The following is a 72,089-nucleotide window of genomic DNA, read 5'->3' on the forward strand; positions in this document are numbered from 1 at the left end:
AGAATTGGATGAGTCCTGTTAATTTCGCGGGCCTGCTTGGCCCCGCCCCAAGGGACCCTGGGAGAGGGTTCCGGAGTCCGAGAGTTCCTGAGTTCCCCAGTGACAGTTCCTGAGTTCCGGAGTTCGAGAGTGCGAGAGTGCGAGAGTTTCAGAGTTCGAGAGTAAGGGAGAGGGTTCCTGAGTTCCAGAGTAAAAGAGAGAGTGCTTGCGCCGCCGCAAAGAGACAGCAGAGTTCTGTTTGGTGATTAGTTTGTCTTAGTTTGTGAATTGTTGTTCCTGAATAAAGAAATACAGCTGCCCTGCCCAGCCGTTGTCTCCGCGTCTCTGTTCACCACCGTGAAGCTAGCCGGCCCGGCAAGAGCCTCAGAAATTTTAACAATATAGTTCCTTAGTTTACCCCCCCAAAAAAAAACTATCTATCTGTAATTTCTAGATCTACATTACAGGTAGTTTTGTTGCTCTATTCTTCTGTCATTTAAAAATGCCCAAGGAACACAATATATCTATAGTTACTAAAGGAACAGATTGCAATAAAGTGAAATTTGCTTTGATTATATACATATTTTTATCTTTATATCTAAAATAACTAGGTATTTGAAACTCATTAATAAAAGAGAGACAAGACTCATCATAACAGGAAAATGAGAGTTCCTTTTTACTGAGCTGAAATCATGACTATTTCTTTTCACAAAAAATATTTATAATTTTATAACAGATTACTTAATATAGACCTCTTGACTTAATACCACTGACCCAGATTCATATATATATATATATATATATATATATAGAGAGAGAGAGAGAGAGAGAGAGAGAGAGAGGAGGGCTCCAGCCCAATGTCATTGCTTTTTTGAAACTCAGAGAGAATGCTCTAAAGTAAGTCACAATCTTATAAAAACACTTAATATAGATTAAACTTAAAAAAATGCATGTAGTTTGATGAGCCTTGAATATATTTTCCTAAAAGTGAATTAGGTCTAGAGAATGACTAAAGGGTGACAAAAGAATATGTGGTGGTGGAAAAGAAATAATGTGATTCCAGTCCAGAGAGACTAAGCTTGTATATGAAATTTAAAAACAAAGAAATTGAGATCATTATTAAGAGAATGGGAAAGTTATCATGATTCACCATATTGTCTGATACTCTATAAAGTTTTTATGGAAACTAAAAAATTGCAGATATATCATGATGACTAAGAGAAAAGGCACATCTAATCTCTTGGCAGGAACAGATTTTAAAGCACATCAAGTCCCATAGCTAAGTGTGAGATGAACAGAGTGATCCAATAGTCCTTGAATTTGCTTTATTATATGTCCTCCTCTGACTATTTACTATAGATTTAAGACACATTGCAGATACCGTGTATAAGACTCTAGGAAGTTTGTTCTCACCAGCAATGAATGATTCTTCTTTTTTTTTTTAAATTTTTATTTATCTATTTATGTTTGCTAGAACACTGCTCAGCTCTGGTTTATGGTGGTGCTGGGGATTAAACCTGAGATTCTGGAGCTTCAGTATGAGAGTCTCTTTGCATAACCATTATGCTCTCTACCTCCACTCTAAATTAATGATTCTTTTATTTTTATTTTATTTAATTTATTTTTTTGCTTCCAGGGTTATCACTGGGGTTTGGTGCCTCCACTACGAATCTACTGTTCCTGGAGGCCATTTTCCCCATTTTGTTGCCCTTGTTGTAGTTGTTATTGTTGTTCTAGCTGTTGTTGTTGGATAGGACAGAGAGAAATCATCAGATTTGGAAGGATCCCTTTTCCCAGGCTTGATATTCGGATTGTACTGGTGGTGTATAGTTCAATTCCCTCCAAAGTGGAGGAGTTTGATAACTTGTTCTGGCCAGAGAACTCTACTGCCTATAGTCTGTGGGAAAGCAGGAAGCTATGGAATGAAGTGCAGGGTGCAGGTGATCAGTAGCCAGTGGGGTGGGCATGCAGACAGAATGGAAACCTGGAGAACAGATCAGCTCTACTGGAGTTTGCATGGGATTGAGCACAGATTTAGGAGTTGTGGGGCATCAGCAGCAAAGTTGTGGGGCAACCCATAGCACTGATGTGAGCAGGAAGCCTTGGGACCAGCTTATTTGTTGAGAGGGCAGCTGGGAAGATTATCCTCAGGGGTTGGGGAGGAGAAGGTGTGGCTGACCCCTAAGAGCAGCAGCAGAACAAACTGGAGAGCACCTTCCTCCTCTAACATCTCTCTTGTGCCCTCTATTGAGAAAACTAACATTGTGTTCTGTGCAAGAAGCATGTATTGAAGGTTAAATGTTTGGACAACAGGTTTGACTAAGCCTTTTTCGAAGAAAAATGTATTTGGGGAGTTGTATACGGAAACACTACTAGTGCTTGCTTTGGCAGCACATATACTAGAAATACTACCCAAAACAGTCCATATCAAAATAAGTCAATAGATGCAAATAAACCACAAAATTTCAAATGGGTAGACAGTAGGGTTGTATTATTATACTTCTATAATTTTAGAATTTCATTAATTGAAGTGTATTATACATATTATAAGTTGAACAAATTATGAATGTATACTTTCCTGAGTATTTACCTGTGTACACACAGGTGAAGCTGCTATACAGATGAAGAGAGTATTCATTACTCAGGAAAATGACTCATTCTCTCTCTCGTTATATTTCTTGCATCTGCATTGGGCATAAATATTAACCTTGAAAGGATCCCTATATTACTTGTGCAGTAACTAGATAAAACTGAAATCATAATTAAATATTCTGTTGTATCTATTTCTTTTAACATATCTTTTGAGTCACCCAAATTGCTATATATTTTTCTGCATAGCTTCCATAATATGAATATGGACACTTTTCATTACATGAATTCATTATATTAACTAGTTCACAACATTGAATATTTATTATATGAACATGGGCACCACAATTTAGTTTTCTATTCTCCTGTTGATGGGCATTGGGATTATTTCTTTTTTTAATTTTTATTTATAAAATGGAAATGCTGACAAGACTATAGGATAAGAGGGGTACATTTCCACACAATATTGGGATTATTTCTACTTCTTGCTTCTATGAATACAGCTTCTCTTTATGTTTATGTTTTTGTGGAGTCTGTACATTTCTGATATGTATGTATCCATATATTCATTTGTTTGTTCACAGAGTTTTAGTAGTAAGTCTGTTTAGCTTTAGAAGATGTTGTCAAACATTCTTCAAAAGTGTTTCAATGAAATTCTATATACAACATGAGAATACTAGTTGTTATATATTGCTGCCAATGCAAAGTATTGCCAATATTTTATTTTTAGAGATCCTTGGTAATTCTACTTTCTTTTTTTAAAAGTTTTTTAAAAAAAATTTTAAATTTACTATCCTTATTTATTGGATAGAGACAGCCAGAAATCAAGAGGGGGGGTGGTGGTAGAGAGGGAGAGAGACAGAGAGACACCTGCAGCCCTGCTTCACCACTGGTAAAGCTTTCCCCCTGCAGGTGGGGACCGGGGGCTCAAACCCGGGTCCTTGTGCACTGTAATGCACGTGCTCAACCAGGTGCGCCACCACCCAGGTAATTCTACTTCCAATAACTAAAATCAATTAGAGCCACACAATAATATTTCTTAGTCTTTACAGTATGTAACTATGTTCTTGTAATTTTTTAAATCATTTCTCTCATGTTACCTTTTGACAAACACAAAGAACGCTTAATTCTCTAATATCACCTGAAACCTCAAAGTAGAAATAAGAGCAATGGAAACCTTTGAAAATGAACGCTCATTTTTAAAAAAGAATTAAGATTTGTTTCATTTGTTTCATATGAGACAGAATCTTCATATGTAAGAGAGAAGAAGAGAAAAGCTCTGGGGATCAAACTGGGAACCTCTGACACACAAGTCCTGTTCTCTGCCAGTTAGGTTATTTCCCCAGTCGGAAACTAGATCCTTATTTATTTTTATTTTATATTTAGTTATTTATTTTCCCTTTTGTTGCCCTTGTTGTTTTATTGTTGTTGTTACTGATGTCATCATTGTTGGATAGAACAGAGAGAAATGGAGAGAGGAGGGGAAGAGAGAGATGAGGAGAGAAAGATAGATACCTGAAGACCTGCTTCAACACCTGTGAAGAGACTCCCCTGCAGGTGGGGGGTGGGAAGTTCAGAATTCAGAAGATTTAGGTTCTGATTCTCAAACCATGTTCCTTAAGACTGGCATACTTTAATGATGACTCTTTAGTCACTATCGGGCCATTCCACCAGCTGGGGCCCTAATCGGGGAGTCCTGAGTCTCCCAAACAGACATGATGGTCCTAAATCTCAAATAAATCCCTCTCTCCATTGTTTCCGGTCATCTCTATCAGGAACAACAAAATAGACCCCTTTGTGGGTTCCCATAGGACCTTACTCTCAACCTGGATCAATAATGGTAGAGAATGTTCCATCCTCCAAAGGGAGGCTGGACAATATACTCTATGACACACCTGAGGAAGATTGGTCATGATATTGGGGCAGCTTGGAATGTTCCTACTCATGACCACAGAATGTGAGCTCAGATTTAGAGGGATGCAGAGGTCACATAGGCTCCTAAGCTGAATATTGGCACCAGATCACATCAAATTGATGGGGTAATTTACAGTAATATTTATACCCCTTTCCCATATTAGGGAGCTGCTCTCTACCCTGATCCAGCTTTCTGGTCCTTTTCCCAACAAAATGGAGGACCCCCCCCCCCCAACTCTTCATCTGCACTATTTTAGCCTTTAGGTCCATAATTGTCCAACAGTTTGTTTGGCTTTGTATGTTAACTCTCTTTTCAGCCACCAGGTTCCAGATGCTAGCAGGACTCCGACCAGACTTGCCTGGACAGACATCCCCACCAATGTGTCCTGGAGGTGATTCCCCAGAACCCCGCTCCACTAGGGAAAGAGACAGGAGTATGGATCGACCTGTCAACGCCCATGTTCAGCGGGGAAGCAATTACAGAAGCCAGACCTTCCACCTTCTGCATCCCACGATGACCTTGGGTCCATACTCCCAGAGGGTTAAAGAATAGGAAAGCTATCAGGGGAGGGATGGGATACAGAGTTCTGGTGGTGGGAATTGTGCGAAGCTGTACCCCTCTTATCCTATGGCTTTGTCAATGTTTCCTTTTTGTAAATAAAATTAAAAAAAGACAATCTATTTTAGCTTTTTAATTTTTTAAAAATTTATTTATAAAAAGGAAACACTGACAAAACCATAGGATAAGAGGAGTACAATTCCCATGACCAGAACTCTATATCCCATCCCCTCCCCTGATAGCTTTCCTATTCTTTAACCCTCTGGGAGTCCATACTCCAAGGTCACTGTGGGTTGCATAAGGTGGAAGGTCTGGCTTCTGTAATTGCTTCCCCACTGAACATGGGCGTTGACAGGTCAATTCATACTCCCAGCCTGTCTCTCTCTTTCCCTAAAAATTATCTTTATTCATTTGATAGAGACAGCCAGAAATCAAGAGGGAAAGGGGTGGAAAAGAGACAGAGAGACACCGGCAACCTTGCTTCACCACTCGCAAAGCCTTCCCTCTGCAGGTGGGGACCAGGGGCTCGAACCCAGGTCCCTGCACCTTGTAACACGTGTGCTCAACCAGGTGTGCCCCCCCCCCCCCCCCGCCCCCTAAGACAATCTACTTTAGGGAGCAGCTTGAACATCAAGAGCTGCTTGCTCCGGGAAACGCCTACTGCAGACTACGAAGAACTGACACCGAACAGGCCTTGGCCTTATCCTCTACAACTCTTTCAGCCACTCCAAAGGGAGTTTTCTTCACTCCAGCCACGTTTTCGGAACACTTCCTCAAGCCTGTTCTTGCTCTCCGTTTCTAGTTGGTAAAAATTCCTAGAGCCACGACAAAACCCGAAGACTTCAAGATGGCGGACACTCCGACGGAGTCTTGATACAGCATTCTGCTGGGTTTGCTGGTTTGGGGCAATCGCGTGAAAGTGTCAGCAGCCCATGGGGTGAAGAACAAGTGCGTGCCCCCCGCACCCCGCCCCCCGCCACTCTCACACCCCACCTCCCCCAGAAGAGCGGCCGCCCGCCACCTAGCTACTTCCCTGGGAGCGACGCCTCCCGAGCCCCCGGAGCACACCGGGATTTGTAGTTCTCGAAGACTGGGCCAGTCCACGCATGCTTCGCAGAGCTTCCTCACTCGCTCCCTTACCCCCGCCCGCCCGTCCCCCTTTCCGGATAAGGAAAAGCCTAGTTGATGCCACGTGTTCTGCGACCGTCAACAGGGGCTTGTGGGAATTGTAGTTGCTGTGGGCGGGAGTTGTAGGTAAGGAGACGTAGCTTTCCTTGGGGTCCGCGGCTGCCCTTCGTTCCTGGCGGGAGTAGTGGGCCGTCTGCGGTCTCCGGGATCGCGCTGTCCCTGAGGCTGGGAAGGTGTTTTTCTTTCTTTCTCTCTGTCCTCTCCTACGTTGGGTGTGCTCTTCGCTCAGCGGTCCCTTTCTTTCTCTCCTGAGTCTTCCTCTCCGATCCATCCTCCAAACCCGGTTTTCGCGGGGACGCGCCCTCGGGGAGGGACGGAAACTGGGCCGCAACCTTCTCGGACCAGCTCCCAGCCCTGCGGGGCCCCTCGTCCGACTCCGTGCGCCGCCTCTGCTGCCCTTTGCTTTCTCGGGACTCAGCACCCGCTGACATTCTCCATTGGCTTCTCTCTCATTTCGTCTCCTCTGTAGGCATGGAAGCTCCTTGGCGCCAGGTGGCCGGTGGCCGAGGCCGAGCCCGGGGACGGGCGGCCGTGGCCCCCGCCGCAGGAAATGGAGTCCAGCTCCGCGGGGCCGGCGGAGGACGAGAGAAAGCAGCGGCGGGCGCTGCGGGATCGGTCCCCAGCCCGGGAGGAGCCGGGACCGCAGCAGCTGCAGGTACAGGGGTCGGGGGGCGCCGCAGACCGCGGCGGCCAGGGGCCAGCAGGCCCTCCCCGCGGTCCCACCTGCAAGACCCACTGAGGGTCTTTAGAGTCCGATGGACCCCAGCCTTTGCTCTCGCTCACTGCTCTTCATTGTTGAAGTTCACGGTTGGTTTTACTCTCCAGTGACTAGCGGCACCCCCACCCCGCATCCCGCCGCCCCGCCGCCCCGGCGGCGTAGGATCCTAGGCAGATTCTCATCACGACTCTTTCATTTTTTTTTTTAAACCTTAATTCCTGAATCGGCGTTAATCTTTGTAACTTTCCTCTGCAGAATTAGTCTTTTTTTCCCCCCTCCCCCCTTAACTATTTGTATCCCTAGACCCAGAGTTGCAAATATAACCCCGGAATTTGCTGCGTCCATGCAATTAATTGGGTTTGGTTTCAAACAGCGCCTTAACTTTCAAACGATTGTCAGCAAATGGTCTCCTTCCTTCCTTCCTTCCTTCCTTCCTTCCTTCCTTCCCTCCTTCCCTTCTTTACTTTTTTCTTTCTTTCTTTTTAAATTTCGTGAAAACAACTGATTAACAACTTTTCTTGTAAAACAAGACCTTGTGGCATTAATATTAGGTTGTGCTTGGTAACACAGGTGAAGTGTTGAAGGCAACCGAATGAGTAGCACAGGCAGCCCAGATGTAGGTTTGGTTTTAGGCACGATGAGGTTGGGCTGAGCTCCTGGTTTCCGCAGTGTTTCTCCTGTTTCTGGGGGTCAGCAGTCATTTTCCCTCTGCCCGCTCGCCTTGGCCTGGTGACTCGGATTGCGAGCTCGCTCCCTGCACCCCCTGTGCTTGTGTGACTTCTCCTGACTGTGTTCTAGCTGTTCACGCCGTTCATGCCCTTTGCTGGGCGTATCTCATGAGGCCTTCTTTATTATTTAGTGGCGCCTGAAAATACACACCCGACTTCTACTTGTTCTTGGTAATGGTAGGGAGAGTACATGAGTCAAAGGATAGTCCGTCCCTGTGGGAATAGGTGGGCAGTTGACCTTCCGATTGCTTTTTCTTCTAAGTTATTATTTTTATTTTTTTAAAATTTATTTACTTATTTTCCCTTTTGTTGCCCCCCCCCCTTTTTTTGTTGTTGTAGTTATTGCTGTTGTTGATGTCGTCGTTTTTGGATAGGACAGAGAGAAATGGAGAGAGATGGGGAAGACAGAGAGGGGGAGAGAAAGACAGACACCTGTAGACCTGCTTCACTGCCTGTAAAGCAACGCCCCTGCAGGTGGGGGAGCTCGGGCTTGAACCCGGATTCTTACGCCGCCTTACACTGCCGGTCCTTGCTCTTCACGCCACGTGCGCTTAACCTGCTCTGCTACCTTCCGACTCCCCTAAGTTAATTTTTAAGTTAGGTGGTATTTTCTTAGCTTGCAATTTCTGAGCATTATTAATGTTGTGTGATATGCACTTTGGACATCTTAACACTTTTCTCTTAGTAAACATTTCATGAGGGAAATAAATATAAAGCATCACTAAATATAAATACACACACCTAAAAGAAGAGAGCTTCTCTTGGCATTGATAGGTCAGTTTCAAGCATAAAGCCAATTTCAAATTAGTACTTGAAATGTCTAAATGAGATAATGAAAAATTCTCTTCATGTGGCTACTAATTAATTGAAATCAGTTTGTATGTATGTCTATTCTTAAATTATGATTATTGCTCAGAAAATTTTATTGATACTTATTTGATGAAATTCCCATGGTCTTTGCTTTTGAGAAATTTGAAGTGTCATTGGGAATGTTCTGTGAAGTAATCTATTGCTTTCTGCATTGTTATTTAACCAAGTAACTAAATGGAAAGTACAGAAAGTGCTAAAGATAATCATGGAAGAAGTAATAGAGAAGTTAACTTTTATTTTTAGAATGAAGTTGTTGTATGAAGCATTTTTTTTGTATTAGTAACATTTCTATGGATTAATATTTAATGTTTTATTGTGACCACGCTTTAATGGAAGACAGAAACCAGAGGTTTTAAAGAAGCGTTTATAATCTTAATAGGAACACAGTGAATATTATTTGTATAGTCTTTGGTGGACTGGACTATTGAGAAAAGATAGATTGTGATATGATACTCGTGGATCCCTCCTAAAATTTAATGTGTGATTTATTTTGAACATTTTGTTTAAATTTTTGTTAATGTTCTTATTGTGAGGTTAACCACCAGTTTTTTTTTTTTTACTACTTATGTCATACCTTTATGTATTACAGTACACCATACCTTGCTTTTTGAAAGAACATATTTTCAGAAATGATACTCATTACTTTTTCTTTTAAGCAGAGCTAACATCTCATAGAAAATTTGAAGAAATCAAGAAAGCTAATCAAGCAGCAGCCAAAAAACTTGTTGAAGAACATTTTAGCTCTTCATCTGAAGAAGAAGGAGATGAAGATTTTGAAGGAAAACAAGGAAAAATAGTTGCTAATACATTTACAACTTATACTACTCAGACAGGTACTGATTGACCTTTTACTTTTTGACATCAATGAAAATTTATTACTCACTTTTTTTTTTTTTTGCACAATTGGGAGCCTCCTCCTGTACAGATGATCTTACCACTCTGTGGTCTTTTTGCTTTTTTTCAGAGACCAAAAGGGAGGAAGAGAGAAAAGTTACATTTATGTTCATATTATGATAATGTTTTGTTGAATGCTAAATTAAATGATTTTAGAAAGGCAGAAATTAATCAAATACCTTATTTAATTTTTCTGTATGGTAACTTAAAATATAGTTTGAACTTTCTTGCTTTTTTTCTCCCTCTGTTTTCTAACTGAAAAAGCTGGCTTGGAGTAGTGAAGGCAGTGAAAATCCTGCCTTCACTACTCCAAGCCAGCTTTCTTGTTTTGCTAACTTTGGTGCTTACTATAGCTTATGTTGTTGATCTACTTTTCTTAGAGACTCCATCAACCTCTGATGAACAGCCTAAAGTTATGTAGGTGTGTTTCTCTTACACTAAAGTGAGATTGCTGCCCTTTTGGTGCCACATGTACCTTGGGGTGGTTTTTCTGCTTTTCATGTTGCTATTACTGTCAATTCTTGGGCCTTCCTATAGTAAATGTCCTTAGCGTGTGGCATAGTGGCCTCACTCCGGAGTCAGACTGAAGTTCTCTGTTTCAGTTTTCTAATCTGTAAACTGAAGATAAAAATAACTTATTTACTCCTGCTGAATTACCAGTAGGATAATGCCTAGCAGATACAGGTAACCACTTAAAAAAATTGAGTCTCATAATTGTTTAAAGATATACTTATTTGATTTTTATGAGAGAAACCAGAGTACCACTCAGCTCTGATCTGGCAATATAGGATTAGACCTAGGTTCTCAGACATATAAGTCCTATGCTATCCTGTACAGTTGACTCTCCAGCTTGGTCCAGTAATTTCTTTCTAAGAATTTTATAATATACATATTATATTAATATATAATAAAATAATATACATTATACAGTATATAATATATTTATGACAGAATAATATAATATACATATATTATAAACTTCTTAGAAATTACTAGACAAAGCTGGAGAGACAGCATTACAGGACAGCATAGGACGTACATATATATATATATATATATATATATATATATATATATATGGCTGGCTTGGAGTATATACATATATATATATGTATGTATTTTCACTGCCTTCACTACTCCAAGCCAGCTTTTTCAGGTAGTAGAAACAGAGGGAGAAAAAAAAGACAAAACCCAAGACTAATAGTTGAAACACAAGATTTTAAGAATAAAAAACAAACAAAAGAACCACTTAGGTTTACACTGGGAATTTATTCATGCTCATATCTATTTGTACTAACAAATATAAGTATAGAAGATATATAGAATCCATGTCAGATAATGTTCTCCTGATTTTTATATGATTTCTGTAAAATGTTTGAAAAAAGAATGGTAATTCCAAAATGGTGGAAGGTGCGGAAGTTTGTAATTTGTTGATGGGAATGTTCCAAAAAGTACAGCATATAGTCTTAATTATATATAGACAAAAATCCCAAAATAATTCATTAAAAACAAACACAGTCAAATAAAGTTGGTAATTAAAAATTTAAAAAAGAGGGGAAGAAGGAAAGATACCATAGCATCAAATCCTCCAGTGTGAAAATCCAGTGTCGTAAGAGCTAGGTTTGGACTTGGATCATGTATACTGTCTTTTTAGACAGAAATAGTAAACAGAACTTAATGAAGCAATGTTGTTATATTCACACAGACTTGAGGATCTTTCCATTCAACAAGATTTTACTAAAATTATGCTGTGTGTTGGGGGCTGGGCAGTGGTGTCCCCAGTTGAGCGCATGTATCATCACACGGAAGGACCTGGGTCCAAACCTCTGCTCCCTATCTGTAAGGGGGAAGCTTCATCAGTAGTGCTTCATCAGGGCTCCTGGTGTCTGCCTGTCTGTCTCTCTCTCATTCTGTCTCTTCTCTTTTTCTCCCCCCACAAAAAAATTTCTCTCAATCCTATTAAATTAAAAAAAAACACACATACTTTGTGTAACACACACACGCTTACAGTTATGCTAAATGGTTCTGCTGAATTTTGACATTTCACTTCCTCAGTTTTTTCACTTCCGTTTCTAATATGCTTTCCATTACTCCTTTACATTATGCTGCTCTGTCCCCACTAATTTTGTTGAGTTGTAATAGCAAGTGTGCTTTGAAAGAGGGTAAAGGTATTTTTTGAATCAAGTACATAAGATTTAGGATGTGGACTTAATGACCACTTGGCAGCTGTCTATTTGCTTTTGTTTTATAAACTTCTGTTTGTTATAATTTGAGGAGTAGTTATTACTAGACAGGTGTCACATGACATGCTGCTACTAGTGAGTTTGTATTGCTTTCAAATGTTGCTTAACCTGAGATTTTATTTTTTAAATTTCAAGATGGAGATATACGTGAGTTAGAACGAACAAAGCAATATCTAAATGAAGCTTTTCAAGCAGGAGCTATGACGTGCTTAATTTGTATTGCTTCAGTAAAGAGAAACCAAGCAGTAAGTTTTCCTCCTTATCTACACTAATATATCTTCCCCAAGTTTGCATTTACAATTCTTAACCAGCTATTCTTTTTATTATTTGTGTTTACAAATGCCTCATTAGAGTTTTTTTATATATGAATTGGTCTTTATATTGTAATTCTGTTATGTGTGTGTGTATGCCTCAGAGTGAGCGCTCAGTATTTTAATACTATTATTATAATTGAAGCAAATATCTTCAGTTTTCGTGCATGTGCCAATTTGAAACAGCATTTTTAGCATATTCACTTTGGAGTTCCCACAAATACTGACATGTTCAAATAAACTATTTCAGTACCTTTAGCAGGTTTAAGAAAAAATATAGTCCCTGCCATTAAGAGAAGAATTATATAACCCAACAGTGACACTTAAAGATTTTTTGTGAGCTTTACCTGTACTGAAGGTGCTATGGAGACTATGGTCCTTGGGGAGAGGTAGACACAGACATAGCTCATGTAACCAGAGAGTCCATGGCGTAATTGTCAGGGGATCTATGTATACATTTAAAGGGGTCATAAATGAAGCAACTAAATGAAAGTGATGATTGAAAATGATAAAGACTCGAGATTTGAACCTCTGATTGATCCTCTGCTTTTGCAGCAACACTGCCTAGAAGAAGAAAGTAGGTGGATGAAAATGGGTTGATCATGTAGAGTGAATCAAAAGTTTAACAAACATGGGATAGAATGGTGTAGCAGAAACGTGTGTCTTTCGTGTCTGGAGTCATACGTAGCCAGTTGGCTTACTCTGAACTCAGTTACAGTGGATTGAGTAGTTTCTCTCCACATAGCTACCATTTGAGTCATATTTTACATGATTCTTCACAGGACCCTTTGTAGGACTAAACTTTGGTTCTTAGTAGTAATCAACTCAAAAATGTACCCTTTGTTGGCATTTCCTCTTCCCTCTCTTGTTCTCTCACTCCTGCATTTCAGTTATCTTAGGCATTTTCTTTGGAAGGAACTGGGTCCAAGAAGTTAGTATATTTTTAAAACGGTATTGTCACCTTATCAATATATGCTGTATACCTTATTTTATTAACAGTTGCAAAATGTTATAATGAAGAGAGAACTGGGGTTGGGATGTGGCACACCCAGTTAATTACACACATAACCATGTGCAAGGACCTGGGTTCAGACCCCTGCTCCCTGCCTGCATGGGGGATGCTTCTTGAGTGGTGAAACACGTTTGCCAGTGTCTCTCTTTTTCTCTCCTGCTTGAGTGGTGAAGCAGGTTTGTAGGTGTCTCTCTTTTTATTTCCTTCTCTATCTCCCCCTCCCCTTTCAATTATTATCTGTCCTATCTAGTAAAAATAGAAAGAAAAAAGGTGGCTACCAGGAGCGGTGGATTCCTAATGTCAGCACTGAGCCCCAGCGATAATCACGGTGGCAATAAAATTAAAGCAGAGAGATAGAGAACTGATTTTTGTTAGATATATCAAATTGTTGACAGGTTTTAGAAATTAATTTACTGTTGGGCTGGAGAGGCAACAAATTGGCTATACAAAACAACTTGCCTGCTTGAGACTCTTGAGGTCCCAGATTCAATCCCCAGCACCACCATAAGCCAGAGATGAGCAGTGCTATGGTACAAAACCACCCAGCCAAACAAAAAACCCCAAAACTCATTTACTATTATTTTTTAAGCTTTAAGTTATATACTCAAAGTTTGCTTACCTACTTTTGAGAATTTTTCTTTATCAGATACTTAACTGTTTAATAACAAAAGGGTTATATGGGGAAACAAAAAGGTGTATGTTTTGTTTAAGGACTCATTTTAAATGTTGTTTCCACTTGGAAATAACATAAATGTCCAACAGAAATTGCTTAAGTAAATTCTGATGTATAAATTTACAGGATTTGTAGCTGTAAATACATTATTTAGACACAAACACATTTATGAAAGTAAGTGCTTTCACCATGTTAAGAGACTATAAAACTATATATCAGTATAGTATGAACTCATGAGTATGAAATATATACTACTGAAATAATTTGGAGGCCATCCATAATGTTAGGTCTAGCTAGGTATTTTTTAGCTGAATGAATATACATGATTAGTATTTTTCTTTAAAAAAAAAAAAGATTTCCTTTTTCTTAGTCTTCAGGTAGTCCTAGAAGATAGTTTAGTTCAGTGCTCATTTCAAAGTATTGTGAAATCATCAAAGGAAAATCGCTGTATGCATGCATGTTAATTTTTGATAACATTTGTTTTAGGTTTGGAGCTGTTCAGGATGTTTCTGTATATTTCACATGCCCTGCATCCAGAAGTGGGCTAAAGATAGCCAGTTTTTAGTATCTTCTTTGACAGATGATGATTTTGGAAAGAAAGATTATCCCTGGCCTTGGTAATTTTTTTTTTTTTGTTGTTGTTAATATTTAGTTGAAGTACTAAGTTGTAAAATAAATGAAAACTGATGCTCCTAAGTTGCCTTACCTGAGGTTTTCAGTATCTGTGTTTGATCTTCACTTTGGTATTTGGCTTGTGTAGGGAGAGATGAGACTTTGGTAATGAATGTTCCCCCTCTCCCATTTTTATACCAGTCCTATCAACAAGAAAATAAACCATTCAGACTCTTTTTCCTGAAAAACAACTCTTTCATTATCATTTTAATTGCTCTTATTTCTCATTTATAGCCCTGGGCTCCTTCATAAATCTGATACTTGTCTTCTGGAGTTACTAATTAGTATGCATTAATATTACAAGGCTTTCTTTCATCTAGTATGTTCTGATCATATACTTCTCAATTCTGTCTTTAAAATCTCTCAAAACTATAGCTGTAGATTATAGAGACTTACTAATTTTTCTTCTTATTTTTTTTAACTTTTACTTATAAAAAGGAAATACTGAACTTACTAATTTTTCTATACTTATTACTGGTTTGGCTAGCATACATGATTATTTGATTTAGAATTTCTGTGGTATGTCCACAAAGAGTTGAACAGTTGGGTATTAGAATTTTTATATCTACTAAATAAAGATAATGAAAAGTTTTTACATAATTGCGAACACAAGGACTCTGTGTTCATAGAAATATTCACTTTTGTAACTTGTATTTGTAACTTTAGTCATTTTTTTCTTAGCAGAAGTCTTCATACTGTGCAAACTTCATGCCTCAGAAAACCTGGATTCACATCAGATCATTCCTTATTGCCATAAATAACCCTGTGTTCCATATTTCACATTTTTTCCTTAGTAGTTTAGAAGCAGTTTATTAAACAAATACAGGAGGAAAGAAGAAGCGTCAATAGCAAGGACAAGCAAAAGTGCACCCCTGAAAAACTGGGCAGTAGGCAAGGAGAGAATGGTTCTACCCATATTTCAATTTAAAGCAAGAATCATGACAGGATTAAGAATGTATTTTGTAAAAAAAAAAAAATTATTTCATTTAATCCTTATCAAGATAAAACTAAAACTCCATTTAAATGTTAGTGTTTTTAATTAGTTTTGAGGAAACCAAACATTTAAGATACTCATTTCTACTAAGATAGTGCATTGTTTATGAGTAGGGTATGACAGAATTGCATTTCATGTCTTTCTCTGTATGTTACTGTTTTAAATAAGACCTATACCTTTTCAGATGTTGCCTTTACCTCCTCCAAAAAATACTGGTTATTTCAAGTGAGACTTGATACTTTGTTCTAGTTACAAAAGCAGGTATCTTGATTACTTTGAACATTTTGTGACAGTTGGAAATAGCATGTCCTCAGAACAGTGGGATATATTGTGCATAATACAAAAGGAATTTAAGTGATCCTGTGAACTATATTCTAGTATAGTATAGTAGTTATACTTATTTGGCTAGGGGATAATAAAGACTAGAACATCCTTTTAGAATTTTATAGAACTGATGATGGTTAACTGTTACAATGCCAAAACTCATAAATCTTGTTAATGAAAAGACCTTCCATTTTAGCAGAGAATATGAAACAGCATTTGTACTTTTCGTTTTCAAGTATTTTTTTTCTGTAATTCTAGGTTTCAGTCATGTCTCTTACAAGTCTGCTGCTTACCTATAACCTGATTTATCTCTTCTGTTTGCTAATACAGATTATTGTAAACCATACAGTCAAGCTTTGAAAACACTGAGCCTTTGTGAAAATAGGGGTGGATGCTTCATGAATTAAGTTCATGCACTTAGAAGGCCACTGTTACTTTCTTTTTGTAGGGGTTTCCTAGACATTCTCTGTTTCATAAACATAGCAGAGACTAAACACATGTGGCTGTTATTTTTTGTTTTTACTTATAAAAGACATTATTCTTTAGTCTAATGCAGCCACCACCTTTTTCCCCCAGAGATAAAAAGATAGAGAGGCAGAGAGATGGGATAAAGGAAATAGGATTGAAGCTTTGCTCAGTGAAGTAGGGACTGGATTCAAACCTGGATTGCACACATGACAAACAGCACACCACCCAAGTGAGCTATCTTGCTGGCCTGGCACTACCTATATTTCAAGTATAGTAATTGTGTGTGGCTTATGGTCACTCTACTGGGCAGTGCAAGCCTAGACTGGTTCCATCAACTCATGACCTTATTTTTCCTGGTAGAACTATTTTAGACTTCTAATAAAAGTTGATTTTAATAAAAGATTGATTTTTTTTCCTAACACAAAAATGGAGCAGAGAGTACCTTGACATAAAGCTAATAGAGCATACTGTTAATGAATATATATTTACATAAATGTAGTTACATGTCACTTTCAAAAATAAAAATAACTTAAGTTCATTCTTCTTTTAGTCCCAAGTGTAGGTTCGAGTATAAGCAGTCTGACACACCCACCAGGTACTATTGCTACTGTGGAAAAGTGGAAGATCCCCCTCTAGACCCATGGCTCGTGCCTCATTCATGTGGCCAAGTATGTGAGAGAGAATTTAAACCTCCTTGTGGCCATAAATGTTTACTCCTTTGTCATCCAGGTGAGTTAATGTATTTCTTATGAGTGGTTGGTTAATTCTAATCATGTGAGACAAAAAGAAATGAGAACACTGAATTCAGAACTTAACTTTATATAAGTAATAGCTATCAAGATTTACTGCATATGAGTGATAGTTTTACCTGAGACTGGGGGCAGGGGGAGAGAAAGAAAGAAACCACAGTACCCCTCTACCACATGTGGTGTTGACCAGCCAACTGGAACAGTCAGGCAGGTGTAAAGTTCTACCATTGCAGCTATTTCCCCAGCTGCTGTTTAAGAAAATATGGCGGGTCTGGGCATGGTGTACTTGGTAGAACACACACATTAGCATGTACAAGGACCCGGGCTCAAGCCCCCAGTCCTCACCTATAGAGAAACAGTTTCATGAGTGATGGAGCAGTGTTGCAAGTGTCTTTCCTCTCTCTCAATTTTTCTTTGTCTCTAAAAAAAAAAAAAAAAAAAAGAATAGAAAAAAGAAAGAAAGCAGCAAAGAGAGAAAGGAAAACAGAAGAAAAATGCTGCTGGGACCAGTAGATTTATCATGCAGGCACCAAGCCCCAGTGATAACCCTGTGGCAATTAAAAAACAGAAAAGAGGGGCTGGGTGGTAGCATACCTGGTTGAACACATGTATTACAATGCCTAATTGGACTTGAGCCCCTGATTCCCACCTGCAGGGGAAAGCTTTGCGAGTGGTGAAGCATTGCTGTAGGTGTCTGTCTCTCTCCCTCCATACCTCCCCCCCTCCAGTTTCTCGCTGTCTCTATCCAATACATATAGAAAAAAAGAAAATATTGAAAAGGCTTGTCTTTTAAAGTATAAGTAAAGCTTTAGAAGTTGCTAATAGGTATAGGAATTGGAAGTTTTAACTTTTTTTTTTTTTTTTTTTTTACAGAGAGAAGTAGAGAGAGGAGGGGAAGACAGAGAAGGGTTAGACACCTGCAGACCTGCTTCACCGCCTGTGAAGCAATTCCCCTGCAGGTGGGGAGCCAGGGCGGAAGTTTTTAACTTCTAATATTTCCCCCTTTCACTGAATTCTAGGTCCATGTCCTCCTTGTCCAAAGATGGTCACAACTTCTTGTTACTGTAAGAAAGCAAAACCTATTCCTCGGAGGTGCAGTGCCAAGGAATGGTCATGTCAGCTGCCATGTGGGCGGAAGTTGCTATGTGGACAACATAAATGTGAAAATCCTTGTCATGCAGGTAAAAAGTCTTTATGTATTAGATGGCCTGGCTCTAAACACAATTCAAAGCAGTCTTTATTACTTTCATTTCTCTACTGATTTACTGATGTGATTTTAGGAAGTTGTCAGCCCTGTCCCAGAGTCAGCAGGCAGAAATGTGTCTGTGGCAAACAAATAGCTGAAAGAAGCTGTGCAAGTCCAGTATGGCATTGTGAGCAAGTAAGTATATGCATTTTCAGGTGTCAGAATTAAAGGACATAGAATAAATGGTTTGAAGTGCCAGTTGGATGTCGTTGGATACAAGAATTTAGTAACTCCAGTGAACAATATTCTTTTTTTTAATATATATTTTTATTTGTTTATTTTCCCTTTTGTTGCCCTTGTTGTTTTTCATTGTTGTTGTAGTTATTATTGTTGTTATTGATTTCATCGTTATTGGATAGGATGGAGAGAAATGGAGAGAAGAGGGGAAGACAGAAAAGGGGAGAGAAAGATAAGCCACCTGTAGACCTGTTTCAACGCTTGTGAAGCGACTCCCCTGCAGGTGGGAAGCCGGGGACTCAAACTGGTATTCTTACTCCGGTCCTTGTGCTTTGCACCACGTGCGCTTACCCCACTGCGCTACCTCCTGACTCCCACAATATTCTTTTTTTAAAGATTTTTTTCCAAGTTAGTATTTTAATTACCAGAGGGAGTTGTCTCCTCCCCTACATAAATAACTACCAGCTTTTGAATTCAGCACTTAGGTACTGCTTGTTAGCTCTCCCACCTTCACTCTCCAGCTTCATCCAGCACCACTACTCTGCTCTTTAGGTAATCCAATTAAGGATGTAGGATTGATTTTCTAGGTTGTTTTCTCTAGACTTAGCTTGTAAAACTTTGGTGGATGATGTTAATAAGCTGTGTGTAATTTTTACTTTACTATATTTAAAAAATATATAGGGGCCAGGTGATGGCACACCCAGTTAAATACATACATACCATGCACTAAGGCCCAGGTTCAAGCTCTCAGTCCTCACCTCTCAGCTTTGCAAATGGTGAAGTAGTGCTGCAGGTGTCTCTTGGTCTGTCTCCCTCCTTATTTCCCCCTTCTCGCTCAGTTTCTCTTTATCTATCCAATGAATAAATACTTAAAATGATTACAAAAGTAGTGCTGGTGCCAATAAAAATAGATGCAATTTAAAAAAAAATAAAATACAGTAGACCCTTGAAAAACACGAGTTTGAACTGCACAAGTCTATATGTGGATTTTTCTGTAAAGGACTTGTGCTTACAATATGGAACAATGCAGTACAGTGCAGTAAATGCATTCTCTTTATGATTTTTTCTAACGTTTTGTTTTCTGTAGCTTATTATAAGAATGTAATAAATAATACATCTAACATACAAAATATGTGCTGATTTTTGTTACTGATGAGTCTTTTGATTGATAATAAGCCATTAGTAGTAACTTTTGGGGGAGTTAGAAGTGACAGAGCCAGAGAGGTAGCACAGGTAACATACTAGACTTTAATACCTAAGGCTCCCAGAGGTCACAGGTTTAGTGCCTAGCAACACCACATACCAGAACTGAGCAGTGCTTTGGCGTCTCTGTCTCATGAAAATAAAATTCTTTCAACAATTTATTTACTCATCAACAAGGGAGAACCAGAGCATCACTTTGGCATATGTAATCCTAGGAATCAGACTCAGGACCTCATGCTTGAGTCTAGTCTCTACGATGCCATCTCCTGCACCACAATAAAATCTTAAATAAAGCATATATACAGTACTCAGATTTTTGACTGTGGAGGGGCAGGGGAATATATCAACATTTCTATCCCTTGAATTGTTCAAGGGATTTTTTTGGTATATAGGATATATATGTAGTTATGTGTGTGATATACTTATACCTTAGAAAGATAAAATATAATGATGAATATAAACAAATTGCTTACTTAAGAATGAAAAATGAATTGTTCTTACAAAGCCTGTTTTGTTAACTTAAAAAAAAAAAATACTTTGTTAAATTTTAGAGAGACACCAGAGTACTGCTTAGCTGTGGCTTATGGTGGTGCTGGGGATTGACTCTCCGACCAAGGATTCTCAGGCATGGCAGTCTTTTGTATATGCTCTCTCCCCAGCTCTATTTTGTTAGCCTTTAAGTCCTTCATGAGTACTAATTGCATTTTGTTTTAGGTTTGTGGAAGAACACTGCCATGTGGTAACCATACATGTGAACAAGTTTGCCATGTTGGTGCTTGTGGAGAATGTCCTCGATCTGGGAAAAGGTTCTGTCCTTGTCAGAAGTCAAGTAAGCACATTATGGTTTTGATTTCCATTTCCCTAATCAGAGAAGTTGAACTTTTTTTTAAGGCATGCCTGTTAGCCAGCCAGCTGTATGTCTTTGGAGAAGTGGGACTTTGTAAGTCTTAATAATTTACCTTCTAGCTGCCTCCATGGCTACAGTAAAACTGTTAAAAACAAAACAACACAAACTTTAGTGGCTCCTAGGAGGAAGTTAGCTTGGTTGGTTGAACTCAGGACTTGTCTTCCTGAAGCTTCCAGTTTGATTCTTGTACTAGAGTAGTATTCTGGTTTTTTCCTCTTTCTCTCATATGAAACTTTACCTAACTCAAGTGAAATAAATGATTTTTTTCCCTAAAAACAAAACTTTAAATGTAATATGATTGTCATCCTAACTAATACTGACTTACTGTTTATTTTCAGAGTTTTCTTTGCCTTGTACAGAAGATGTACCAACTTGTGGCGACAGTTGTGACAAATTACTTGAATGTGGAATCCATAGATGTTCACAGCGCTGTCACCGAGGTCCTTGTGAAACATGTAGACAAGTTAGTCACCTCCTGTAATAATTACTTTAATGAACTATAATGCCTACTATAATATCAAGTGTATTTATTCTGTTTTTTTTTTTTAATATTTTTATTGCCACCAGGGCTATTGCAGAGGCTTGATGCCAGCATTACAAATACACTGCTCCTGGTAGCCATTTTTTCCTTTTCATTTACATTTAATTTGATAAAAGAGAGAAATTGAGATGGAGAGAGAGATAGAGAGGGATAAAGAAAGATAGACACTTACAGACCTGCTTGAAATGCCTCCCCTGAAGTTGAGGAGAGGGGCTTTGAACCTGGATCCTTGTGCACAGTACTGTGTGTGCTTAACCAGGTGTGCCACTGCCTGGCCCCTTGGACTTTTTGTTTCAGGATTTGTATGATTTTACTTAGCTAATGTGTTTTTTGTTTTTGAAGGAAGACATTAAACTAGCAGTCAAATCTAAAAATTCCTTTTGTTGGTTTTTACTTGGTAAAAGTTTGGATTTTTTAAGTCTAGTGTATGGTTTTTTGTCCTCAGAAATATTCAGAGCAATGATGAATTATGCTTACTAATGATGGAAGAGAAATGGATGTCTAGACTAGATCTGACTGAGACTTTAAAGCCATCTATCTGTATATCATTTTGGTTTTGACCATACTACAACTCTATAACCAGGTTTTCTTATTTTACTAAGATAATGCTGTTTTTTTAGTATATAGTTAGGTGTAACTGATTTTAGTGTGTGGCATTGTTTTCCTATGTAATATCAGATTTCTGTTTAATATTGGAAATCTATTTGAAATTTTTGTTTTGGGGGACAAATTAAGATGCAAACACATTTGCATCTTAATTGGAAATTCAGCTTTTAATGATAAGATCTTTTATGTAAAATTTTCTCTTAGAACTTTTCTCCTTCATACTTTAATAATTAATAGAGATTGTAGGGCAGGAAAAAAAAAGAACTGATAGCAATTAGTTTTGATAGTGTTCATTTGATTTTTTTCCAGGAAGTGGAAAAACAGTGTCGCTGTGGAAAGCATACAAAACGAATGCCATGCCATAAATCTTACCTGTGTGAAACTAAATGTATTAAGATGCGTGACTGTCAGAAACATCAGTGTAGAAGAAAGGTACGTGTGATCAAGCTGATTTTAAAATCCTATTGATTTATTTTCCTCCCATAAATCTGTCAATCATTATTAAATCACTAAAAAAAAAAAATTAAAAATTACAAAGATTTAACCAAAACATCCTTGGTTAACAAACAAGTCTTTTGTATAGATAAGTAGAAGTGAAATTATATTTTTGGGATTAACTGTCATACAATAAGTCACTAAAGGATAAGAAAATTTAGCTTGGGAGTCGGGCGGTGGTGCAGTGGGTTAAGCGCACGTGGCGCAAAGCGCAGGGACCGGCATAAGAATCCTGGTTCAAGCCCCCGGCTCCCCACCTGCAGGGGAGTCGCTTCACGGGCGGTGAAGCAGGTCTGCAGGTGTCTATCTTTCTCTCCCCTCTCTCTCTGTCTTCCCCTCCTCTCTCCATTTCTCTCTGTCCTATCCAACAACAAAGCAACGTCAACAATGGCAATAATAACCGCAACGAGGCTGCAACAACTAGGGCAACAAAAAGGGGGAAAAATGGCCTCCAGGAGCAGTGGATTCATGGTGCAGGCACCGAGCCCAGCAATAACCCTGGAGGAAAAAAAAAAAAAAAAAGAAAATTTAGCTTGACTTCATTGAATTAGGTTCTAATGTACTTAAACGTGTAAGTTTAATATAGTGTGTGTACCTAACAGAATGTTAAAATTCTTCACTAGTTTTAGTCTTTTTGTGCACAGAAGTATTTGCTTTCTATAAGTCAGTGAATAACAGCTTTAAAAATTCATATTCTGCATGACTTTCTTATTGCCTATCCTTTATGTATTACTTTCTTTTTAGTGTTGCCCTGGAAACTGCCCAGCTTGTGATCAAAACTGTGGACGAACTTTAGGATGTAGAAATCATAAATGTCCATCTGTTTGCCACAGAGGTAAAAATTTAACAATAGCTGTAATTTTATGGTTAAAAGTGTGCCCTAATATACTATTTTGTAAAAAAAAAAAAAAAAAATTGTAGGCCAGTCAAACTTATGAACATGTTGTTAAAATATTAAAGTGTTAGCCATTGAAGTCCAGTTATCCAGTACTATGACAGATATTAATTATCCAAGACTGTAATTTGTTATAACCAAATTAGTTCCATTCTGACAATATGTGATTCAATACAATAACAAACTACGGGAGAAATGATATTATTTTGGTGAAAGTCTAATTTTTGTTTGTCTGACTCAAAATCCTGATAAGATCGACGTTTGTAATTGGTTAATAATACCTCTAAAGTCTATTATAATTTTCCTCTACTTTGTGGGGCATATCTCTTTGTGAGACTAAGCTACTTTATTTTTACAGAGTCTGGACTTTGCAGATTGAACCTGTGTGGTGACATTTTTCTCTGCATTTTTCTATTAACTGTTAGTGGGATATGGAAGTCTGATCAGACCCCAGACTAGTTGATTTTGACAGAGACAAGAGGAGAAAGAACTAGAATATCACTCTGGTACATATGCTATGGGGGATTGAACTTGGGTCCCCATGCTTGAGAGTCCAGGGCTTTATTCACTGTGCCACTTCCTGGATTGCATTATTTAATTTCTATTCAGGTGTCTTAGAAAAATAGAGTGAGGGGAGTCGGGCGGTGGCGCAGTGGGTTAAGCGCAGGTGGCGCAAAGCGCAGGGACCGGAGTAAGGATCCCGGTTCGAGCCCCCGGCTCCCCACCTGCAGGGGAGTCGCTTCACAGGCGGTGAAGCAGGTCTGCAGGTGTCTATCTTTCTCTCCCCTCTCTCTCTGTCTTCCCCTCCTCTCTCCATTTCTCTCTGTCCTATCCAACAACAAAGCAACGTCAACAATGGCAATAATAACCGCAACGAGGCTGCAACAACTAGGGCAACAAAAAGGGGGAAAAATGGCCTCCAGGAGCGGTGGATTCATGGTGCAGGCACCGAGCCCAGCAATAACCCTGGAGGAAGAAAAAAAGAAAAATAGAGTGAGAAGAAAACCCTTAAAATGGTTTCAGAGTGCATAGGAGGTGGGTGGTGCAGTGTATAGAGGGTTAGATTCTCAAGCATGGGTTCCTGAGTTTGATCCCTAACATCACATGTGCAGAGTGGTGCTGTGGTGTTCATTTGCTCTCTCTTTCTCTGTCTTTTTCAACCCACCTCTCTCTCTCATTAGTGTGTACATAAACATTAAAAAACGGTATAGGAGATTTAGGGGGACCATTAAGGCTTTTAAAAAGATTTAAAATTATTTCTTTTATTTTTGTATATATCTCTTTTTATTTTATTTTATTTATATTTTAATTTATTGGGGGATTAATGGCTTACAGTTGACAGTAAAATATAATAGTTTGTACATGCATAACATTTCCCAGTTTTCCATATAACAATACAAACCCACTAGGTCCTCCTCTGCCATCATGTTCCAGGACCTGAAACCTCCCCTCCCTCTCCCCCAGAGTCTTTTACTTTGGTGCAGTACCCCAACTCCAGTCCAACTTCTGCTTAGTGTTTTCCCTTCTGATCTTGTTTTTCAAGTTCTGCCTATGAGTGAGATCATCCCATATTCATCCTTCTCTTTCTGTTTTATCTCACTAAACATGATTCCTTCAAGCTCCGTCCAAGAACAGGTAAAAAAAAGGGTGAAATCACCATTTTTAATAGCTGAGTAGTATTCCATTGTGTATATAGACCACAACTTGCTCAGTCACTCATCTGTTGTTGGACACCTGGGTTGCTTCCAGGTTTTGGCTATTACAAATTGTGCTGCTATGACCGTAGTTCTATACAAATCTTTTTGGATGGTTCTTTAGGATATATCCCCAGGAGGATTGCAGGGTCATAGGGTAGGTCCACTTCTAGCCTTCTGAGAGTTTTCCAGACTGCTCTCCACAGGAGTTGGACCAATTGACAGTCCCACCAGTAGTGCAGGAGGTTTGTCTTGTTTATTTATTTTTGTCTCCAGGGTTATCACTGGGGCTCAGTGCCTACATTATGAGTCCATTGCTCCTGGAGGCTATTTTTTCCCTTTTGTTTTCCTTGTTTATTGTTGTTGTTATTATTATTGTTGTTATTGTTGTTGGATAGGACAGAGAAATCGAGAGAGGAGGGGAAGATAGAGAGGGGGAAAGAGAGATAGATACCTGCAGACCTGCTTCACTGCCTGTGAAGTGACGCCCCTGCAGGTGGGGAGCTGGGGGCTCGAACTGGGATCCTTAAGCCTGTCCGTGTGCTTTGTATCATGTGCACTTAACCCACTGTGCTACCACCTGGCACCTGGTTTATTTTATTTTTACCATAGCACTACTCAGCTCTGGCTTATGGTGGTGTGGGGGGATTCAACCTGGGACTTTGAAGCCTCAGATATAAGAGTTTCTTTGCATGAGCATAATGCTATCTCCCTAGCCCTTGTATATTTCTACTTACACATAACAAAAGATAATTGGAAAATTGCTGCCCAGATACCTTTCCTTTCTAAAGTGTTTAAAAAGGAAACATTGGGGAGGGGCCAGATGGTGCCCAGTGGGTTAAGTGCACATAGTACGAAGCACAAGGACCTCCGCAAGGATCCCAGTTAGCTCCCCTGGCTCCCCACCTGCAGTGGGGAAGCTTCACAAGTGGTGAAGCAGGCCTGCAGGTGTCTCTCTGTTTCTCTCCCTCTCTACCTCCCCCTCCCCTCTCAATTTCTTTCTCTCCTATCTAATAAAAAGAAAACAAAAAAGGAAAAGAAAAATGTCAGGCACTGAGCCCCAGCAATAACTCTGGAGCAAAAAAAGAAAGAAAAAAGGAAATATTGGAGCTAGGTGGTGGCACACCTGATTGAGTGCACATCTTATAATGCACAATGACCCAGGTTCTAGTCCCCGGTCTCCACCTGCAGGGGCAAGCTTTGTGAGTGTTGAATCAGGGCTGCAGATGTCTGTCTCTCTCCCTATTTATCTCTCCCTTCCCTCGATTTCTGGCTGTCTCTATCCAATAAATAAAGATAATAAAACTTTTAAAAAGAAAGGAAATATTTGGAGTTGTAACCTAAAATGAAGATTGAATTTTTGTCAAAAGTTTTTTTTTTTAATCTTTATTCTTTGGATAGAGACAGCCAGAAATTGAGAGGGTGGGGGGAGATAGAGAGGGAGAGAGACAGAGACACCTGCAGCCCTGCTTCACCACTTGCAAAGCTTTCCCCCTGCAGGTGGGGACCAGGGGCTTGAACATGGGTCCTTGTGCACTGTAATGTGCACTTAACTAGGTGCACAACCACGTGGAGCTTCAAGAGTTTTTGAGTAATAGAAAATTTCTATTTGTTAATAACCAGTTATCAGAGAGAAGTTAGTCTTATTAGGAAATTTATCTAACTAGCATTTGCTGTTAGTTTCTTTATTTGATTGGCATTGAAAAATAAGGAGATCAGAGTTAATATACCTGCACCACTGCCCCACCATTTATGAAGCTTTCCCCTCTGCAGGTGGGGAGCAGGATTTGAACTGGAGTCTTTGTACAGGGTAATATGTGTATTCTACTGGGTGTACTACCACTTGGCCCCTAAAAAGAATATGTTTTAGTAGGAGTATATAGGAGAATAAACCAACAAGATTATTGTTAGTATTAGATTTTTGCAAAGATTTAAACTTGTTTAGCTTGTATAGTTTTGAATGAGTAATGTTTTAAATTTATTTGAAATACAATGTTGGCAGATTTTAAAGAGAATCCTAAAATTTTTATTCAAGTGCCAACTGGTGTAGATACTGAAAAGCCTACAAATCATAAATTGATGAATTTTTACACACTGAACTTAACTACATAATCATAACTTGGGTCCTCAAACAGAATATTACTGACATTTCCAAAGCATTCTGATGTTCAACATTATAGCTTGTATTGTTTGCCTCATATATATGAGTCATATACTATGTGCCCTTTGTATTAGTGGCTTTTTCAATATTACATATGAGTTATTCACTCATGTTAGATTCTTCTCTCCCATTGTGCAAAATGTACAAAAATTACAGCTTCTACTATTGGTGGATATTGGATAGTTAAGGGAATTTCTTTTTAAGTGTCAGACATTTTTTTCCCGTAGGCAGTTGCTATCCTTGCCCAGAAACTGTAGATGTGAAGTGCAATTGTGGTAGTACAAAGGTTACTGTGCCCTGTGGCCGAGAACGAACCACCAGACCACCCAAGTGCAAAGAGCAGTGCAGGTTAGTAAAAGGTTTTGCACAAACTTATATCTTGTATTTGTACAAATCTTGTACAAATTTAAATATATGCTGATTTTTAACATCATTAGTAATTTAAATTTTGCTTTAGTGCTGTGAAATACTAATTTTTCACAGTATTCTCATTCTAAATAGAATCAGAAGCTATATAACGGCTCATTAGTTATAATTGTTCAGTGATGAAAGTAACTTTAAAAATTGTACTTTATAATTCAGTCGACCGCCAACTTGCCATCATACAAGTCAAGAAAAACATCGCTGTCACTTTGGTGCTTGTCCTCCATGTCATCAACCTTGCCAAAAAGTTTTGGAGAAATGTGGTCACTTGTGTCCTGCTCCGTGTCATGATCAAGCATTAATAAAGCAAACTGGCAGGGTAAGGGAACACTATTATTAAGAAAGTCCGTTGCTCTGGATCAAATTCTTTAAATTGAGAAATACTAAACATTCTTCTAGTTGCTACAGAGACAACAGAGAACAAAGCAGTGGAATTTCCATTCTTTGGATAGAAGTTAGAGCTTACTGTTCTGTTTCTCTTTATCATTTTGGATGGATTCCAAGAAGTGGAGACTCTGTTCTTTCATTTAAAAATTTTTGAGTCTCTCTTAAATTTTGGTATCAAATCTGTATGGAAGATAACACTGAAAACAATTAGAATAAAATATTTCAGTAAACAGTTTACTGATTGCTTGAAAAAATACTCATCCTTTTTGAGTGGAGAATTCATGGAATTGCTTTCTTAGATTCTTATAATGCCCATCTGATTTGCTCCCTCTGACTTAAAAATAGTTATTATTTTTCTTATAGCACCAGCCTACAGGTCCTTGGGAACAGCCTTCTGAGCCTGCATTTATTCAGACTGCTTTACCTTGTCCTCCATGTCAAGTCCCTATTCCTATGTGAGTATTAGGGTTTAATATAAATGACAGTGAATTTTTAATTAAATATTCAAGTTCATTACTGCTAAATCGGAAAATAATTGACTTTGTTTACTAAATCTGTATCCTGCAGCCTTTCTTTAATTACTTATTACTTCCATCTGTTTATTTTCTATTCTTAATAATGCAAACTAATAAGAGTTATACCTTTTATTTAGATACTTTTGAAGAATTTATAATTTTGTTTGTTTGTTCTTGCAGGGAGTGTCTTGGAAAGCATGAGGTAAGTGGTAGGGATAAGTTTTAAATAAAGCATGCAATGTATACCTCTTTTGCCTTATGATTATTAGAAATAAGTATTTTAAGTTTTATGAGGGGCACAGGGGTTTGCTAGTCAAAGTTATGTAGTGTCTTTGCTTATGTGTTCACTAGAGTGTCATTATATTAAATTTCCCTTTTAGAAATAACTGCTTTTTGGTATTCATTTTCTTGAGGTTTCAATACATTACATGGTTTTGTTATTCATTTTTGTTAGGGAAAATGTATTAGGCCATTGTGAAACCTGTTCTCAAACAATAACCATCATTTTGGAAATAATAGGCCAGAAGCTTTGTGTGTATATTGAGCTAATTTTCTTTTCTCATTTTGTTTTTGTTTAAGGTGAGCCCTCTGCCATGCCATTCTGTAGGACCTTATTCTTGTAAGAGGGTTTGTGGACGAACCTTAAATTGTCAGAATCATAAATGTATGAAAGAATGCCACAAAGTAACGGAAATTGATTTCTCCAGTGACAAAAACAAGGTATTGTCCTTTGATTTAATGTATCTATGCTTATAGTATACTTGAAATATTTTTCAATAATTATACCATAATACTTTGTTAATTTTGTTTGTTTACTTAGCTCTGGCATATGGAAATGTGGATTAAAAAGAAAAAAAAGGAGGATAAATAAAAATAAAAGACATATTTCTGGAACCTCTGGCATGAAAGACTTTTGCATAACCATTTTGTTATATCCCTGGCCCAATAATTTGCCCATGTAGTTGTGACTTCTTTCCTTTTCCTTGCCCTCTCCTTTCTGTTACTCTTAAGACAGCCAATTTAATGACTTAGTCTGTATTGCTCTGTTTCTTTGTGCTATCTCATAGAAATATGCCTTTTAAGTTTATCTTCCCTTTTTTTCTTTTTAATATACTCAATAGTCTCACTATCAATGTTACTTTTGTCGCACTTTTTTTTTTAACTTTATAGGAAGATTAATATATGATTTTAGTCCAGTTGTTGACATATAGGTACAATTTCTTTTTTTTAAAAAAATTTTATTATCTTTATTTATTGGATAGAGACAGTTAGAAATCAAGAGGGTAGGGGGAGATAGAGAGGGAGAGAGACAGAGACACCTGCAGCCCTGCTTCACCACTCATGAAACTTCCTCCCCTGCAGGTGGAGACCAGGGGCTTGAACCTAGGACCATGTGCACTGAAATGTGTGCACTTAACCAGGTTTGCCACTGCCTAGCCACTTTATTTATCTTCTTAAAGACTTATTTCTTTTTATGAGAGAGACCAGAGCTCAGCTCTACTTTATGGTGGTGCTGGGGATTGAACTTGGTACCTCTGGGCCCTAGGCATGCAAGTCCTGTATTCTGTTGACCCAGAAATAAACCTTTTGATATGGTGCTCTTAATATACCGTATCTGTTTGTGTTGACACGTAGAACTTTTCCTGATAAAAGTACAGCTATAATACATTTTTTAGATGGTAGTATGAGCACTTCCACTTCTGTTCATTCATATTTGTGAGATTCCTATAGAATATTTGCTCTCAGTTATTTTACTTATTTTTTTATTTTATTTTACTTATTTTTTATTTTTTATTTTAAACCAGAGCATTGCTCAGCTTTGGCTTATGGTAGAGTGGTGGATTGAGCCTGGCACTTTGGAGCCTCAGACTGGATTAGTTATTTTAAAAACCTGATGTATATGACAATGTTCACAGCTTCAATAAATTCAGTTGTGAGTTGCATACATGAAATTCAGTAAATATATTTTACAAGCATATGGGAAATGAGTGCTTTAAAGTTCTCTAAAAATTGCCATTTAACCAAGTGTTAGTGAACAATCCAGCCAAGTAACTGACTTTATTAACTCATGAATTGATTAGTCTGCCATGTAGCATGTAAGAGGTAATCTACTAAGGCTATAGACAAGGAAAGACTTGAAGACAGTGCAAGGAACCTATAAGTAAAGATTATTTTTGACATAAGTATACTGTCTGTGGAGAATGGAAAAACCCTGTGTGCTGATTATCACATTTTACTTTGGATAATGGAAAAGACCACGTGAGGATGCTGACCAGAAAACTCAATACCAACAAATTTTTTTTCTGGGAGAAATTGCAATTACAGGCTAGGTGTTGTCATGGAGGACTTAGCGATTGTATCTGGGATCTTTTGTTTTCTTTTTTAAAAAGGAAAGGCATATGTAGTTAATGTTTTGTTTTTATTTTAAATGAGAGTGATAGAGAGCAAGAGAGAGCAGAGCACTACTCAGTTCTTGCTTGGGTGCTGGAGAGTGAACCTGGAAGCTTAGAGCATCAGGCATGAAAGTCTTTCACATAACCATTATGATGACTCCCCAGCCCCAAGTAGTGCTTTTTCATTCTAGAGATGATCACATTAAATGTGTTTAATAAGAAATCAGCCATAGATGTCTAACTTCCTTTTATTATTAACAAAATTTTTAAGTATTTATTACTGGTAATATACTCATGTTACTGAAATTTCTCTTGCACTGTTTTTTGTTTTTGTTTTTAGTCTTTGATAATTATACTGTCAACAAAAATGTTAATCGGGCTAGCAGAATAACTCACTTGAATAATGTACTTGGCCACGTCTTGTATTCAACCCAGGTACAAACTTGGCTTCCATTGTATTGAGCTGTGGTATCTTTCTGCTCTCTTTCTTTTTTTTTTTCTTTTCTTTTTATTTTTTGGTACCAGAACCCTGTTCAGTTCTGTCTTAACCGTGGTCTTGGGGATTGAACCTGGGACCTTTGGTGCTTAAGGCATAAAAGTCTCTCTGCATGACCATTATGCTGTCTCCCCAGCCTCTCTCCTTATTTCTTCTTTCAGTCAGCATTTCTCTGTCTGAAAAAGTTGGCCCACAGCAACAACAGCAACAAAAATCATCATTGTTGCCTATGTTCAGATAAACATGTGAATGTTGATTATGATTTCTATATTGAGCTATGTCTTCACCTTTAAAAATATATACTTGTGATAAAATGATAAAGATATTGGAATTATAAAATCATACTAATAATACTGATTCATAATCACTAACTAACTAGGGTATAGTTGCTATATAGCTTTCTCTCTTTATATTTCCGGAATATAAGACGAGGCAGAAAAGGGTCTTATTAAAAACAGATAGGGTAATGATTTGGTAAGTATCTTGGATTATCCCAACATTCCTTCCTGGCTGCAACAATATATGAAGTATAAATTGTGTGCAGTTTATTAAATCACTAGAATGGTTTGGTACCTTGTTAACTTAAATTGAGGTACATTTATTTGTAAATGTAATTAAATTTGGTTAAAGTGCATTAAAAAAAATTAATGAGACCAGAAGGATAGCGTTGTGGTTACACAAGCCTTTTCTACCTGAGATCCGTTCAAGTCCTTTCGTACAAGTTTGAGGTTCAATCTCTAGGACCACCATAAACTAGGGCTGAGTAGTTTTTTGGTAAATAACAGTAATATTTCAAAAAGCCTAGTGACCATTTCCGTTCCCCTTCTCCCCCCATATAGTGATGGTAATTAAAGCATGTGTCCGCTTTTGGATGCACCACTGCCCAGACCCCTCCGTACTCTGTATATACTTCTCTTTGGCAATACAAGGTTACTATCTCCAGAACACTGAATGTTTTAGAAATTCTTATTTATGTCTTAACAGTGTGTTGATTTCTTTAGTTTGATGATAATCAGGCTTGTTGGATGAAAATGACTTGATATTTAATTATATATTTTTCTGCTACTGACTCTTGAGACATTTTTGTATGGATATTTAAGGAGAGGCAGTTTGACTTAATGAGACTTAACGGATACAAAACTCTTCATGAGATGGTCATATTAATAATCTTGCTGTTCTTCGTTTTGAATTTCTTTTTTAAATGAGTGAAGTCCTATACTGTTTTAACTGTTAGAGCTATAGAAGTACTTTCTTTCACATGGATATATAGATTTCCATAACTCCAAAATATTGAAATGTTAGACTTTTGTAATTTATCCCCTTGCTACTGATCAGGCTGGCCTAGAGTGCCTTCAGTGTGAAGAAGGGTGCTCTAAACCACGACCACCGGGTTGTCCTCACCCATGTGTTCTGCCATGTCACCCTGGAGAATGTCCTCCTTGTGTCCAGATGCTCAGGATAAAATGCCACTGCAAGATCACAAGCCTATATGTAGAATGCAGGTAAGTGGACTGAAGAATTAGCCTTGTTTAGGGACTGGGTGGTGGCTCACCTGGTTGAGCACACATGTTATGTTACAATGTGCAAGGACCCAAGTTCAAGCTCCTGGTCCCCACCTGCAGGGGGAAAGCAGGGCTGCAGATGTCTCTCTGTCTCTTTCCCTCTCTGTCTCCTCCTTCCCTCTAGATTTCTGGCTGTCTATCCAATAAGTAAATAAAGATTATTTTTAAAAATTAAAATTTTACTAAAATTATTTGTTACCTTTTTATAATTTAGTATCTTTTATGGTATACTTTAAAGAATATTTTACAGTTGTGTTCTTTAGTCTGTAGGGGCCTACATTTTTGTTTCATTATTTTATTTTTAAAAATTTTACTTGTTTATTATTTATTGCATACACAGATCTGTAGGGAAGGGGGAAATAGGGAGAGAGAAAGACACCTGGACCACTGTGTCACCATTTCTGTACACTCTGTTGGGTGAGCTATCTGCCAGTTTCCAGGTCTATACTCTTTATGAATGTCCTGGAGAAAGCCATGCAGAATACTTTACTTCCTAGGCATTTATCCTTAATTTGGGAATATGATTATGTTTCTGATTTTTTTTAACATAAATACTTTAAAAAGTACTTCATAATATCTTAAATTTATTTCACACTATAGCTTGTGCTGTTATTATAAGTCAAGTGCTAATATTTTGATATTAAAATTATCTTGTTAAAATTTAAAAATTGGGTCTGGCAGTAGCACAGCGGGTTAAGCGCATGTGGCGCAAAGCACAAGGATAAGCTTAAGGATTCCGGTTCGAGCCCCCGACTCCCCACCTGCAGGGAAGTTGCTTCACAAATGGTGAAGTAGGTCTGCAAGTGTCTATCTTTTTCTCCCCCTCTCTGTCTTCCCCTCCTCTCTTCATTTCTCTCTGTCCTATCCAACAATGATGACATCAATAAAACAAGGGCAACAAAAGGGTAAATAAATAAAATATTTTTAAAAATTCAAAAATGAGCATGATTTTTAACTTTAGAAGGTCTGTAAATAGATTTAGTAAGGCATTGTTTCTTTATTAGTGGGTGCTACTGGTGAAATAGACTACTTTTTTTTTTGGGGGGGTCTTGCAGTGCCCTCAACCTCTCCCTCTTGTAAGTACTATTAAGGAAAGATCAGACACAGAATATACTGTTTAAATATACTGTTTAATTTCCTTCTTGCAGTGCTTACCCTTTTGGTATTTATTTGTTGATAGTGAATAAATAAGTTGAAGCTTTGATTTATAGAAGAGTTAGATATTTGAAGATCATTGTTATAAAAAGTGAAAAGTTTATGCTCTTTGAAGAGAAACCTGGGAATTTTTGTATATTGAAATGATTAAAATATTTCTCAAAAAATAAAATATGAATTTTTATGGTATATTTGAAATTGAAAGCTATTTTTGAAAAGCTGTACTATAAAATATCATAAAAAATTTTCTCTTTTGTAGAAAAATAACCACAGCTGATGTAAATGAAAAGAACCTTCTCAGTTGCTGCAAAAATCAGTGTCCTAAGGAGGTAAGTTTGATAGAACCTTTAAGCTGTTCTTTTAATACATTATTTCTCTTCTCTTTTATACAAATTCTCTTCTCTTGTTTGATTATCCCATTTCAGCTCTTTTCTGGATACTGTAGGCACGTGGGCCCTAAAAAAAATGTGACTGATGTCCTTAAAAATGTAACATTGGGGACCGGGTGGTGGGGCACCAGATTAAGCGTGCTTAGTACAAAACGCAAGGACCCGCACAAGGATCCCAGTTCGAGCCCCAGGCCTCAGAGGTGGTAAAGCAGGTCTGCAGGTGTCTGTCTGTCTCACTTCCTCTCTATCTTTCTTTCCCCTCTCAATTTCTCTCTGTCCTATCCAATAAAAAATGAAAAATAGCCACCAGGAGCATGGATTCGTAGTGCTAGCACTGAACCCAGGCAATAACCCTGGAGGCAAAAATAAATAAATAAATAAATAAATAAATAAATAAATAAATAAATAAAAGTAACGCATGCACATCACTTTATGAGATTTGGGGATATTAAGACTGGAAAAGCTCCTCCTTTTGGCAACATTTCTTTCAAACTAAACTTGGACTGTCCAACTTGGATTTCCATTTATTACTGTTGGACTTTGACCTAGGAATTTAAAAATTTATGTAAGATTTTAATAAAGGATACTATTTTAAGCAGAGTATGATTGTTTTAATAGCTCTATCTTTGTTACATAAGAACCTAGGAGCATGGGATATTTCAATTTTAATTTTTTGAATTCTTCACACCCAATGCTTCCTTGTTAAAATAATTTTTTTTCTGTATAAAATTCGATTTGAGGTAAAAAGTAGTTGAAAATGTTTAGTTTTTAATTTGAATTGGTCTGATAGTGTAGTGAAAGTTAAGTTTAGCCATGGAAATAGAGTAACTATGACAACAGTACTGAACGTTCATACCTGAGGATCCCATTTCAATGCCGGGTGCTGCATGTACCAGACTGGTGTAGGGTTCACCTCTCTGCACCCCTCCTCAGTTGAAACTCTCTATCTCAAATAAGTAAAACACATCTTTAAAAATAAGATAATTCAGAGATGGCTGATTAGAAATTTAGCACTGCTTTGGTATAATTCAGTTACGATGTTGCTGTTGCATTTAGTAGTACCAGAATGAATGTGCACTGTTTACTTAAAGATTTGCTATTCATACTCATGCTTGTTTAGACTATAGACTGTTCTGGATCCCCTTGCTAGAGTCTTCCAGACTTTCTTGGAAAAATATGTCCTTACACTGGGAATAATCCAGATCACTCTTGATAATCTGGAACAATTTAGGAATAATAAATGAATTTCATTATGTCCTGTGAATTTATTCTGGTTTATGTCTTTGGGCAGGCTATAGTAGTGATTCTCAATTTCTAGTATGAATCATAATCATCAGATTAATGGGAGCCCACCTCAGTCTTTGATTTGATAGGTCTTTCAGGGACCTAAGAATTTTGCATTTCTACCCATGTTTATTATTTATTTATTTATTTTGAAGTGGAAAGATAATCCATGTTCATGGGTTGGAAGAATTAACATCAACAAAATGAATATTCTTCCCAGAGTCATATATAAATTAATTGCAATCCCTACAAATATCTCCCTTATTTACATTGATAGTAGCATTATTTATAGTAGACAAGATAAGCAATCAACCTAAATGATTAGCAGCAAATGGTGAATAAAGAAGTTGTGAGACATGCTTAATGAAATGCTGTTTTGACACTAAAAATATGTCTTTCAGAATGAAATGGATAGCAATTGAAATGATTATGCTAAGTAAAATAAATAAAAAATAGTTAAGGAACAAAACATACATTTTACTGATCAGAACCATGTCATAGAATTATAACTGGTAGCATGAGTGATGTGAGATGTATCTTGGGATGTAGTCAGGGAAAATATTTAAGATTTCTTTATAATTTATACATAAGAAAAAATGTAAGATTAGCCTGTTATCTAGACTTGATTGATGCAATCCTGATATACTTTTAATTAAAGTAGTTGTTGGTGGGAAAGGGGAGGTAAAGTATGATAAAAATGTAAATATAATTTTTTAAATTTGGTTTTATTTTAGCTTCCTTGTGGTCATAGATGCAAAGAGATGTGCCACCCTGGTGAATGTCCCTTTAATTGCAACCAGAAAGTAAAACTTAGATGTCCTTGTAAAAGGATAAAAAAGGTAACTATTTTATGCTACTGATAATACTTTTCTTTGTAGTATTTTTATATGTGTTCTGATAACTATGACTTTATTTTTTTCCTTGTCTCACTTCTTAAAACCCTTTTACTAGCCTACCTCTGTAAATGCTTGTTTTGAAAATAAACTTTAACAATGTTGTTCCTTGCAGTTTATTATTAAAAGATATGTTGGAGCCAAGTTTAATATCCTTTCATGGATAGAATTACTGGGCTTTAGATTAAGTCTTTGTAGAGGGAACAAGATGTGACTGATGAAGCATTTCATGGTTTAATAAATCATCTACAAGTAACTTTTGTTGTACTTGTTTATGAAGCATTTTTGCTATCAGTATTTTATTTTGAAAATGTTTTATAAAGACCTCACATACACAGCCTTATAAAATTAGAACATTCAGACTTGGAGAGAATTAATTTTTAGATAAAGTCAATGACTAGAAAGCTCGGGGGTGTGGTTGGTAGCCCACAAATTGCAGGGTGCAGAGATCTGTGTTCAAGCCCCTGGTCCCTATCTGCAGGGGCAAAGCTTCACAATCTCCATTCCTGAAACAGTGCTGCAGGTGTGTCTCCCACTCCTTTTCCCTCTTACTCAGTCCCTCCCTCAATTTATCTGTTTCTATCCAAAATCCATAAATTAAAAATATTTTTAAAAAAGAAAGTTCTGGGGAGTCAGGCAGTATGCAGCGAGTTAAGCGCATGTGGCGCAAAGCTCAAGGACTGGCATAGGGATCCCAGTTTAAGCCCCCAGCTCCCCACCTGCAGGGGAGTCGCTTTACAGCGGTGAAGCAGGTCTGCAGGTGTGTCTCTTTCTCTCCCCCTGTCTTCCCCTCCTCTCTCCATTTCTCTCTGTCCTATCTAACAATGACGATCGTCATCAATAGCAATAACAATAAAAAAACAAGGAAAACAAAAGGGAAAATAAATATTAAAAAAAAGTTCTGGGGGTTGAGTGGTAGCAGAGCATGTTAAGTGCACATGGCACTAAGTACAAGGGCTGGTGTAAGGATCCTGGTTTGAGCCCCCGGCTCGCCAACTGCAGGGGGTGTTGCTTCACAAGCAGTGAAGCAGGTCTGCAGGTGACTGTCTTTTCTCTCCTCCTGTTTTTCCATCCTTTCTCGATTTCTCTCTCTTCTAATCAACGACAACAGAAATAACAACAATGATAAACAACAAGGGCAACAAAAGTGAAAAAATAGCCTCGAGCCCCAGTGATAACCCTGGAGGCAAAAAAAAAGAAAAAAAAAGAAAGCAAGCTCTGTAGAAATAAGCTGCATATTACTGAGCAAAACTTACTAAGTGGATCGCTGAATTCTCAGATGTCTGTTCTTTTTCCAAATCTCATTTTCATTGTCTTCCCATTAACACTGTTGGTTCCTGTAAATCTTCTTTGCTGACCTCTTATGTGTCCTTAGTGACTCCTCTTTTTTTCTCGCATTCTCATGATCATTCCTTAAAACTATGCTTCTTTTTCTTCTCTTTAAATCTCTTCATCCATTTGACATGTGCTTATTGATAAAAGCTTACTTTTATTGAGGCTTTTTGCTTTTCATTGATTTTCATAGCTCCTATTAGCATTTCCTGGGGTTTCCTGAATTTGAAATTTAAGTTTGTAGAAACTGACCTTCTGGAGTGAATTACTAAATTTCAAATATTTAAATGGGACTGCTCTTACATGGAGATCAACACTTAGGGTAATTTTTTAGTGTGAGGTGCCTTTTAAGTTTTTTTCTCAATTCTCTTGTTACTGTCCCAAGTGCAGTATGCCATCTACTAGAGCTTTGGCAGTATCTCACCTTTAGACCTTGCCGGAAGTTTTATACCAGATTGCCTTGCATCTAATGATGATGCTTTGGTCTTTCTTCAGTATTTGTTCCTCGTGTCTGGGAGCATTACATGTATGCCTACACAGACTTGGACTATAAGAGCATGATTTTAGATTTTCTTTATGTTTTTGCTTTCTACCCTCCTTTAGTAGTCACCTCTGTGAATTGATACCTTATGTGCCTAAATATATGTGCTATATTTTAACTTGGGGATATATATAGTTGTGTAAAATGATTTTTTTCCCTTTGGTGCTCTGATTACTAAAATATTTTGGGTCCTTAGTGCTTACATTTCCTTGTTTGTAAAGCATAGTCATCCTTCCTCTCACTTCCATGGTGAGGTTCTCCTCATCTTTCTTTGTACTGGGTTCGTCACTAAGAATTTGTGATTCTGGAAGTATCAGCTCCTTTGTTTCCTCATGTGTAGAACAGAATTTTTATATAGACTCAGTGAAAGGAATAAAAGAAGTATTGTCATGCTGCATTTAGCACAGTGAATACTGTGTACAAAAGATGGTAAGTTAGAGTGTGCATTCTCTGTTACTGTGTCCTCCATTCCCACTGATGCTTGGCATGCAGTAGACCTTTTGAATGAGAAAAGATATCCTCCCTCCTGATAGAGGTTCAATGTCCACAGACGTAGAGCATTTATTTTTGTTTCTAATGTTTGCTCATGCTATTTTTCCTTACTAATATTTTTAGAGAACAAAACTGTGCTTATCAGTTTAATAAAAAATAAAGCCAAAGGGAGAAGAAAGCCTCCAATTAATAAAATATCTTCATTAAAGCACATTCACTTTGCTGCTAGGACGCGGTCTCATTTCTTAATTTTGCTAGTTTTGAACTAAAATACTGTAGTCTTAGTTGTGAAGAAGAATTTGCTATAGATATACTCAGAGTAAACATGACATCTGATGACAACAACAGAAAAAGCAATATGTAAAAGATAAAGATCTACAAAAGCTAAGTCTAAATAATTTAAAATAAGAGCCACTTATTTTATTGTCATATAGTATGCTTTTAAGCTATCAGAAAGTTTTCACATTTTACTATTTATTCATGAGACAGTGAAGTATAAATCTAATGATTTTCTTTTAATGTGAAAGGATTACTAGTTGAAAATGTGTAGCATTTCAGAACTGCGCTGAATTGGTAGTCATGTGTGGAGCTTAAATCTGAATTTTAATGAATGAACATCAAATTGTATTAAACATTCACTTCCTTGATTGCAGTAGCCACATATAGAGTGCTTGATTTGTGGTTGGTGCTACTCTTTTGGGAGTTGCCGATTTAGAACTTTTTCATTATCTCAGAAAGCTGTGTTGGATAGCACTGCCCTGAAATATTTTATTCCTTGGAAGTGTAAGGTTAATAACAAAATTTGTTATTTGTTAATAACAAATAGTTGAAAAGTAATAAAAAATAAAAGTGAAGCTACATTGATGGTGGTACTTACTGAATAATTGTGAAGTGAATGATGATAATATAGTTTTTAATGACCCTGGGTCCATACTTCCAGAGGGTTAAAGAATAGGAAAGCTGTCAAGTGAGGGGGGTGGGATACAGACTTCTGGTGGTGGGAATTTTGTGGAATTATACCCCTCTTATCCTACGGTTTTTTGAGTGTTTCCTTTTTATAAATAAAGTAAAAAAAAAGTTTTGGGGGTCAACTTAGGGAAAATAAAGTAATAATCATTCTTTGGGCCAAGCCACTTAATGCTTATAATTGTATCATTATTAGATTACGAACATGACTATAAGGCATTTTATATACTCTTGGAAGATTAAAAAATTTGCTCTTTTATTGCATACATCCAGGACTTTAGGGGACATTTTTAAAATTTAAATATTTATCTGTAGGAACTGCAGTGCAACAAAGTACGTGAAAATCAGATTTCAATAGAATGTGACACAGCATGCAAAGAAATGAAGCGGAAAGCATCTGAGGTAAAGTCACATTGACTATCTTATTTATTTTTTTAGTTGTTATTTTTTTAATGTTTTCTTTATTTATTCCCTTTTGTTGTCTTTGTTTTATTGTTGTAGTTATTGTTGTTGGATAGGACAGAGAGAAGTTGAGAGAGATGGGGAAGACGGGGGGGGGGGGGGGGGCGGGGGGAGAGAATGACACCTACAGACCTGCTTTACCGCCTGTGAAGCAACTCCCCATGCAGGTGGGGAGCCAGGGGCTTAAATGGGGATCCTTACACCAGTCTTTGCGCTTTGTGCCACATGTGCTTAACCTGCTATGCTACCGCCCGGCTTCCTCTTATTATTTGTTTTTTAATACCCGAGCACTGATTAGCTCTGGCTTGTGGTGTGGGGGATTGAACCTGGGACTTCAGAGTTTCTTTGTATAACCATTATGCTATTTACCCTATGAGTATCTTTTTTTTTTTTTTTAAAGACTTCTATTTTCATGAGAGAGGGAGCACAGCACCACTCATCTCTGATTTATAGTATGCTGAGGATTAAACCTGGGACCTCTAGGACCTCACATGTGCAAGTCTGCCTTGCTACTACTGAGCTATCTCCCTGGCCTTGAATGCCATTTTAATGTACTAAAGGTCTTTCCCAGTCTATTTTGTATATTTATATGTCTATTATAAATTACTGGAAGTCTCATCATTTTTTTTCTTTTTTAATGAAATCCTAATTACTTTATAGACTTTTTGAATTCTATAAGGGGTACTTTTTTATTATCTAGTGAGTGCTAGATTTTTCATCCTCTAGTAGTTAATGCATATTACCTAGGATATAACTGCTCATCCTACTGTGGGTGCAGGTCTACTGAAAGTTAGGATAAAGTAGTATAAAAATAAGGCTTTGTTTGGGATTGTTTGCAGTTTCTGTTATTTCTAATGTCACTATTAGCCACTACCAGCATAACTAGTTAATAGAGTCTAGAGTTTTTCTGAAACTAAAGCATCCCTTCCAGATTGGGTGCTTGAGGGAAACAGTCAATTCCAGCTGAACCCATAGAGTAATATTTACTAGTTGAGTCTCGATTTTTAATATGGTGATTCAAGAAAAAGACACAAAAGCATTTTAGTTTGCCATGTGACTGATTTGTGATATCTGTTCTAGTTGTTAAACTGTGATGCCTATAAAAATATAAAACTACCTTCCCTCACCCTCATTCCATTAGACTGTACCCTGACTGGCATCATTTTCAGTGTAATCTTTTATGTTTTGTTAAATAATTTACAACATAAAGCTTCCAAAAGTGATAGGTTAGTAGAGCCTTGGTGGGAAGGCATTAAAATTGTATAAAATTGTATAATTTGAATGTTACCTTTTTATTTTTATTTATTGCCACAAGGGTTATTGCTAGAGCTCTATGCTGACACTGCAAAGCCACTGCTCTCCCAGCAACCTTCCCCCCCTTTTCCTTTACTTTCTGTTTTATTGGGTAAGACAGAGAGAAATTGAGAAGGGCAGGGGAGATAGACAGGGAGAGAAACTGGATACCGCAGACCTGGATACCTGCTTCATTGCTCTTGAAGTTTCCCCCTGGCAGGTGAGGAATGAGGATTTGAATCCGGGTACCTGTGCATGGTAATATGTACACTTAACTGGGTGTGCTACTGCCTGGCTTCCGAATATTAACTTTTTTTTCTTATTTTTTTAAAATATATATTTATTTTCCCTTTTTTTGCCCTTGTTTTTTTTATTGTAGTAGTAGTTATTATTGTTGTCATCATTGTTAGGTAGGACAGAGAGAAATGGAGAGAGGAGGAGAAGACAGAGAGGGGGAGAGAAAGATAGACACCTGCAGACCTGCTTCACCATGTGTGAAGTGTGTGAAGCGATTCCCCTGCAGATAGGGAGCCAGGGGCTCAAACCTGGGTCCTCACCCCGGTGGTGCTTAACTCACTGTGCTACCGCTCAACTCCCAGATACTAACTTTTTAACGTCTATAAACAGATAAAAGAAGCAGAAGCTAGAGCTGCTCTTGAAGAGGAAAAAAGAAGACAGCAGGTAACAAAACAGATCACCCCAATACTTACTAGTTTTTATGCAAACATGAGGTATATTTAAAATTCAAATTAAGGTCTAGTCAGCTATTCTGTACTGAAAATAATACAGTTCTACAAACAAAACCTGGTATCATTTACTTTTCAATTATTTTACTGTATCTGTCATTCTTAAAAGTTGGCTACTTTTAATATATCTTGATCTTTCTTTTACATATCTTCTACAATTTTCTTATATTTTGATTCCTTGAGAACATCACTTTGTATTAAATTGACTATAATTAGGTCTTTTCCACATGTGGTTTATGGGCTAAGTAATATGTATATTAATTGAAGTTTATATTTCCTTGTATTAAACATTTACAGAACCTTGTGTGAATATTAAATATTTTTAGCTAATAACAGTGCATGATAGTTATCATATACATCATGTTATCATGTTACATAATCATTCATTAAAACTTAGTTCTTGCCAATAATAAAAATTCTTATCTTGTGACTATCATCATTTTTAGAATCAGTTGTTATGTAATTCTGTTTTCTTTTTATTTACTTATTTCATAGAAACAAAGAAAAATATAGGAGGGGGAGTAGAGAGAGATAGCTGCCGTACTGCTTCACTGTTTGTGAAGCTCTCCCCTTAGGTGAGAGTCTGAGGGTTGAACCTCATGCATTTTTACCTAAGTGGAAAATTTCAAATCAATGTATGTATTAAATTTAATCAAAATAATGCTATTTTGATTTAGGCTGAACTGGAGGCTTTTGAAAACAGACTGAAGGGACGTCGGAAGAAGAACAGGAAGAGAGATGAAGTGATAGTTGAACTAACTCTTTGGCAAAAATATAAATATCACTTCCTTCCAATGTGTGCAGTCATGGTTGTAGTGTTCGCATGGTGCATAGTCCGCAAAGTGGAATAAAATTATCTGGTGTTAAAAAAAATTTCTGCTATTAATGTACCTCAGACTTGATTTAGATAGTTGTTAAATTTGAAGTACTGGAAAGTATGTATTATAGTACATAGTATATATTCACATTCATCTCTGTATTCTCTTCTAGTTGTTGTTAACAATACTGTTAAATTTTATCTTAAGTAGCACATTAAAAATGGCAATATGACACTGTTTAGTAAAGACATGACTGGAATTATAAAGTATTCCATAATGCATATCTAGTGACAAGATAAGCTGTTATTTGTTCATTGTGCTCCCTTGTATTAACATAATTGTTTTATATACTATTTTAGATCAGCTTTTAAAAAAACAAATTAAGGTGAAACTGAGCCATATGTGCAGTGAGGGGTATATTTCACAATGTTTTGTTACTTAATGTAAGGAAATTTACTTGATCATGTAACTTTGTACTTTAAAAAATTCTTTAATAAAAACTTAGATTCCACTAGTTGGTTTATTAGGAGTTTTTATTGGCTATTGGAATAAATGTTTATGTAGTATGTCCCTTAGAAGAAAATACTGATATATTTTTTAAAATTGTTAGGCTTGATTTCTCACATTTCTTATGCTAGAAGATTTTAACTGAAGTTGGTGGGTTTTGTAAAACTTGTTTTCAAAGTAAAGATAAAAAGAAACTAATGTTTATGAGCAATATGTGCTGAGCACAGGGTTTATGAGTGTTATGTACTTTATTTTCATCTTACAATGACTATCGGTAGATTTCTGCTGGAAATAGTTATGAAAGCTGACAGAAATATCAATAAGCCAAATCTGTGAATTGTAAGTCATTTTAAATGGTTTTGCTATTTTTGTACAATTAGTGTTTTCATTTAAAAAATCTTTCAGACCAAATTTGCAATCTAGGATGTTCACTATTGTAATTGATAGTGTAAAGGGGTGAATGTGTGCATTACACAGAAGTCCTAAGAAAAATTTTTAAGTTTTTCTGGATTTAACTAAAAAATTCTAACATTACTGTTTCCTTGCACACATTCAGTTTCACTGCCCCACTGACTTTTCCAGATAGAAGGACAGATGGAGGGAGTGAGGGAGAAACACACCATGGCATCATGCCCCCATGCCACGGCACTCCCATGGGGTAGTGTCTCTCCAGTCCCCTACTTAAGAAATTTTCAATGTCATTTTCATTAGTCAGGTATTTGACTAATGCCTAGAATTACAGGAAGTTACTACTTTCTTCTTGGGCTTTGTGTTTTGACTTTAGACATTCTTTTTCACCTTTCCCAGTGCTAGCTACTGGGTTTATATTTCAAAAGCTCTTTTATATCACACATGTTACAATGTGATGGGACTGGAGTTTAAGCCCCCAGTCTCCACCTGCAAGGAGCAAGGAAACTTCACAAATGGTGAAGCAGTGCTACAGGTGTCTATCTCCCTCTTCTTTCTCAATTTCTGTCTCTAAAAAAGAAAGGATTTTAAAAAAAAAAATCACCAAGGAATTCTGTCTAGAATTACAGTGAATTCATTCAAACACTTATCAAGCACTGTAGTATCCACCCCCACATCCCAAATGTTTACTTGAGCCTAAAAAATTGTAAACATCCTTACTTCAAAATAGGATCTATACAGATGTAATTAGCTAAGATGATATTATAATGGCATAAGGGAAGGTCCTAAGTATAAACTATCCTTTGAGAAGACAGAAAAGGACTGAGAGATGAAGTCAGGGAATCCTTAGATTCCCACATAGATATGATGGACCTAGAACTCATAGATCTCTCTCGACCGTCACTGGTCACTTCCATCAGGAATGTCATCATAAGCTCTCTTGTGGGTTTCTGCTGGTGGAAACCTCACTGTAGAGCAGCAATGGTAGGGACTGTCCCACTCTGAAGGGAGGCTGGGTCAACCTACTATGCCACTTGAGGAAGACTGGTCCTGAAATGAGTACAACCTAGAATGTTCCGTGAACTGTAAGCTCAAAACTGACGGATGTAGAGGCTACACAGGCTCCTGTGCTAAATATGAATAGATATGGGCCCTGGGTCAGATTGATGGGGTAAATAGTTAATAGTATTTATGTACTTTCCTCAAATTATGTACTCTCTTCTCTAATCTAGTTTCCTAATCCTATTCTCAATTTTGACACCATCTTCCCAGACAATACTTTTAGTCCACCTGCAGGTTAGCTATTGGGCTCAGGCAAAAATTCCAGGCACCTTCCTTGGACATAACTAAAATAGACTTCCTAGCTTCTTCCTCCCGCATGAAGATCCCTAATTTAATCTGCTCTATTTCTACCTTTGGGTTCCTGATTATTAAACAACTTGTCCTGCTATATGTCATATTGCCTTTCAGCTGCCAAGTTGCAGACACTACTATGACACCATCCTGACTTCTGTGGGCAGATCACTTCACCAATATGTCCTGGAACCTCACCTCTCCAGAGCCCTACCCCCTAGAGAAAGACAGAAACAGGCTGGGGGTATGGATCAATCTGCCAACATCCATGTCCAGTGGAGAAGCAATCAGAGAAGCCAGAACTTCCATCTACATTCCATAAACAATTTTGGTCCATATTCCTAGAGGAATAAAGAATAGGGAAATTTCCAATGGGGATGGAACACAGATCTCTGGTGGTGGGAACTGTATGGAATTGTACCCCTGTTATAATACAATCTTGCTAAGCATTATTAAATCACTAATGAAACATTTTAAAAAAGAAAAAATGGAGATGAAGTTGCAGTATGGCTTCTGTTGTCCATTCAGTATTTCTGGAGAGTAAAGTATCCGGGATCTTCCAACCTATCCCAAATTCACATCACTTCTAGGAGGCAACAGGCATCTTCCCTCTATGAAGCTCACGTAGGTCCAAGATTTGGGGGACGGGAGGTATCTGATCACTGCCATCCAACAGGGAAGGCAATTTTGTATGAAGAAAGACCAGAGAGGAGACAGCTGTTTTACTGATAATGTCATAACACCCAAGGATAGGCAAACAGCAAGCTAGGTCACCAGTTCACCTAAAATAGGATGAAGAGCCAAATTCTTTTTGTTGTTGTTGTTGGCACCAGGATTATTGCTGGGGCTCCAGGCCTGTATAATAATTCACCACTCAGGGTGGCCTCCCCCATTTTGGATGGAGACAGAGAAGTTGAAAGGGGCAGGAGTGGTAGAGAGGGAGAGATGCCTGAAGTACAGCTCCACTAATTGTGAAGCTTTTCCCTGCAGGCAGAGACTGAGGGCTTGAACCCTGGTCCTTGTATATGGTAATCTGTGTACTCTACCAGTTGCTCCACTTCCCAGTCCTCCAAAATTCTTACAGATCATCTTTATTCACAACCACAGATACTTATGTGTGTGTTTAAACTTACTATTCACAACCATAAAGTTCAAGCATTATATTTTGCCAACAACAAAAATGTCCCTTTGGCAATTTCAGCAAAAATTTTTATTAATTTATTTGATATAATTTAGATTTAGATTTCAATATTGAAATTAACTGAAATATAAACACTAAGTATTGGTTAAATTAAATTCATGTGTTAAAACCCTAAAATATTTTAATATATTTCACAATAAAATTTTATGACAAAAACGAAAACAAGTTTTCTACAACTTTTTTTTAAATTTTCTTTTTTTTTTTTTTTTCTTTTAAATCACTTAAATACACATGTGATTGAAATGGTAGACAAGTTCAGAAGACGAGAAATGTTTCATCTTGTAAAGAAGGTAAACTAGATGGTTGTACCTTTAAGGAGAAGAACACATTTGGCAACTTTCTAATAAAAGAATGAAGGGCTGGGGAGATGCCATAATGGTTCTACAGAAAGACATTCATGCCTGCGGCAGCAAAAGATCCCAGATTCAATCCCTAGTACTACCGTAAGTCAGAGCTCAGTAGTGCTTTGTTTAAATAAAAAGTTTTTTTTTTTTTTAAAAAAATAATACATTTAAATAGCTCATTGAAGATGTGGTGATCTCAGGCCTGGTGGTGGTACTCCCAGTTAAGTACATACAGTACTAAATGCAAGGACCTGTGTAAGGATCTGGGTTCAAGCCCCCAGCCTCCCAACTGCAGGGGGGATGCTTCACAATTGGTGAAGCAGGTCTGCAGGTGTCTGTTTCTCTCTACCTGTCTCCTCCTCCTCCTCTCAATTTCTGTCTGTCCTATCCAATTAAAAAAAAAAAAAAAGGAAAAAATGGCCTTCAGGAGCAGTAGACTCTGTTAGTGCTGGCACCAAGCCCCAGTGATAACCCTGGGGGCAAAAAAGAAAAAAAAAATCGGGTGATCTCTTTGCATATTCAACTCAGTCTAAATACATTATGTGATTTATAACTTCTATTTCCTATACTGTAATAGTTATAAAGAATATAAAAATTGATATTTATTCTCATACAAAGCATGCCTCATCTATCTATTTTGGAGGCTTGGTAACTTGAAGTGGGCATTGGCAACCAGAATTGGTTAGATTTTCATGCTAAGTATTTACAGAGTGCTTATTTTACACTATCGGTGCAGTCAGACTTTATTCTCAGAACAAAGAATAATAGATGCGAGAGGGAGGCTTTTCTATCCTGGTTATTTCAAAGCCACTGAGTTAATCATAGTTCCTTTAGCATCTCCACCAGAGGGCAGAAAGTGGAAAAGAAAGGTGAAATAGAAATTTATGCTTGACTTTACAATGCCTATAGAGATTCTGAAGATTGAACCCTACCCTCTTTTTATAAACTGGGTTAACTGTGGCTCCAGTAGACAAATGGGATTTGCTGAAGTCAGATCTGGCTGGCCTGAAGGCCTGTGTCTCTGCACTGATGACCTTAGAAAGAACTGAAAAAAAACAACAACGGTGAAATCCCTACTTCTGGGGAATCCCAGCTCACACTTGTTAACTGTGTAAACTTAGGCAGACTTTTTGACACCCTAATTTTCATCTCTAAAATAAACATAATAGCACCTACCTCAAAAAGCAGTTCAGAGAATGAAAAGAAGATATAAAGTGTGTAGTACAAAACTTGCCACAGAGCTTAATTTTTAGAGACTGGACTGAAAATCTGATATTTGGAACACTGATGTAATCAGTGCTTCATCTAATTTACTATACAAGGTAATACTCTAATACTATCTTCTTTCAGAGACAAAAATATGTTTTTCTCCAATATTACACACATGTACTCCATTCCTATCCCAGCAATATAATATTCAGGGAATAGGTGCTTGGAAGATATGTTGTTGACTGCATGGCCTCTTCCCAAATAATGGAGATTGATTCACTCGGTAACTTTATTTTAAAAATTTCTGTTAGTAACTTAAAAAAAAAAAATCAGGGGCCGGGCAGTAGTGCAGCAGGTTAAGTGCACATGGTGCGAAGCGCAAGGACTGGCTTGAGGCCCTGGCTCCCCACCTTCCGGGGAGTCGCTTCACAGGCGGTGAAGCAGGTCTGCGGGTGTCTGTCTTTCTCTCCCTCTCTCTATCTTCCTCTCCTCTCTCCATTTCTCTGTCCTATCCAACGACAACATCAATAACAACAACAATAATAACTACAACAATAAAACAACAGGGCAACAAAAGGGAATAAATAAATATTAAAAAATAAGTGAGAGACATCAGAGCAAGTCTCTGGCATAAGTATGCCAAGGACATAAGTCCAGCTTCACACATACCCTCTGAACCACCTCCCAGACCACTCCAATAAAGACCTTAAAAAAAATAATTTCCAAGAAATATTCAATGCTGTACTTTCTTTTTCTAAACTTTTGACACCTTAAATCTCAAGTGGTAACGTACTCTTTACCATTGTAAATACCTGCAGCCACTGCTGCCGGAAGGAGAGACGCTTGGTCCCCCAAGGCTGTTAGATATTTGGAAACCGATTGCACTTCTGTGATTGTGGAGACTCAGCAAAGCCTCCATGTCAGCAGCGCCTTCCTCAAACATATGGCAGAAGGCAAGTTTCTGTTTGCCTAACGCAAACAATGCTCACCCTTCAAAACATTAGATCTTTTCCAAGACAGCACGCTTGGCCTTTTTACTGCCAGTGCCTGCAGTTATTTTGATTATTATTATTTTCCCTTGGCAATGCTTTGGCTAAAGGAAAATGACCTGGGTGGGATGTTATAAGGAGATTTTGGAGAGCAAAGGCACACTACTGGGTGCTGTATGACTCCCCACCGCTCTGTACAGCCCACACTCTCAGGCCCCATCCTTTCCGTGCAGCCGTCTAAGGGTGCAAGTTTGAGGGAGGCCAGAGACGCTGGGCGTGGGGCCGGGAGGCAGCAGTTCGCTTGACTTAACAGTCTGCCCCCAAGATTAATTTGAGTGCAAAGAGGTGGGGTTGTGGAGGATCTGTCACTGGGGTACTTATGGGTGGGACCCAGAGATGGGAGTGAGTGAAGGGAGGGAGTGGTCCGCGGGTGGGATCTGTCGAGCAGACAACATGTGGGGCTCCTGCCCCTTGAAGTCCAACTTGTCTCTCCCACACTGAGGAGCCAGGCATCCGCGATGCCTCTTCCGAAGGGGAACTCAGGAGACCAAAGCGAACAAGATCGGAGTGGCCGGAGGGGAGCGCGAGGCATGTTCTCGCAGCAGCCTCCCGCCCTCTCCGAGGAGGAGCGCGGCCGCCCCGCCGGGGCCCCGGAGCCGGTAAGTCGCGTCCGCCGGCAAACAGGTTCGCTGACCTTTAGGGCACAGAAGATCCAGGCTCAGCTCCTCCCGCCACCGCCCCATCTCCCCCCGGGCGCCGCCACCTTCTCCCGCCGTCTGAGCGCCTCGACTTCCCCAGCGGCCGGGGTCATGGACCGGGTTGCCCTCAGCGCTCCGGTCTGCAGGGTGGCCAGACCCCGCTCTCCCGGCCTGGCGTCGCGCCCCGTGTCCCGCGGGGACCCTCCTGCGCCCCGCGAGCTGCGCGCAGCAAGTGGCCCCGGCCGCGTGCGGACGCCCGTGCGGGCTGCGCAAGGGGTGGTCGGCACCAGCCACGAGGGGCCCCCAAGCTTTCTCTTCGAGCTGGCGTCGCGGCCGCCCCGCAGCTGTGAGGACCGCGCGGCACCACTGCTCGCCCCAGACAGAAGCCTTCCCGTTCAGGTGCGCGCGACTGCCCCCCCCCCCCCCCCGGCGCCCCTTAGAGCCACGACTCGCTCGCGGTTCAGGGGCGACCCGGACGCCCTCGGTCCCTGTTGAGCGCTGGCGTCCCAGAAGCGGCCCGGCTGGCAGGGCGCCGGGAACTCCTGCGCCTCCCGCGCGCCTCGTCTGGCGCACCACTACCTGGGCGCACCCCGCGCCAGCCGGGAGGGGGCGCAGGGTCTGGGCGGCTCCGAGTCGCTCGGGCTCCGCTTCTGCAGAGTTAAGGGGAGTAAGGACCAGCGGCGCCGACGGTCCTCAGCTGCCCGAGCCTGCAGGAAACCGGCTCGTTTGCAGTTGCCCTTCTCCGTCGGTGTCGGGAAGGTCCCGGAATCCACTTGCGGCAGCGGAGGCCCTTGCTGCTTGGAGCTGGGACCAGCAGCGGGAGGGAGGCGGGTCCTGCTGGATTTTTCAGCCACACTGTCCCCAAGCTGCTGGGTGGGCACCTTCCGCTCGGAGCCGGTGGATGGCGGTGTAGACGCTTTTCCCCCGCAGTTGGGGAGTCCTGGGCGCTGAGACCCGTGAGCTCGTCTGGGTGAGCAGCAGGGTCGGGCATTCCCAGGGAAGCCGTCCCAGCAGCTCAACTAGGAGAGCTTTCCTTCCGCGGGAAACTTCGCGCCGCAGTGCAGTACAGACATCCACTGCAGTTTAATTTTTTTTTTTTTGTTATTATCTTTACTTATTTAGTAGATAGAGACAGCCAGAAATCGAGAGGGAAGGGGTTGATAGAGAGGGAGAGAGACACTTGCAGCCCTGCTTCACCACTTGCAAAGCTTTTCCCCTGCAGGTGAGGCCCAGGCGCTTAAATCTGGGTCCTTGAACATTGCAGCATGTGTGCTCACCCAGGGGTGCCACCACCTGCCCGTCCCCACCTCCCAGCCCAGTTTTAAGCCTTTGACCACTTCGACTTGCACATTTACAGTATTTATTAATTTGTTTATGTATTTTAATTTGTAGTCTTTTTTTTTTTTTTTTTTTAACTTATTAGTAATTGCTGGAAGCAAAGGAATGCAGGGCTGCTACTACCAGAAAGGAAGTGGAGTCAGGGTTTAGCTGTTACCAGAATCCAAAGATAGGGGAAGGTGCTGAAATTAAAGATGCACCCAAAACATTGGTTTGACATGACCCAGAGAGAAGCGACTTTTGTCGCTGTCACAAAATATACACCAAGTTTTTCATGACATTAGGTGCCCAGCAGCTCTGTTGTAGGCAACTGCACTAAAAATTAGTCCTTGGTCAAAATCAAGTTGGGGACATTGAGAATTAGACTATCTGCAGAGGTGAGTGTGACTACTGGGCAGGACAGTCAGGCTTTCTGTGGGATTTTTTTTTCTAGGACACTGGCAGTTTCACTAGGATAAACTATTTTTCGATGTATTTGGGTGTGGAAACACATAAACCTCAAAACCGTAAGAAGCTGGAAGGCTCTATTTAGGGGGAAAGGGGGCTCTTCCCAGGAGGTTTCCTGCAGTCATTTTAGGACAACAATGATAAAAGCTCCTTTTGACCTTCCAGGAGATTAAAGAGACAAATCAAGAATTGCTTTATTAATCCATCAAGTACATTTTCAGGCATGGTGCAACTGCTTTTCAAAGAAGCCAGATGAATTCTATTAGGAGCCTTCATAGTATTGCAGAAATCTTAATTACTAAGGCACAGAAGGCATGGTTGCCACCCATAAACCAGCTGCTGTTGTGTTTTAGAAGGGCTGCATTCCCCATCATGACTTCATCTGGACAGCAGCACTTGCTGACTCCTCCAGCCCCCTTGTCCATGGGGAGCAAACAAGTTGGGAAGGGGGAGTTGAGCTTCTTGAGAGTTAGCTCTGGCACACTGAAGCCTATATTTTCAAATTTCACTACTGTCAGGAAGTACCCTGTTGGCTATTTTCCTTTTCACCTTATCTCCAGTATCTTTTCACTAAGATCTGTGACCTGTCTTAGGGCTATTTTATTTTATTTTGGATAGAAACAGAGAGAAATTGAGAATGGAAGGGGGAGGTCGAGAGGGAGGGAGAAAGAGAGACACCCTCAGCCCAGCACCATTGCTTGTGAAGCTTCCCCTTGCAGTGGGAGGACTGGGGACTTGAACCTTGGTCCTTACACATTGTAATGTGTGTTCTCAATCACATGCACCACTATTGGGCCTCCTGTCTTTGAAGGGTTTCCCGAGTGTCTCTTCTGCTGGGAAAATTGGAGCTTCCTGTCCTGTCAACTACACTTCCCAATTGTGCTGGTTGTGATAAAAGGTTTTTCCTGAATGTGTCCAAATGATAAAGGTATTTAATGGGCCCCATCTGCTTTCTTAAGTTGTTTGAAAAGTGTGTTCTCACACATCCTGTTATTCCACCTCTTCTGTTGGCATTCTACTTTGCCTGACCTGATGGGAATTCAGGCTGGTTGGCTAAATGACCTCTTCAGAGTACTAGCTCCATCAACGCCCATGTTCAGTGGGGAAGCAATTACAGAAGCCAGACCTTCCACCCTCTGCAACCCACAAGGACCCTGGATCCATACTCCCAGAGAGATAGAGAATGGGAAGGCTATCAGGGGAGGGGATGGGATATGGAGATCGGGTTATGGGAATTGTGCGGAAGTGTACCCCTCTTATTCTATGGTTTTGTTAATGTCTCCTTTCTTAAATAAATAAAAAAAAAAAAAAACAAGAAAAAACCCCAAAGTATTAGCTCCAAGCTAAGCAGCCAACCTCATGCTTACCGAGTCACAAGCATGGAAGGTATTAGGTAGAGGGTGGACTTGGATGTCAAAATGAAATTCACATGGCTTGAATTACTCCTTCAAAGCTTTCAAAGACCTTGAGCAAGCCAGATAATCTTGTTGAAATTCAGTTTCTTCATAGAGCATTTGAGGGTGATGCTACTGGCCACATTGTGAAGATGAAGGAAATAAATCCTGCTATACATAATAGTTTTATCTGCTTTTTTTCTTTTCTTGAGCCAGGGCCTTGTGAATATGTAACTGCTTATATCATTTCACCATTCCCAGGCCAACTTTCTCATTCATATAGGAAGGGAGACAGAAAGAGAGGAGAGACACTACATGCTGGAGCTTGTTGCACTCCCACATGGCTCTGGGTTTGAAGCAGGACTGCAGGCATGTCAAGACATATGCCCAAGCCTATGAGCTTTCTATGTCATCCTTTAGCCTATTTTTTGCTTATAGAGTTAATTGTATCTCAGTCCTAGTAGGTCTCCACAGTCAGTTTTCTTTTATTCAAAAGCTATGCTCTCCAATAGAGTAGTGGTTGGACACATGTAATTATTTATGTTTAAATCAAATTAAAGATTCACTCTTTTGGTCTCAGGTACATTTCTTTTTTCTTTCTTTCTTTCTTTCTTTCTTTCTTTCTTTCTTTCTTTTTTTTTTTTTTGTCATTACTGGAGATTCACTGTTCCAGGCCAGCTTTTTCAGGTAGAAAGAGAGAAACAGAGATATAGAAACAGAAAGACACTACAACATCAAAGCTTCGCTTCCTTCAGCACAGTGGGGACTGGACTTGAACTGAACCTGAGTTATGTGTATGGCATAGCATGCACTCTTCCAGGGAAGCTTTCTTGCCCAGCTCCCCAGCCGCATTTTAGATGCTTAGCAAACACTTGTGGCCTATGGGCACGTTTTCAGACAGTGTAGACAGAACATCTCCATCACTGCGGAATGGACACTTATTCTGGAACTTTACTTTGCTTGAGTGAAAATTTAATGAGACTTTGAGACGATGAAAGTTTTCCTCTCTAGTAGTAGTTTTGCATGTCTGGATTACTCTTATTTTGTTGAGGTCTTACCCACTGCTGGGAGGGGGATGTTGAGGGGAAAGGTACGTGTCAGACGGGAAATGGCTGGATTCGCTTAGAAATCAGTCCCAAGTGTTTTGTAATTTTAGTCACAAAATCTTTGGGAATTTTCCTCCCAGCAGTGATGATTTCTGCTAATGTGTTATTCTTTTCCTCATTCACAGTGAGCTTTAGGGATGATGGTTTTCCTGATTTTAGAGCACAAACTCTGGAGTAATAAAAACTCATTTCACCCCATATACCCTCAAGTGTTTGTTATACCATTTTTCAGAAGAATGACACTGGGTTCAACCTTTGGGTCAAATTTCTCAGAGAGTGTTTGATTTCTCCAGATTTAAAAATGAATGTCCCACTTCATTCTGAAGCACCCCTTCCTGAACCCATCACCATTTAACAGGCTACAGAAACTGTCACTCTCTCTTCCTATTCTAAAATATAAGCTCCATGGAAGCAGGGATATTTTTGGCTGCCAGTAGCAGTGGATTCATAGTCCAGGCATCACTGAGTCCCAGTGCTAACACTGGAAATAAAGAAAGAAAGAAAGAAAGAAAGAAAGAAAGAAAGAAAGAAAATAATCCTTTCCCCATCATCTCCTTACTTCTTACTACTATGTAAGGAGTTCATTCTGTGTCTGGAACTTTGCTAAATCTGCTTCATGTAAGTAGAGTCTATACTGTTTATTATTCTTTGGAAGACCTTACTCAGCTAATATGTGCCTTAGTGTAGGTGTGGAGTCCACAGATTGCTGTCAGTTAGATGGTTGAGCCAGCCATCTTTCCTGAGCCTGTCACTGTCCTTAGCCCTGAGTCCAGTCTCTCCTTTTCCTTTGCTTCGAAGGAGCCACCGTTTCCCTAGAATGATGGCCAGTCTGGCTGCCTCCTCCTGAGCTTCCTGCTGTAGTATTTGCTCAGCTTGCATGCAAGGTGCCCATAAATTATGTTTTCCTCAGTCTGCTGGCACTTGCCCCCCTCGGCTCACCTTACAGCAGCTGTTCGAATTTTTCTCCTGTGGTTCATGTCTACATGCCAAAGCCATCAGAGTGGGTGGTGACAAGTGCATTGTCAATACTTGACAGGGCTAGTTAGGGGCCTAGGGTTTCCCTATAGGTAATTCATCTTGCCAGTCAATATGAGTGCTGACACTGAGCAGCTCAAGAGGACGCTTGTGGAGAAGGGCCAGTTAGCTGGGTTGGCTTGTGCATAGGGCAGAAGATACAGGGATGAGTTGCAAGATCATTCTGGTGCCAGTAGTCAGAGTTTAGCTTAGAGTCCCATTGGACCTTTAAGTTGACAGCATTTGAAGAACACTTCTTAAAAATAATTATTTATTTTATTTGATAGAACAGGAAGAAATTGAAAGGGAGGGTGAGGTTGAAGTGGGGGAGAGACAGAGAGACACCTGCAGACCTGCTTCACTACTTGATGAAGTTTGCTCCCTGTAGGTAGGGCCTGGGGGCTTGAACCCAGGTCTTTGTGCATGGTAATGTGTGTACTTAACCAGATGTGCCACCACGCAGCCCCTGAAGAACACTTTTGTTCCGAACATCTTGGCAACCGTTAAGGAAAATCCTTATACAGCTATGAGAGTAGTCAATATCAGTTTCACAAAAGCCATTCTGCTGAAGTGTCAGACAGCATCTTAAAGGATGGTAGTACCAGGAAATCTTTTTATAAATAAATTGTCTCATATTTAAACTCAGCTGTGTAGCTTCTTTTATTTTTTTTAAAAAATTCTTTATGCATTTTCTTTTTCTTTTAGAGGCAGAGAAAGGAAGAGAGAGAGAGGTGGGGAGAGTTGCCTGCATTACTCTTCTACCACTAGTGAAGATTCCCCACTGAAGGTGGGAGACTTGGGACTTGAACCTGGGTCCTTATGCATGGTAATGTGTACACTTTTCCAGATGCACCACCACATGACCCTAATACCAGGAAATCATATTTTGGGGACTCTTTGAACTCCAGGAGCAGTGAAAAATCTTAGTAAGCAGCTCTCAGGTTGATTCCCCGCCCCCTTGCTAACTTACTGTACTACAACTAAGAGGTGAAGAGTCATGTTTGCTAGACCTAAATAACTTTAACTTGTGAGAACTCAGGTACAAAGCTGGAGGGTACAAAAGGGAATAGAGTTATCATTGGATACATAAGTGAACAAAACAAATAGAGACCCATACACCTGGAAGCTTGGTTTCTAAGCAATAAATCAGTCAAGTTCAGGGAAGAGAGATTGCTGTTTTAATAACATGAAGTATCTTGCCTGTCATTCTACTCAGTGTCCTGGAGTGAGAGCACAAGATAAGAGAGGGAAGGAAATCTGTTCTTAGTTTCTGACCCCATATGCCTTTTATATCTATTCCTCCTGTAGTCCTACGTGTAATGCTGGGTTTAAAGATCTCTCTCTCTCTCTCTCTCTCTCTCTCTCTCTCTCTCTTTCTCTCTCTCTTTGTTAAACCTCAAATCAGTTTGTTAATCTGATACTCATTGGATAAAACTATTTCAGTTCTGGAAAAACTACCCATGAAGGACTTACCAATGGAAGTCACATGTGTCACTGGTCTCCATTTTGGCTTTTCCCTGAGGACTTTAAGGATTTTCACTTTTGTGTGCCTCTTTCAGAACCTCATCCTGTAAGCAAGACAGCTTGAAGATCAAAGTCACATTATTTTACTTAGTACTTGTCAATGGTCCTTTGAAATAGTTTTGTGAAAGTTGAGCAAGGTCAGAGTTCAGGGTACGTGAGAATTGCCTGGAAGGCTTGGCTAGCAGAGGATTGCTGTGTCCTACTGCCAGAGGATCCAATTTAATGAGTCTGGGGTAGAGCTCCAACTTTGCATTTCTTACATGTTCCAGGTGATACCTGCACTGCAGGCAGGTAAGTTGTGGCAGGCACCTGGAAACACCTCCATTATCACTGGGCGGAGACCCAGTCCAGCTTTTCCTCCCCACAGGAACACACACAATCTTGATTCCTGAAGTGAGCTGAGTCACTGTTGTTAAGGGGCCTCTCAGCTGGCCACCCTCTTCTTGTTTGGCTCTGTCCTGTGTCTCTGGTCCTAAGGTCTAAAGTAGATGACAATCCTGAGATCCCCAAATCTCAGCTAAATATACTTCGTATACCACACAGCAGCCAGCATCTCAGATTTCCCAGCAGGGGTGACTCCCCTCAGACCAGGGCTGTCCCAGTGGAAAGTCTATAAGTAGAAAATACCAAGTTAAAAATAGTCCTGGGGAGGCCCCTCAAAGCTCTCACACCCAGCTGCCTATTCAGGGCTATGGATTCCGGGGATGGCGGTAGGAGGATCAAGCTAGGAGTGGCTGAAGGACTGCCTGACTGCTTTCACTTTGTGTAAGAGTTAGGACATACTTTAGAAATTAACTCCCTTCCTCCCTCCTATTGACCCGTGTGTGCATGCGTGTGTGTGTGTGTGTGTGTGTGTGTGTGTGCGTGTGTGCATGCACAGCTTGGTAACGATAGCTGTAGGCTTCAGAACTGAACTTACATTCTATATTTTTAAAAAAAATACTTATTTCTTTGCACATTCTTTAATGAGAAAGACACAGAGAGATTCAGAGACACCAGAGAACTGCTCAACTCTGGCTTATGTTTGTGCTGGGGATTGAACGTTGGACCTGATAGCCTTCCACCCAGTCTGCAGTTCAGATAGAGATGCTGCATTCAGAAAATGTCCTTGCACAGAAAGTGAAATGGTCCCTAGGAAGGCCCTACAGGATGCCACTTGTCTGTGTAGGGAACAGTGGCCCAAGTCATAATAATTTATTTTATTTTTTAATAGTGATTTACAAAGTTATAAAATAACAGGGATACAATTCCATACCGTTCCCAGCACTAGAGTTCCACATCCCTGATCCCTCTATTGGAAGCCCGGGTCACCATCTTGGCAGAAACTCAGCTTCCCTGCCTGCTGTCTAGACTGCTCTAGTGGTTGTGTTTGTGCTGTCCTGTCAGCTAAATGTTACTAAAACCAAAAATGTTCTCTGGATGTTTCCAGCCACCAGTATTCTCAAATTATTTGGGGTCAGAAAGTCTTAAAAAGAAGTCACCTTTCCCCCTCACTTCCTACCCGGAAGTGAGTTTTCTAAGAAAATAGCTTGTCAGGCTGGAGATACAGATCAACATCCCGACACCCATGTCTAGCAGAAAAGCAATTACAGAAACCAGAACTCCCACCTTCTGCACCCCATAAAAACTTTGGTCACCTTCTGCACCCCATAAAAACTTTGGTCCATATTCCCAGAGGTGGAGAAATGTTAGGGGAAGATAACCAGAGGGTTCTGAACTCCAATTCCATCAGGATCCAGAAAGAGAAGAGGAAAAAAGGAAGGACATTTGGAGGCAGTAATAGGTATAGGTGTGACTTAGAAAGGAAGAGAAGGCAGGACTGTATGAAAAAAATGGGCAAATATATAAAATATAGACAGATAGTTACATAAATAACAGTTAACCCACACTCGCAGCCATGGGAGAACTACTGTAGTTTCTAATGGAGGGAATGGGGACATAGAACTCTGGTGGTGAGTAGAGTGTGGAATTATACCCCTGTTATCTGTTAATCTTGTAGAGCAGTACTAAGTCACTAATAAGACAAAAAATAAGCAAACAAATACAATTAGAAAATAGCTCGTTTTTCCCAGAAAAAGCAAACAAAAACCCCATAATAATCCATTTTCCTCAATGAAAGAAAGTAAATAAAACCTAGGGAGTATAACTATAATTAAAAATGACTGAACTGGGAGTCAGGCGGTAGTGTGGCAGGTTAAACACAGGTGGTGTAAAGTGCAAGGACCTGCGTAAGGATCCCAGTTTGAGCCTTCGGCTCCCCATCTGCAGGGGAGTCGCTCTTCCCCTCCTTTCTCCATTTCTCTTCTATCCAACAACAATGACATCAATAACAACAATAAACAACAAGGGCGGATTCGACTTCCGGAGGCGGAGCTACGAGCAGCAGATCGCTTTCTCTCCTCTCCTATCCTCTCCCGGATCAACTAGGAATACCAAAGGAGACCACCCGGACCGAAACAAGACAGGACTAGAATGACCACAGGAACCCAGTAAATCACCCGTGAGTACAAACACGCGTGGCTGGTGACAGAGAGGAGAGAGGGGCCTAAGGAGAGATTAAGTGACTGCTCACAGTTCAACAGTTTGTCAGTGGAGACACCACCTCCAGTCTGCTCCACCAACAAGGGGACAGCTGAAGGGAGGAAAGGACTCCCCAGAGACTCACCAAGTGCAACTCTGAGTCTCCATTGCTACTACCCTCAGAATCTGGAGCAGCAACAGGGAGGGACACCAGGGCACAGAGATCTAACCGGGAAACTCAGGAGAAGACCTATACCTCTGTGGCATAGCTGAGGGGCTGTGAAAGTCTCTTTGCATAACTACTGGATTATCTCTGCCACACCCTGCTTTATTTCTTGGTCAGGAGTCAGTGATTAAACAAAGAAGCCTATTGATAGTTTAAAAGCCCTCAGGCTCCCATAGCCTACAGGGGGAAAAAGAAAAGGCTTTTACACCACTGAACTCCAACTCAGGGATTGAAAAAACTGTTAACTTATATAAAATGGTTAAAACAACAAGAAAAAATATTGGAGACTCGAACCAGGACAAGAGTTCAGCTAAAAGTCCTCCAGAGGGTGAAGCACAAAACAATGAGTTCAACATCCAAACATTAGCCAAGGAAATAATAACAGGAGTGAGTAAAGAATTTGAAAAAATTGTAATCAGAAATGCAGGAACAACAAATGAGAATATGGAAGAAAATTCTAATAATCTCATGGTTATTAGAGAGCTGAAAGCTGAAATCGCTGAGCTAAGAAGGCAACTAGCTGAACAAGCTAAAACAGTATCAGAGCAGGGCAACAAAATAGATGAACTCCAGAAAGCAGTAGAGGGCAGAGAGAATAGAATCAATGAGGCTGAAGACAGAATTAGCAAGATTGAGGATGAATTAGAGACAACTAAAAAAGAAGTAAGAGATCTCAAAAAGAGATTAAGAGATGCTGAAAACAACAACAGAGTCCTATGGGATGACTTCAAAAGAAACAATATACGCATTATTGGCTTACCAGAGGAAGAAAGAGAAGGGGAGGAAGAAAACATTCTCCAGGCCATAATAGCTGAAAATTTCTCTAGTCTAGACAACAAAAAAGACATAAAGATTCAAGAAGCCCAGAGGGTCCCAAACAGAATTAACCCAGACCTAAAGACACCAAGACATGTCATACTTAGATTGGAAAGGAATAAGGATAAAGAAAGGATCCTCAAGGCTGCAAGAGAAAAACAAAGAGTCACCTACAAAGGAAAACCCATAAGATTAGCAGCAGACTTCTCCATACAAACACTACAGGCCAGAAGAGAATGGCAAGATATCTATCGAGTGCTCAATGAGAAAGGCTTTCAGCCAAGAATACTATATCCTGCTAGATTGTCATTCAGACTAGATGGAAGCATCAAAACCTTCTCAGACAAGCAACAGTTGAAGGAAGCAACCATCACCAAGCCTGCCTTGAAAGAAGTTCTGAAAGGTTTCCTATAAACAACCAGACCACCACAAATAGAACATATATCAAAACACTCTAAAACTCTACAAGAATGGCGTTAAAATATCTTCAATCTTTGATATCAATAAATGTGAATGGCCTGAATTCACCTATTAAAAGACACAGAGTAGGAAGATGGATCAGAAAACACAACCCAACAATATGTTGTCTACAGGAAACTCACCTAACGTAACAAGACAAACACAGACTTAAAGTGAAAGGATGGAAAACTATCATTCAAGCCAATGGCCCACAAAAAAGGGCAGGAACAGCTATTCTCATATCTGACATGATAGACTTTAAAATACATAAGATTAAAAAAGATAGGAATGGACACTACTTAATGCTCAGAGGATCAGTCAATCAAGAGGACTTAACAATTATTAATATCTATGCACCCAATGAGAAGCCATCTAAATACATCAAACTTCTACTGAAAGAGCTACAGCAATATATTAACAGTAACACAATCATAGTAGGGGACTTCAACACCCCACTATCTCAACTTGACAGATCATCCAGGAAGAAAATCAGTAAAGACATAAGGGAGCTAAATGAAGAGATAGATAACCTAGAACTATTGGACATTTTCAGAGTCATTCAGAGCAAGTTGTGGTATATATACACAATGGAATACTACTCAGCTGTAAAAAATGGTGACTACACCGTTTTCAGCCGATCTTGGATGGACCTTGAAAAAATCATGTTGAGTGAAATAAGTCAGAAACAGAAGGATGAATATGGGATGATCTCACTCTCAGGCCGAAGTTGAAAAACAAGATTAGAAAAGAAAACACAAGTCGAACCTGAAATGGAATTGGAGTATTACACCAAAGCAAAAGACTCTGGGGTGGGTGGGTGGGTGGGGTGAATACAGGTCCATGAAAAATGATGAATGAAATAGTGGGGGTTGTATTGTTAAATGGGAATCTGGGGAATGTTATGCATGTAAAAAAAAAAAAGAAGAAGTAGAAACGCAAAGCAGAAATTGACTGAGTTTGGAGTATGGCACCAAAGTAAGAAAGCAGAGGTACACTAGAGTTTGCAGTGAGTACCTCCCTAATACTTCCTCTCCACTTTTCCAAGCTTTGGGTCCATGATTGCTCAACAATTTGTTTGGCTTTGTATGTTAACTCTCTTTTCAGTCACCAGGTTCCAGGTATCATCAGGATGCCGGCCAGACTTCCCTGGATTGAAGACACCACCAATGTGTCCTGGAGCTCAGCTTCCCCAGAGACCCATCCTACTAGGGAAAGAGAGAGGCAGACTGGGAGTATGGACCGACCAGTCAACGCCCATGTTCAGCGAGGAAGCAATTACAGAAGCCAGACCTTCTACCTTCTGCAACCCTCAATGACCCTGGGTCCATGCTCCCAGAGGGATAGAGAATGGGAAAGCTATTGGGGGAGGGGGTGGGATATGGAGATTGGGCAGTGGGAATTGTGTGGAGTTGTACCCCTCCTACCCTATGGTTTTGTTAATTAATCCTTTCTTAAATTAAAAAAAAAAAAAAAAAAGAAAAAAAAAAAAAAAAAAAAATAAACAACAAGGGCAACAAAAGGGAATCAGTAAAAAATGACTTATTTAAAAAATAAGTCATTAAAAATGACTTATTATTACTTTAAAATTTCTAGAGTACTAAAAGATTAATTCATTGTTTAATGTTTTTGTTATTATATTTATTTATTTGATAGAGATAGCCAGAAATTGAGAGGGAAGGAGGTGATAGAGGGAGAGAGACAGAAAAACACCTGCAGCACTGCTTCACTACTCACAAAGCTTTCCCCTTGCAGGTGGGGAATGGGCGCTTGAACCTGGGTCCTTGTGCACTGTAACATATGTGCTCAACCAGGTGCGCCACCACCCAGTCTCTCATTCATTTATTTCTCTCTCTCTCTCTCTTTTTTTTTTTTTTTTTACCAGAGCACTGCTCAGCTCTGGCTTATGGTGGTGTGGGAGATTGAACCTGGGATTTTGGAGCCTCAGGCATGAGAGTCTTTTTGCATAACCATTATGCTATCTACCCTCTGCTCCCATTCATTTATTTCTATATGAGAATGGGAAGGAGGGTAGATAGTACCTCTTAGCTCTGGTTCTTGTTGGTTCCAGATATGCAAGTCCTGTACTTTTATTATGATGAGCTATCTCCACAGCCTTGTTTTAATTTTTAAAAGAATTCTGCCTAGTTGACAGATGAAAATGCTTTGAGGTGAGTTGGAGAAAATGATTCAAGTCTGATTGGAGGGAATAAATGCAGAGCTACTGTGATAGTTTGACTGCTTTAGAAGGATCCATTTTATACACATGCACAAGTTACTAACTTAAAAGTAATTGAGAAGGCAAGAGGATCCAATTTTCTCTTATGTAAGGGTTAAGAGAAGAGAAAAGGTCCTATAGGGGCTTACAAAGGGGTCCATTATGTTGTTCCTGATGGAGATGAACAGTGACAGTGGTGAGAGGGATCTGTTAGAGGTCTAGGCCCATCATGTGTGGGAATCCCAGGACTCCCTGACTAGGGCCTCAGTGTGGATCAACAATGGTAGGGAATGTTCCATTCTCTGGAGGGAGGTTGGATAACATACTTTGTCACCTGAGGAAGATGGGTCCTAAAATTAGTGCAGCCTGGAATGTTCCTAGCTGTGGTCACAGAATAGGGAAGCTATCAAGGGAGGGGATTGGATAGGGACTTCTGGGGATGGGCACTGTGTGGAAATGTTACCCCTCTTATCCTATGATCTTGTCAGTATTTCCACTTTATAAGTAAAAACTGTATAAATAAAAACATAAAATAGCAAAAGAGAGAGAGAGGAGAAAAGGTTGGAAAAAGAATGACACTAGCTTGTCTGTTTATTTTTAGTGTGGGAAATAGCATACTGGTTATGCAAAGAGGCTTTCATGGCTGAGGCTCCAAGTTGTCAGTTCAACCTCCAGCACCACCATAATCCAGAACTGAGCAGTTCTTTGGTGAAAAAATTAGTAAACAAACAGAATTTTTTTTTAAACAGACGTAGCCAGTTTGTTCAGATTTTTCTGTTGTTTAGTGTTTGGTGCGCAACTGAATCATAAATGTGCTTGGTGGATTGAGCAAAGTGGGTCTTCAGGGACAGCACAGTGGCCTGACCCTGAAAGCAAGGGGAACCAGAGCTGTGGGTACAGATGTATGGTTTTCCTTATTATTATTATTAGTTATTTATGAGATAACAGGTATCATTCTGCATTGTTCTACTGTACTGTGTGACAGCGTACTGGGTTAAACGCACACAGTACAAAATGCAAAGGCCCGCATAAGGATCCCAGTTTGAGTACCTGGCTCCTCACCTGCAGGGGGGTCGTTTCACAAATTGTTTAATAATCAGGAACCTAGGCGGTAGTTCAGTGGGTTAAGCGCACATAGTACAAAGTGCAAGGACCGGTGTGAAGATCCAAGTTCGAGCTCCTGGCTTCCCAACTGCAGGGGGTCATTTCACTAGGTGAAGCAGGTCTGCAGGTGTCCGTCTTTCTCTCCCCTTCTGTATCTTCCCCTCCTCTCTTGATTTCTCTCCGTCTTATCTAACAACAACAATAGCAGTAACAACAATGACAATAACAACAAAAACAAGGGCAACAAAAATGGGGAAAATAATCAGGAACCTAAAGGTAAGAGCAGTTGGAACTAAGGGTCTTGGTGTGGGAAGAAGCTAGGAAATTTGTTTTAAGTATATTCCAAGAAGCTCATGACTTTAGTAATTTTTGCCTGAGCCCAATAACTAACATGTAGATGGGCTAAGTATTGTCTGGGAAGATGGTGTCAGAGTTGAGAATAGAGCTTGAAAGCTGGATTAAGACAGAGAGTAGTTCCCAAATATTAGGAAAGTATGTAACTACCATTAACTGTAGACCCCATCGATCTGACCTAGGGCCCATATCTATTCACATTTAGCTCAGGAGCCTGTGTAACCTCTGAGTGCCTGTCAGTCTGAACACACAGTCCATGGTCACAGCTAGAAACAATCTTAAGCTGCACTCATTTCAGGACCGGTCACCATTGAGTGTCAGCATGGGTTGTCCCAGCCTCCTTTGGGAGAATGGGGCAGTCCCTACCATTGCTGCTCTACAGTGAGGGCAAGGTCCTGTAGAGGCCTACAAGAGGGCTTATGATGATACTCCTGATGGAAGTGACTAGTGATGGTCTGTTGGTATGCGTCTAGTTCTGCTTCTGGGATCCCTTCTGTTACATTGCTTGACGTTGTTGTCTATTTACATGGTCATTCTCTTACATTGGTTTGGTCTCACTCCCCCTGCCTCCGGGAGATTTTGATTTAGTCTTTGCCTTTTCACGCTTCTTGCTTCTCCCCGCCCCCGATCCTACGTACTTCCTGGGTTCCTGACGCTGCCGCCAGAAGAGAAGGATGCAGGACAAATTTGAGTTGTGATTAGATTAGATTAGTTTTTGAACCATTCGCTTGTGAATAAAGAAGTACTGCTTCTCCGCTCAGCCATGTGTCCCTGATCGTCTGTCTCCCGGGTGAAGCTAGTCCGACATATGGCACCCAACATGGGGCCTGACCTGCCCATCCCCCAGATAAGTGAAGACGTTTGGCTACCTATTCACTATGGGCTGCTTTTCTACTTGTGAAGAGGTTTCCAAAGGCCTCTGCCCTTTCTTCATGAGACTGTTTCTCTGTTTCTGGAACATTTCGCTCTGGGCTATACTTTGGTTTCCACCCTCTGCCTGCCCGCAGGAGCCTGCTCGCCTCCGCGGGGCGAGGGGCAGGGCTTGGAGACGTGCTGCCACTGCCGCTGCCACTGGCGCGGCTGCTGCGGCCTCGGGAGCCGAGAGCAGGGCAGCAGACGTGGCGGGCAGAGCTGCAGCCCATCCTGGCCCCTGCCCTGGGGCGCCTCGGCCCGCACCTTCTGCATGGCCGGCCCGCCCGCCCTCCTGCTATGAAGTCTGGGCAGATCCCAGACCACCAGGAGACCGTGGGCTCCCTGCCGGGACTGGGCCCCCTGGCCGAGATCCCCAGATCGGCTCTGAAGGCAGAGGAGCTAGAATACACAGCCGCCAGACAACACCCCCCCCCCCAACAACTAAGACAGTACAGATCTAAATTCGTGTTTAAAATGACATGTCTTCGTAATAAAAGTTTTCCTCCTTGTGTATTGAAGACCATGTTTATGTGTGTGTTTGAAGTTTGGTAAACATTAACTTTAAGGTTAAAAAATGTAACTTTAAGGCTACATTCTTACCAGGGAAAGTTAAATGAAAAAGGTTTTCAACATAATTCTCATAAAGGTAAAATTAACTTACATTTAAAGTCTGAGGTAAAGGGAGTCAGGCTGTAGCGCAGTGGATTAAGTGCAGGTGGCGCAAAGCACAAGGACCGGCATAAGGATCCCGGTTCGAACCCCGGCTTCCCACCTGCAGGGGAGTCGCTTCACAGCCGGTGAAGCAGGTCTGCAGGTGTCTATCTTTCTCTCCTCCTGTCTGTCTTCCCCTCCTCTCTCCATTTCTCTCTGTCCTATCCAACAACGACAACAACAATAATAACTACAACAATAAAACAACAAGGGCAACAAAAGGGAATAAATAAATAAAATAAATATTTAAAAAAAAGTCTGAGGTAAAAATTAGTTAAAATCAATGTATTTTAACTAAGTTGGTCTAAAAAACCCATGCACACCTGGTGTGTCTCCATCTTGTATGGGTGTAACAAAGCGTAAAAAAAAAAGACGTTGATATGTGAAGCTCTCAAATACCTTCTCAATTAGGAACGGTGGATTGCACAATTTTTATGCTAATGATTCTCATACCTGAGGCTCTGACAAAGGTTCTTTGCCTTACCACATTTTATTGCGCTTAAATTGGTTAAGGAGCCTTAAAATGAAACAAGAAAGACCTTCCAAATTTATAAAGATACTTAAACCAATTATAATCATAGAGTTATCAATTGTGGTAAACTTCTAACCTGCTACAAGGTTTGTTTCATAACTAAATAAATTGCAGCTGGCAAGTTCTCTACAAAAAAGTGGAATTCCAGTGGCTGACCTTCCTCATGCAACAGTTCACCCCCCGGCAATTCTTCAGTGGACATCTGCTTTGAACTGGCACTTCTATTGGACTTACTGGTACACAACTCTACAGTAGCTTCCCTTTATGCTGCTGGGTTTCTCAAAGACTGACTGCAGCCAGCTGCCTTGGGACTCTATAGGATATACCCCCTCCCTCCTTGCTAGGTAATGCCCACAGAGACAGGAAACGCCCGTCAAGGCAAGAGAAGCCCACAGAGGCTGAAAATGTCCTTTAGCTTGATAAGAGAATCCCACAGAGGCAAAAAACGCCCCCCTCAGGCCTTCCCTTGGCATCACACTGGTTCTTGTTGCTCGTTTACTTGTTTCTCCAAGTTTGTGCCAGTTTTTTTTTAAAATGCCTGTACGATATAGGTTTCTGTTCACCCCACAGTCCTGATACTATGGTCAGTTAGTTAAGAAGAAAAGGGGGAATTGTTGGTATGCTTCTAGTTCTGCTTCTGGGATCCCTTCTGTTACATTGTTTGACGTTGTGGTCTATTTACATGGTCATTCTCTTACATTGGTTTGGTCTCACTCACCCTGCCTCCGGGAGATTTTGATTTAGTCTTTGCCTTTTCATGCTTCTTGCTTTTCCCCGCCCCCGATCCTACGTACTTCCTGACGCTGCTGCCGGAGGAGAAGGATGCAGGACAAATTTGAGTTGTGATTAGATTAGATTAGTTTTTTGAACCATTCACTTGTGAATAAAGAAGTACTGCTTCTCCGCTCAGCCATGTGTCCCTGATCGTCTGTCTCCCACCGCGAAGCTAGCCCGACAGTGGTCGAGAGAGGGATCGATTAGAGGTCTAGGTCCATCAAATCTATGTAGGAATCTAAGGATTTCCTGACTAGAGTCCCAGATGATGGTTTGGCCTAGTAGTGACCAAAAAGACCAACATTAAAGTGCCAGTCTCTTGTCCTTATCCAGCTTTCGTAGTCCTTACTTTATCTGACAAGGTTAGACTTACAGTGGTTGAGGGAAGTGAAGTAGTGGATAGGAGAGGAGGGTATCTAGGTCTAATATCAAGGTCTAAGTAGAAAATATTTTATTACGTACTTTATGGTGTCTTTTTTTAGGCCTTTCTACTTGCTTGCTGCACTTACTGAGTCTAAGTCTACGCATTGCAAAGTATCGCACACTTGTACTTTCAGGTCATGTTTATAACTCTTAATTGCATTTTCTTTGGGAAGGATAAAAGTCAATATATCAAGTTTTAAGCAATTGCTAAACATTTAAAGACTTTATTTATTAGTTTAGTCTGTCTTAATTTTGATCCAGAGGTTTTCCTTTTCATAAGCAAATTAGATACATCCAAAATATTGCACATATTAAAAACATTTATCATTTGTATGTTTTGTGTTAAAGTATAGACAACTTTAGCACTTGGAGGAAACTTAAGAGGATGGACAAATGTTAGCCTTTGGCAAATACTATGTTGTGATTTTAAAATAGTTCTTTTACTTGGTAATACTAACTGTGGGAAGATGAAAAAAAAAGAATTTAAAGTATGACAGATGGACCAAGGAGATCTATAATCTCAAACTCTTCATCATATATTTCTTATAATTTTAGAAAATCCTGGGCTATCTAGTCTTAGTATTTTGCACTGTCTGGTAAATAATATTAAATATTCATTTCACTTTACATTGTAAGTAATGCTAACATTAAATTCAGTTATATGAACAGTGGTGAGGTGCTTGGAAGACAAGTTAACTAGGAAAGAAATTACAGTTCTAGTAATTCAATTTTGAATGCTAACATATAAATATTTGCTAGTACTTTTGTTTTGAAGCATTTTCATTATTTTCTCCCTATGGTAGTTACACTGGGTATGTAAAGTTATTTTTAAAATTTATATTAGTGATTTAATAATGATAAACAAGATCATAAAATAACGGGTACAGTTTCATATAGTTAACACCACCAGAGTTCTGTGTCCCATCTCCTCCATTGGAATCTTCCCTGTTCTTTTTACTCCTCTGGGAATATGGTCCAAAATTCTTTATGGGGTGCAGAATGTGGAAGGTCTGGCTTCCCTGCTTGACGTGGACATTGGCAGGTTGATCTAGGTATGTAAAGTTTTAATGAAAAGGTGGAAGTCAGTTTTATATTTTCATTTTAAAATTCTTCACTTGATACTCTCTATAATACTTATCAAAATGGTAAATAAATAAATGTCTGCATACCTATCTGTTGTATTTATCTGTAGAGGTCCTATGAAGTTAGGAACTGCTTATCTGTTGCCCCACCATTTAAAGTTAGGTAGCTCTTTTTCTGAATAAGTACCATGCGCTAACTGCGTCACTGGAGCTCCAAGGTAGCTCTTTTTCTCATTTGTTGATAATTTTGTTTTGGTGAGCTTACCTGGGGCCAGTTGGGGTTATATGGATTTGCAGAATGGATTAATTTTGTTTCTGACAGATATCTTAGTGGAATTACCTGTCTAGGATTACTTTTTTTATTACTTTCACACCTGGGGAAATCTATACCTAAAATATACTATAAACTTGGTATTTAAGCCTACTCTTGAGACAAGCTTGGACTTTGTCATTTCTCATAAAGGCATTTTACTTTTTTTTTTTTTTATCTTTATAGAGACACAATTCCTAGTTCTTTTCTTGGGCTATCAAGTAGAACTTTTCTGATTCCTCTCAATAAGAATGCAGGACTCTTGAGAGTGCTGATTTTATGCAAGACTCAGTTTCAACCCAATTTAACCTTTTCTTAGTGTTCTTTCTCCCTATTCAAGCACCAAACTTAAGATAAGTGGGTCTCTTTTACATTTCTTTTAAAAAATATTTTATTTATTTATTAGATAGAGACAGAAATTGAGAGGGAAGAGGAAGATATAAAGGGACAAAGAAAGATGCAGCACTGATTCTTAGCTCCTGAAGCTGCCCTCTGAAGTTGGGGATGAACCTGGGTCCTTGCACATTGTAACACTTGCACCAGGTGCACCACCATCATTAAAGTCTTTTGCATTTCAATAACCCACTAGACTTCTCACTCCAAATTATCTTGACTCTGTTAGTAATCTTCCTGCTCTGACTTCTTTTTCTTACCTCTAGAGTTATCTTTTCTTGTGAGTCCTATATATTTAAGCTGGAAGAAACAAGAAAAAAATGGGGGCTAGTTTAGAAAAGAAAATACGTTAGGAAGCACGGTGAATGATTTGCTCTGAGCCCACACTTTTGGCTACACCTTTCCTTCCTCCCTTCCTCCCTTCCTTCCTTTCTCTTTTTTTGATACGAGAAAAAATAAAGAGAAATTATTAATAACAGAACACCTTTAAAAACACTTTTATTAGCAGTTCAGTATTGATTTACAAAAACATGTCAACGGGGGTATAATTCCACAGTGTTCCCATCACCAGAGTTCTGAATCCCAAGTCCCTCCTTTGTAAACCACCATGGTTCTCCCAAGGTTGCAGACATGGGGTAACTGTCGTGTCCACAACTATATACATTTGTACATAATTACCCCCTTTTTCTTCTAGGTCCAATCTCCTCTTCCCTTCCAAGCCACACATAACCCTACTACTACATCCAAATATCTCTCTCCTTTTTGCCCTTTCTCTAGGACCTGATGGAGCTGGAGTTCAGAGCCCTCTTATTCTCTTCCTCCTATCACTTCTCTCCCACTAGGAGTATGGATCAAAGTTGTTTCTGGGGTGCAGAAAGTATGAGTTCTGGCTTCCGTAATTGCTTCTCTGCTGGATTTCGGTGTTGATAGGTTGCTCCATACCCCTAACCTGTTCCTATATTTCCCTAGTGGGGTAGGGCTCTGGAGAGGTGAGGTTCCAGGAGGTCGCCTGCACAGAGAAGTCAGTGTGGAATCATGGTAGTATCTGCAACTTGGTGTCTAGAAGGTAGCAGGACATAAAGTGATACAAAAAAATTAATGAACAGGAACCAAAAAGTAGGAACAGAGCAGATGAGATTAGGGATTTTAGGGTGGAAGAAAGCTTAGAAATCCATTATAGGCATGTTTCTAGGACTATGGTAGTTTTTGATTGAGTTTGATAGCTAGCATGAAGTTGTATAAAACATTGTCTAAGAAAATGGTGTCAGAGTAGAGAGAAGGGCTAGAGAGTTGGATTAGGGCAGTGAGTAGCTCCCATTCTTGAAAATATTCTGTGGGTCCACCTGACCCTGAGCCCATATATATTTTTATTAGCACCAGAGCCTTTGCAACCTCTATGTCTCTGTTGGTCTAAGCTCACAGTCTCAGCTGGGAACAGTGAAGGTTGCGATCTTTTCAGGACCAACTTTCCTGGAGTGGCAGGGAAGGATACCCCCGTCTCCCTTCGGAGACTGGGGCGGTTCCTACCATAGGTGCTCTATGGTAAGGGCAAGGTCCTCAGAGGGTCAGGACGACTTGTAATGACATTCCTTATAGAAGTGACCAGTGGTGGTGCAGAGAGGGATCCATTAGAGGTGTAGGCCTATCATATTTGTGTGGGAATCTAAGGATTCCCTGACTAGGGCCCCAGATAGTGAGGTGGATAGTACACCTTTTGTATACAGGGGAGAGACCCAGAAATTCTGAGTAACTCTCCATGTGGCCCTTGATTCAATCACATTTTTTAAAAAATATTTTATTTATTTATTTTCTCTTTTGTTGTCCTTGTTGTTTTTCATTGTTGTTGTAGTTATTATTGTTATTGATGTTGTCATTGTTAGATAGTACAGAGAGAAATGGAGAGAGGAGGGGAAGACAGAGAGGGGAAGAGAAAGATAGACACCTGCAGACCTGTTTCACCACTTATGAAGCGACTCTCCTGCAGGTGGGGAGCCAGGGGCTCGAACCGGGATCCTTATGCTGACCTTGTGCTTTGCGCCACCTGCGCTTAGCCCGCTGAGCTACAGCCCGACTCCCGATTCAATTACATTTTTAAGACATATTTATTTATTCCCTTTTGTTGCCTTTGTTGTATTGTTGTTGTTATTGTTGTTGTTATTGATGTCTTCATTGTTGGATAGAACAGACAGGAATGGAGAGAGGAGGGGAAGACAGAGAAGGGGAGAGAAAGATAGACATCTAGCAGACCTGCTTCACCGCTTGTGAAATGACTCCCCTGCAGGTGGGGAGCTCGGGGCTTGAACCGGGATCCTTACACCAGTCCTTGCGCTTTGCGCCACCTGCACTTAACCTGCTGTACTACTGCCCAACTCCTCAATTAAATTTTTTACAAGTTATTTAATAGTGGCTTACAAAATTAAAAATTACATACTACACTCACCACCTAAATTCAGTGTTTCCCCCAATACATACGCCAATAAACACTTTAGTTCTCATAAGTCTAAGAGACAGTTTGCATTTTGTTACTTTTTTCAAGTTATTTTTCAATTCATTATATTCAATATATGAGCAAGTTGTCTTTCACCTTGTTTTCTTAATTTAATTTTTTTTTATTTATTTCACCTTTTTTTAAGCAGTCAGCTTGCAGAGCAGTAGTCTATTTAAAATATGTCCCCTAACTTCTTTATCCAGTCACCCAGACTCTGTTCTTCCTTAAAGGCCCCACCTAAAAACTTAAATTTTATCAAAGATATATATATTTTTGGGGGG

General features: G+C 39.6%; 2 protein-coding genes across 6 annotated transcripts in view; both read left to right on the forward strand.

Annotated features, from left to right (window-relative positions):
- The first annotated feature begins 6,293 nt into the window (after positions 1 to 6,293).
- On the forward strand, positions 6,294 to 43,471 carry NFXL1 (nuclear transcription factor, X-box binding like 1). Of its 2 annotated transcripts, XM_060188090.1 has the most exons (23): positions 6,294 to 6,402; positions 6,699 to 6,884; positions 9,205 to 9,378; positions 11,818 to 11,927; positions 14,165 to 14,295; positions 16,687 to 16,865; positions 17,905 to 18,066; positions 18,166 to 18,266; positions 20,226 to 20,340; positions 20,757 to 20,881; positions 21,875 to 21,997; positions 22,805 to 22,895; positions 27,038 to 27,158; positions 27,393 to 27,552; positions 27,984 to 28,075; positions 28,316 to 28,337; positions 28,715 to 28,855; positions 32,360 to 32,526; positions 34,001 to 34,070; positions 36,149 to 36,253; positions 39,954 to 40,040; positions 42,021 to 42,074; positions 42,817 to 43,471. In XM_060188090.1, the coding sequence occupies exons 2-23, from the start codon at positions 6,701 to 6,703 to the stop codon at positions 42,988 to 42,990; spliced, it is 2,688 nt and encodes an 895-aa protein (XP_060044073.1). In that variant the 5' UTR covers positions 6,294 to 6,402; positions 6,699 to 6,700; the 3' UTR covers positions 42,991 to 43,471. The 2 variants fall into 2 exon arrangements, with proteins under 2 accessions (XP_060044073.1, XP_016040391.1); XM_016184905.2 differs by having other exon boundaries at positions 6,343 to 6,884.
- A 5,794-nt stretch (positions 43,472 to 49,265) lies between these two features.
- CORIN (corin, serine peptidase) overlaps positions 49,266 to 72,089 on the forward strand; it is a 258,226-nt gene continuing 235,402 nt past the window's right edge. The window contains exon 1 of one of the 4 annotated variants that reach the window (XM_060188101.1): positions 49,266 to 49,627. In XM_060188101.1, coding sequence (XP_060044084.1) covers positions 49,487 to 49,627 — 141 coding nt within the window. In that variant the 5' untranslated portion in view covers positions 49,266 to 49,486. The other 3 variants (XM_016184903.2, XM_060188100.1, XM_060188099.1) reach the window with 3 other exon arrangements.

Source organism: Erinaceus europaeus, chromosome 3 (genome assembly GCF_950295315.1).
Source record: "Erinaceus europaeus chromosome 3, mEriEur2.1, whole genome shotgun sequence".
Taxonomy (NCBI): domain Eukaryota; kingdom Metazoa; phylum Chordata; class Mammalia; order Eulipotyphla; family Erinaceidae; genus Erinaceus; species Erinaceus europaeus.

Coding starts and splice junctions, on each gene's coding strand:
- NFXL1 (XM_060188090.1), top strand. CDS start 6,701: ATGGAAGCTCCTTGGCGCCAGGTGGCCGGTGGCCGAGGCCGAGCCCGG. Junction 14,296..16,686: donor AAAGATTATCCCTGGCCTTG/GTAATTTTTTTT, acceptor TTCTTCTTTTAG/TCCCAAGTGTAGGTTCGAGT. Junction 16,866..17,904: donor TTTACTCCTTTGTCATCCAG/GTGAGTTAATGT, acceptor ACTGAATTCTAG/GTCCATGTCCTCCTTGTCCA.